Source organism: Equus quagga, chromosome 2 (genome assembly GCF_021613505.1).
Source record: "Equus quagga isolate Etosha38 chromosome 2, UCLA_HA_Equagga_1.0, whole genome shotgun sequence".
In the NCBI taxonomy this organism is placed as follows: domain Eukaryota; kingdom Metazoa; phylum Chordata; class Mammalia; order Perissodactyla; family Equidae; genus Equus; species Equus quagga.
Window position 1 is genome coordinate 75,694,850 of NC_060268.1, and position 72,089 is coordinate 75,766,938.

Consider the following 72,089-nt stretch of genomic DNA (forward strand, 5'->3'; position numbering starts at 1 on the left):
GATGGCCCCCTGTGGGCAAAATTGAAATTCAAAATCTCCTTTGGTTTATGTATAATGAAGGATTCAAAAACTTAAAGAGATTGGAATTTTGGAGTGGATTTGTTATTTCAGACCTATTGACCTACACTGGTAGCGTCCAAAAGACATACCCTTCACCAATACTTTGAGATATACATTTGGGCATATACCCCAGCATCCTTGAAGTGCTCTGTCATTCCACTTCTCTGTGGGCCAGAAGTTACAGTAGGAACTGATACCGAACCTGAAGTGAGTTTGCTTACCCGTTGCACAGAAAGCCACTCTCTGACACCGAGTGTAGTGGAAGAAAGTAGGTATTTTATTTTTGCACAGCACTGAGCAAGGAGAGAGGGCAGCTAATGCTGAAACCCCAAACTCCCTGAAAAGCTAAAAGAAAGGGTTTTTATTTGGAGTTTTAGGTATGGGAGGGGGAGCATATGGCCTTGCTGGCTGGAGCTTTCCAAGCAGCCTGTCTTTGGCCTTGAGACTACTTGCAGAGAGGAGGGGGCCCATGACCTTGCTGGTCAGCAGCTTCCCCACCAGCCTGTATCTCTTTGCAGGGAGGAGATAATCCAGGTGCTTGTCCTTGACGGTGTCTGTCTCCATGGAGGATAGTGGATTCTGGAGCCAGGAAGCCAGGGAGTAAGCAGGGAATGAGTGTTTTGGTCTTAACCCCATATATGCTAGGTTTAATGTGGGGAAACGGATATCAGGGTCGGTATCAGAACACAGGCATTCAATCTGAAAATCTAAATGTTGTGCGAGTAATTGGATCCCAGGGTGTGAGGGGCAAAGTGGTTTCACTCATTCAAAAGGAAATGTAGCTATAGTTATTGTAATGGAATTAGTCAAAGCACAAATAAGAATAGTCTGACTTAAGAAGACCTATGTTAATCATGGTGTTTTAAGAAGTGAAAAAGATAGGAAGTCCACTAAATTCTTACTTATTCTGTATAAGCAGAAAAGTGCTAGATCATAGTACAAAAGTGTAACTTGAAGAGTAAAAATAGTGTGTCACAGTCACTCAATCAATTCCCCATCTTGAGCCAGTATATGGACCCAGAACTCCTTGAATGAAATGGGGACCAGATCAACCTTGAGGAATAACCCTGACACACTACCAAAATTTTAAAATGTTCACTTTCCTCCCAGCCTTCCCCAAGGGAACCTACTGACTTTTCAAGGGTAACTGAATTGTGGGAAAGGCAACAATCAGACTGTTCAGGGATTCCTGGGTACTGACTCTGATCAGACATTGTTTAAAAGAGACCCAAAACTTATCTGTGGCCCTCCAATCAGAGTAAGGGTTTATGGGAGTCAGATATTCAATGCTGTTTTAGTACAGGTCTGTCTCACACCATGACTCATGGGTCACAAAATCAATGAGTAGTTATTTCTCCAGTTCTAGCTTGCATATTTGGAGTAGAAACACTTAGCAGCTGGCATAGTTCTCCTATTGGTTCCCTGACCTTCAGAGTGATGACTATTATGGTGGGAAAGACCAAATGGAAGTCATTAAAACTACCTCTAGCTGAGAAAATAGTAAACCAAGAGCAATGCCTAGCATTCCTGTGGGGTCTGCAGAGATTCTTGCTACCATCAAGGACATACAGATTCAGGGGTGGTGATCCCCATCACATCCATATTCAACTTTTTTATATGACGTGTGTAGAAACAGGCGAATCTACAAGAAATGCAATGGGTCATCGCTAGCTTAACCAAGTGATGACTCCTACTGCAGCTGCCGTACCAGATGTGGTTTCATTCTTGAACAAACTCATGCATCCCGTAGAACCATTTATGCAGCTGTTGATTTATAAATATCCTTTCTCTCTAAATTGTTCATAAGGATCACCAGAAATTTTTTCCTTCAGCTGGCAAGGTCGGTGAGTACCCTCATGGTCCTGCTTCAGAGGCACATTAACTCTCTGCCTTATGCCACAATTTAGTTTTTCAGAGATACATTTTTTTCTTGTGAGGAAGACTGGTCCTGAGCAAACATCTGTTGCCAATCTTCCTCTTATTGCTTGAGGAAGATTGTCGCTGAGCCAACATCTGTGCCAGTCTTCCTGTATTTTATGTGAAATGTTGCCACAGCATGGCTTGACAAGCAGGGCTAGGTCAATTCATGGATCTGAATCTGTGAATCCCTGGCTGCTGAAGCTGAGTGCATGAACTTAACCACTATGCCCCTGGCCCAGCCCTTAATATTTCAGGGATCTTGATTGCCTTTCCCTTACAAAAGATATCACACTGATTCATTACATTGATGGCATTATATTGACTTGACCTAGTGAGCATGAATAGCAACTTCTCTGGTTTCTTTTATATAACATTTGTGTGTCAGAGGGTATGGAATAAATCCAACTAAAATTCAAGGACCTTCTACCTCAGTGAAATTTCTAGGACTCCAGTGGTGCAGAGATTGTCTAGATATCCTTTTTAAGGTGAAGAATGCCCTTTTGCATTTGGCCCCTCCTGTGACAAGTAAGAGGTACTGTGCCTAGAGCACCACGTTGGGTTTCTGAGGGAACATATTCCTTATTTGGATGTATTACTCTGGTGAACTGAAAATCCGCTAGTTTTGAGTGGGGTCCAAAACAAGAGAAGGCTCTGCAACAAGTCAAGCCTGTTGTGCAAGGTGCTCTTCCACTTGGGCCATGTAGTGGAGCAGACTCAATGGTTCTAGTTTTATTGACAGATAGGGATTTTGTTTGGGGCCTTTAGCAGCCCTCAAGAGTGAAGTGGAGATAGGCTTTTAGGATGTTGGAGCCAGATTCTGCCATCATTCACAGATATAAACTCTCCTTTTGAAAAACAACTCTGGCCTACTACTGGGCACACCAGAGATCAAATGCTTGAACATGGACCACAAAATTATTATGTGACTAGATGATATCTGGCTTATCAAGTCTTAAGATTGTAAGTGCACTGAAAAAACTGTATCTTGAAATAAAAATTGTATATATGTGATTGAGCCAAGACATCCTCTGAATGCACAAATAAATTATATGAAGAAGTGGCTGACATGCCAAATGTCCTCACTTTTGCTACATTGTTTTCTCTCTCCCAACCTGCACCTATGGCTTCATAGAGAGCTATGTTAGATCAGTTGACAAAGGAAGAAAAGTAATTGTTCTGTATGATATGCAGTCACCATATGTAAAGAGCTGCAGCACTACAGCCCATCTCTGAAGGACAGTGGTAAAGGGAAAGGCTTCTAGTGCACAAAACTTCTGGCGGTGCCCCTGGTTGTTCACTTTGCTTGGAAGAAAAGTGGCAGAAGTGTGATTATACACTGATTCATTGCCTGTGGCCAATGGTTTGTCTTGATGGTCAGGGACTTGAAAGAGACATAACTGAAAAATTGATGATGATGAACTTTGGGAAAGATTTATGGGGATAGTCCTCTCAATGGGAAAAAGTACTTGAAGATATCGTTTCCCATGTCAATGCTCACTAAAATGTGACCTCAGCAGAGGAGGATTTCAGTCATCAAGTGGATAGATCACAAATCAGTTGGTACCAGTCATTCTCTTTTCCCTGCCATCCCTATCATTTTTTTTCCTTTGAGGAAGATTAGCCCTGAGCTAACATCTGCCTCCAATCCTCCTCTTTTTGCTGAGGAAGACTGGCCCTAGGCTAACATCCATGCCCATCTTCCTCTATTTTATGTGGGACGCCTGACACAACATGGCTTGCCAAGCGGTGCGTATGTCCACACTCAGGATCTGAACCTACAAACCCTGGGCCACAGAATTGGAACATGCAAACCTAACCACTGCACCACCAGGCTGGCCCCCTCCCTATTGTTTTACAATGGACTCATCAGAAAGTGTCCATGGATGCATGGATAGAAGTTGTGCGTGGTCTTAGCAATATTACTATCACTCACCAAGGCTAGGTGTCCAATCTGCCAGCAGCTGAAGGCAATGCCATTCCACACAGTGGTGATCTAGCTACCTCATGGCCGGTTGGTTACATTGGACACTTTCTATCATGAAAGTGGCATCCTTTTGACTATACGGAATAGATACATAACTGTGACATAGATTTCTCTTGTTTGCATGAAAGGCTACTGCCAAACCTACAATCTGTTGATTAAAGAATGCCTTATCCACTGTCGTGGTATTCTACACAGCATTGCTTTGGATTAAGGATCTCATATCACAGCAGGTGAAGTATGACAATGGGCCCATACTCATGGAATTTACTATATTACCATGTTAACACCATCATGAAGCAACTTGCTTGATAGAGCAGTAGAAGGCCCTGTTTAAGACTCAGTTACAGTGACAGCTAGGTGGCAATATGTTGTTGTGCTGTGGCAAGGTTCTCTAGGAGTCTCTCTATATATTTCCGATATATAGAGAGTACAGTTTCCTATATACAGTACTGTTTCTCTGATAGCCAGAATTCATGTGTTCAGGAATGAAGGAGTGGAAAGGGAAGGGGTATCTCTCACTATATCCCTTAGTGTCCACTAGCAACATTGTGCTTCCTGTTCCTGCAATATTATGCTGTACCGATCTAGAAGGTTTAGTTGCAGAGGAAGAAAAGCTTTCACCAGGGGACAAAACAGTGATTTCCCTAAAGTGGAAGTTAAGAATGCCACCCAGCCACATTGGGCTTCTTATGCCTCTGAATCAAAAGACAAAGAAGGGATATATTGTGCTTGCTGGGGTGGTTGATTCTAAGGCCAGACAACACATAGCAGGACATTAGCTAAAGCAGTAAAAACAGATTAATCCAGGAATACTGTAATAAGGGAAAGAGACCTCAATATAGACTCTTGTTCAATCCCAAATACAGCATGAACAAGTAGAAACTAATAGTCAAGGAGGCTAGTAGGTGTCACTGTTTGGAAAATTACCAACAGGAAACATCAAGGTAAGGGGGTTTCTGGCTAAGCCAATCTAACAGGATTTTTGCTGAAGATAGGCCAGTCAGTTTAGTCATCAGCTATTAAATGGAGAAGGATGAGAAACTCAATTAGATATCAAAGGTGATCCGAAATGGATGATGAGGAACTCTTGCTAAACTGACTTAGTTAGATTCTTGATAAGAATTTTACAAAAAATGCTTATGGTCCTTAGAAAGGTTCAGGAGCTTGACTAAAGTTGGTTAAGCAAAGAACCTGTCAGTCTCCCTTCATGCTCAAGAAAAGAAGAAGCATTCTTCTTTCCTTTGAACAATGTAAGTCCATTTCTTCTTCAGTTACCTTTGTTCATACAGATTGGCTGAATCATCTGTTGAGACTTGGAAGTAGCAAGTATTTGCTGGTTGGTGCCTGCTGTCAGGCATTTAATGAAGGAGAGATTCCAAGAAAGTAAAAGAAAAACAAAGATTAATGTTAAAAACAAGTTTTCAATTCCAGAGGGCATCCAGTCAAGAAGATTTATAGATGTTTGGCTCAAACCATCTTTATATGGAGGAATGAGGACAGATGTAGCAATCCGATAAATTTCCTAATTTGCAGTGCAAATGTCTGTGATGATGCCATCAGGTATTTGGTGTACTGAGTGGCTCACAGAGCAGGAGCATGAAGGTTGCCCATTCATTATCTGTTGTGATTTTCTTGAAATTTACATTGTATCATTCAGCTTCTGTGTGCAGGTTTTCAGGAAAAGGGCAGCTTTAGTTCTCAATGATTTCAAGTCAGAAGGGAGAATAATTGTAAATGTTGATTTGGAAAGCTTTAGCTAGACATAGGAGGATTGAGGAGATTTCAAGATGTGTCAAGGACTGGCAAATATTCAAGAAGAGACCCACAAGGGTATATTATAGTTTCTCATTAAAATTACTTGTCTTTCTAAAATCTCCACGTTTTCCATCAAGGAGAATAGAAGTCAGACTAATGTGTTTGTAAAATAAGTTTAGTCTCGTTAAACTTGGCTTGACTATTTACATAAGTGCATCAAATTAGTGTTGAACCCCATAGGTCTCTTGAGTTTGCATTACTGGAAATTTTCATAAGAAATCTAAGATGGGACTTTTTCAAAGCTTCTCGAGGCTTGGAAGCTAAGGCAAACTTGCTACCAGATTTTGCTTGCAATACCCATCGATTTGGGTAAATTCCTCTCTTCCCAACTTCCCCCAAATTTCCTGAGGTTCCTGAGTCTGCATGACATGGTCTGGTGGGGAACCTTATAAGAAAGGTACAGGCTAGTTTTTCTAAGGGAGGCTTCACAGGCATTGGTTCCTCAAAGTCAACCTTAATCCTTAAATTTGTCTGCTCATATCTTATTCAATGCACATCATTATCAAATATGAAAATCCAGTCAAAGCCTTGGTAGTATATCCAATGTTTCCAACAATGTCGTATTAAAGGAGAATAGATTCTTACTGAACTTACAAACATAACTATATTGCCATAAAATATGAATACTCACTGAGAGATTTCAAATTCAAGAGGGATCATGTAGGGAGAAAAACTAATGGTTTCATTTTAGGTCACAAATGTATACTTCAAAATTTTATGTAAATTACACTAGTTTAAGGGAAAAATGTTTCCTAAATTGTGGTACAAATGTGAAATACCAGCAATGTTTAAAACAAAAAGTCATAAAAATTATAAAAATCCTCACCAGTTGACTCAGCTTAATGAATTTAATTCTTCTTATGCCTGAACTTGAGTTAGTAGTTTTAGGAATAAATCAACTTCTTCATTACTTCTGGAAATTCTTAATAAGTCCAGCATATGTTCACAAACTTTTCAAGTAATGCCATCAGATAACATTCATTCCTGAAGCTTATTGTGAACACATTCTGAAAGGAATCAGTGTCAATCAATAACTGGCTGTGAATCACAAATGACTTAAGGTGGTCATGGTTATAGTCTGATGAGATTTCATTTGATAAAGAATGTTAATTATTTCTGTGGCATACATCATTTTAACATAGTAATGGGACAACAGGTGTATTGACAAATTTCTATGAACTTCATATAATTTCTGCAAATTGATTATGATATCTTCACATCTTGCCATCATTCTAAGTTATTTTTCTTCTTGACAATTAGGCACATTCAAAAAAAATCATAGAAGAACAGAATCTGAAAAGCTAAACATGGTTCTTCCTTCTTATATTTTCTTCTTAATTTACTACCATGCTTGACATGCATTAAGCAACATATTTTTTGTTGTCGTTAATGCAGTCGAGTCATTTCTGACTCCTAGTGACCCTGTGTACAGCAGAGGAGAAACTTCCTAGTCTTTTAATCCCAACCTCTCATCTTCTGGCACTATCTGAGACAATGTTTTGTTGCTATTCATAGGGTTTTCATGGCCAATCTTTTTGGAAGTGGATGGCCATGTCCTTATTCCTAGTATGCCTTATTCTGGAAGCTCCAGTGAAACCAATCTTTCATGTGTGGCTGCTGATATTTGAAATACCAATGGCATAATTTTCAGCATCACAGCAACATGCAGCTGCCACAGTATGAAAACAGACAGATGGGTGGTGTGGTTCTCTGGCTTGGAAATAAACATGGGTTGTGGTGGTGAGAGTGCCAAATCTTAACCATTAGACCACCAGGACAGCTAATTCATGGTTAATGTACATTTATTCTTTAGATTGGATTTATAGTTTTATAATCTTAAACATCTAGTAGAAACAACATAAACTTGTTCAATTACTAAAACTAGGTAAAAAGTAATTTTATGTGTGAATTATAGTCAATGCTGGAAACTCTGAAGCCATGTGTTTTTTTATTTTACCAACAATTAAAAAAACTGTTTTATTTAACAAAGATTATCCTAGTAAAGAGCTTTTAAAAATTGGATTTGTTTTTGTATTTCTGAGAGTTTTAGAAATAATTTATAGAAGTGCTCATTTGCCTATATGCCAATTTGAATACAACTCTTTTAAGGGATTTGATGAATTAATTCACTAAAATATCCAGAGGTAAAAAATGTGTCATACACCCAACATATAATCATGCGTACGTATATACATACCTACATACAAATACTTGCCAAAAGTTACATATAGGGGCAAACAGAGATCTTATAGCTTTCATTCTAAAATTTTAGCCTTGACTCAATAAACGTAGTAATACAATCTCACCTGGTTTACTACCACAGTATATTTTTATACAAACTGTGTTTCCGGCAAATGGACAAGTTACGGGTACCTGCTTAACAGTATTTCTGGAAGAGACTTCTGAGATTTTTTTTCCCTAACATGTAATCTGATGGAGGCTGTGGAATAAGTTCTAGGTCCCTGAGTGAGGAGACATCTAGAAGTTGTCTGGATGGCTCTAAAACCCCTCTGAGTGGACAAAATTTTGAGTTATCTTTCAAAATAGCATTTTGTTTTCTTTTCAGTATCAGATGGCTGCTTTAGGGGGTCCTTTACTCCCTTGGGAGCACTCAATGGAGGGTTGGGGGCCTAAAGTTTAAGTGACTATAGGGAGCTGAGAGGCTGAAGTGGAAAGGGAAGCCATGGCATTGGCTACTTAATTGTGGTGTTCCTAAAAGTGAAAAGGATAGGAAGTGTACTAAATGTTTACTTGAACTATATAATCAAAAAAGTACTAGGTCAAGTAACAGAAGTCTAACTTGAACTATAAATTTAGTATGCCACAGCCCCTCAATAATTCCCTGACTTGAACCGTATACAGACCTAGAATCCCTTGAATGAAGAGAAGACAAAGTCCCATTGAGGAAGGACATAGCACACTACCAAAAATTTATACTGTTCATCTTTCTCCCAGCCTTTCTCAAGGGTAACCACTGCCTTTTACCAGGGTAATTGTGCATTGGGGGAAGGGAAATAATCAGACCATTCAGAAACTACAGGACACTGTCTTTGAACTGACGCTGATTTTAGGAAAACAAAAACATCACTGTAGCCCTCTAGTCAGATTAGAGACTTATGGGAGCTATGGCATTCTATCACAGCCACATTCCCCAATGGGTTTATTGGGTCTCTGAAACTATGCTGTGATTATTTCCCTACTTCTAAAATACATAGTTGGAATGCAAATACCTAGTAGCTGAAAAAATCTTCACATGAGTTCCCTGACCTGTGGAGTAAGGACTATTACGGTGGGAAAGGCTAAATGGAAGTTATCAGAACTGTTTATACCTAGGAAAGTAGATCAAAAACAATATCACATTCCTGGAGGGGTTGTGATTTGTGCCATTATCAGGGATTTAAAAGAAGCTGGAGTGATGATTCTTACCATTCCCTTTTCAAGTCTTCTATTTGGCCTGTGTATAAGACAGATGGATCTTAAACAAAAACAGTAGATTATTGCAAGCTTAGTCAAGTTTTAACTAACTGCAGCTGCTGTACCAGATGTAGTTTTATTGCATGAGCAAACTCACACACCCCCTACTACCCATGATGCAGCTGTTGATCTGGTAAATGTCTTTTTTGCGACTCATATCCATAAGTTCCATCAGAAGCTTTTTTCTTTAGCAGGCAAGGTATCTGATATATCTTCACAGTACTAATACAATGGCTTGTCATCTCTCCAGTTCTATGTATCTTTTCTGTTTTTCAGGGATCTTTATCACCATTCTTTCCCCAAAGATATTACACTAATCAACTACATTAATGAATTTATGCTGATAGAACCTATTGAACAAGAATTGCAACTTCTCTACAGTTATTGGTAAGGCGTTTGTGTGGCAGGGATATGGAATAGATCTGGCTAAAATTCAGAGACCTTCTACCCCTGTGAGATTTATAGGAGTCCAGTGGTGTGGGGATTGTCCAGGTGTCCCTTTTAGAGTAAGCATGAGTTTAATATCTGGCCCCTCCCACAATCTAGAAAGAGACACACCACCTAGTGGGCCTTTTTGGATTTGGGAGGCAACATATTCCTCAATTAGTTGTGTTACTCTGGCCAATGTATCCATTGACCTGAAATGCTGCCAGTTTTGATTAGGGCCCAGAAGTAGAGAAGACTCTGTTAGCAGGTCTAAGCTTTAGACCCGTTGGTGCTTTGCCCCTTGGGCCATATATTCCAGTAAACTCAAGGGTCTTGAAGTTTTATTGGCAGATAGAGATGGTGTTTGGAGCCCTGGCAGCCCCTAAAGAGAATCACAGTGCAGGAATTTAGGATTCTGGAGCAACTCCATGTTCTCATCCACAGATAATTTCTCTCCTTTTAGAACAAGTTTTGGCTTGCTACTGGGCCTTAGCAGAAACTGAATGCTTGACCATTGGCCACAAAGTAACCATGTGACCTGAGCTGCTTACCATCAGCTGGATGTTATCTGACCTATTATGCATAAAGATGGGCATGCACAGTTATAGTCCATCATGAACAGAAAGTGGTAAATACATGATTGAGCTTGAGCAGGCTATGAAGGCACAAGTAAGTTACCAGAAGAAGTGTCTCAAATCCTTGGGTCTTTAACTCATGCCTCTGTGCTTTCTCTTTCTTAGCCTACACCTAAGACCTCATGAACAGCTTCCTAGGATCAGTTGACAGAGGAAGAGAAAACACAAGTCCGTTTACAGATGGTTTTGCACCATATACAGGTATCATCTGAAAATGGACATTTGCAGCCCTTCTCCCTCTCTCTGGCATATCCCTGGAGGACCGTGGTGGAGGGACTTCCTCCCAGTGGGCAGAACTTCATGCAGTAAACCCAGTTTCTCTTATTTCTTGGCAGTAGAAAAGGCCATACTTGGTATTACATACTGATTTATGGGCTATGGCCAGTGGTCAGGCTATATGATCAAGGACTTGAAAGGAACATGATTGGAAAATTGGTGACAATGGAATTTGGGGAAGAGGCATGTGAATAGACCCCTCTCATTAGAAAATATGAAGATATTTGTGTTGCATGTAAATGCTTACTGAAGGGTGACCTCAGCAGATGATGATTTCAATAATCAAGTGGATAGGATGATACATTCTATGGATACCAGTCAACTTCTTTCTCCACCCATCCCTGCCATTGCCAACATATCCATGAACAAGGTGGCCATGGTGGCAAGGATGGAGATTATATAGAGGCTCAGAAATATATACTTTACTTCACCAAGGTTGAGGTACCAGTCTTCCAGCAGCCAGAAATAACACTAAATAGCTGATATGGCGCCATTTCTTGAGTTGTTCACCAAGCTATCTAGTATTGGTTGATTAAATTGGACTACTTCCATCATAAGAAGGTCAGAATTTTGTCCTTACTGGCATATACGCATACTCTAAATATGGATTTGCCTTACCTGATGCAATGCTTCTGCCAATACTGCCATTCATGGAGTTTTAGAATGCCTTATCCACTGTCATGGTGTTCCCCTCAGTACTGCTTGAGATTAAGGACCTCACTTCACTGAGAAAGAGGTGTGGCAATGGGCCCATGCTCATGGAATTCACTGGTCACACCATGTTCCCCACCATCCTGAAGCAGCTGACCTGATAGAATGGTAGAAGGGCCTTTAGAAGATATTGTTACAGAGTCAATAAGGCTGCAAGATGTTGCAGGGTTGTTGTGAGGTTCTTCAGGAGGCTACATCTGCTCTGAATCTGCATCATATATATAGTACTGTTTCTCTTATAGCCAGGACTCATAGTCCAGGAATCAAGGGGAGGAAATGGGAGGGACATTACAGGCTATTACCCTTAGTGACGTACTAACAATATTCTTGTTTCTTGTTCCCAAGACTTGATGCTCTGTTGAACTAGAAGTCTATGTTCCAGAAGAAAGAATGCTTCCAACAGGAGATAAAATGATAACCCCCTCGAATAAAAGTTAAGACTGCCACCTGGCTACATCGTGTATCTCATACCTCTGAATAAACTTGCAAGGAAGGGAGTTTGTGTGCTGACTAGGGTTATTGATTCTTACTACTGTCAGAGATAAATGTACCTGGACCTTAGTTAAAGTGGTAAAAACAGATTTATTCTGGACTATTGTAATAAGGAAAAAGAGTCCTCAGTATTAAACTGAGGTAACTTCTGAATACAGTATGAACAAATAGAAATTTATAGCCAAGAAGTCTGAGGTGGTTCAGTGGATGCAAAATTATAGGAGGAAACATGAAGTATAAGAGAATTTGGGTTAAACTGACCTAACAGAATTCCTACTGAAGATCAGACATCATCTGGTGGGTGGTGGAGAAATAGAAAATTGAATAGATATTGAGGATGATCAAATATAGAAGATGAGGGACTTTTGCTATACTGAGTTAGCAGGAATCTTGCTGAGGATTTTACAACAAAGTGTGCAGATGGACCTAGGAGAATATTTAGGAGCTTGACCAAAGTTTTGTCAAGCAAAGAATCTTTGTCAGTTTCTCCTATTGTTTTAAAGAGATAACAGACATTCTTCTTCCCTTAGAACAACGTAAGTCCATTTCTTGTTAGGTTACATTTTGTTCATTAAGGACCTTTTAAATTACATGTTGAGAATTGGTAATAGAAGGTATGCTTTATGGTGCTAGCCACCTGGCATTTAATGAGCATTTATTGTCTTTTATGAAAATAAAAGAAGACAAAGATTAATGTTAAAAACCTAGTTTCTGATTCCACAGGGCAGCCTGTTTAGATTTCTTGATTTGGAGTTTGAGGTATTTTTAGATAGTGTCGACAGCAGTGGCAGTCTATTGAATTTTCTAATTTTCAGTTTGAATGTCTGTTGTGATGGCATCGGACTTTCCAGTGAGCTTTCTGAGGGGCATACTTAGCAGCAGACGCAAAGTTTTCCATATATAATCTGTTGTGCTGATTTTCTTTGCGTTTATATCATGTTATCTAGCTTCTGCTTGTAAGGCTTCATAAAAAGGACAGTTTTACGTCTCAGTGATTTCTAGTCAAAAGAGAGAAAAAGTAGAAATATTACTTTGCAAAGCGTAGCAGATATTGAAGGAAAGTAGAAAAATTCATGCCTTGGCATGCACTGGCAAAATTTACAATGTGAAATCCAAAAGTGTATGTTGATGCAAATAACCAATAATCAATCTGTAGATCAAAATTGAGTTGATTTTAATATATGAGCCAATTCTGAGGGCAATAGCCTGGAAAGGCAACCTCCACCAGGAAAAGAAGCACTCCAGGGAAGCAAGGTGTATAGCATGATTATATACCATTTTGGAACAAAGAACATACATCAAATATGACAGGAATACATTTTTTTTTGCTTTTTTCTACAGTCACAAGATGTTTTGCTATGTACAGAAGGTCAATCTGACCCTGGTTTCTGGAAAGGAATACTTATCTTTAAAGAAATGCTGATACGGGAGGGAGGCTTTCATCCCTATCTTTAAAGGCAGCATTCTTTGCTTTGGGATACTGTAAATGTTTAAAGCAGATGTACAATGCATGCTTGTTAGGCCACTTCAGGCCATTCTGGAAAAACAAGTTCAGGGATAATCAGTTTTAAGCCAAAATGGCTTCCTCATATGCCTCAATATATTAACTTTCCTTAGTGTTTTCTATTATTCCATCAGATACATTACTGTTTTCCATTGAAATATATTTTTCTCTCTACACTCATCATCATTCAATCAGAGATAATCAAATTAAGACTAATTTTTTTCAGAATAAATCTAGTTTCATTAAACTTAGTCTCATTATTTACATAAGGACAGCAAGAATAATGACTGGCCACATAGGTCTGTTGAGTTTTTGCTTTGCTGGGGCTATTCATAAGAAATCTTGGATTAGATTTTTCAAAACCTCTCAGGACAGAAAGATAAGAAAAGAACTTGCCACCAGAATTTCTCTGCAAAACCATGGATTTGGGTGAATTCCTCTCCTCTAGAGATCCTGAAAATATCCTGAGATTCTGGGGCGTGCCAAAAATTGATCTTCCTTTCTGATCTGTGTGGTCACATTTTCTTGCCCTCTCATATCAGAGTTTCTGGTTCTTGGTTCTGGGGACATGCAACTTATACCAGTGGCCTCTAAGTTCTCCGGCTTTTGGCCTGAGACTAGGAGTTACACCAAGGACTTCCTGGTTCTTAGGCTTTCAGACTTAGACTGAATTATTTCATAGGCTTTCCTTTTTCTCCAGCTAGCAGATGTTAGATTTGTAGGACTTCTTGGCCTCAAAAACTGCTTGAGCCAATTCCTATAAAGAATGTCTTTTTTATTTTTGAGATCTCATCAAGATGGTGGTGTGAGCAGACATTGAACTTGTCTCCTCCCATGAACACAACAAGGTTACAAGTATTTTTGGAAAAATTACCCCGATTGAAAACTGAAAACTGGATAAAAAGAAATGTCACAACAAGGGACAGTACGGATGAAGGCAGAGGAGGCAGCAATTCCTGCTGGAGAGGAAAAAAGCCACATTTGGGAGCAGAGGAGTTTCTCAGCTGGCCAGGGAGGGAGAGACCCTAAGGTACACAGCCATCCCTGGAGGAGTGAGGTCTGGAGCGGGGACGATACTGCTATAAGCATCATTCAGACTCAGCCCAACTGAGACGAGGGTCTTACTGTCTGGCTTTGCTGGCTATTAACTGCAGCGAGGATACCCCCAGAAGAGCTATCAGCTGAGGGCCAAAAAGACCGGGGTCTTAAAGGGCTCGCACACAAACTCACTCATTGCAGCAACCTAAAATCAATGGAGAGAAGGCTAACAGTCCTTTGGTGAAACGAGACTCACCTGGTGGGCTCTGGGGGCATGTTGGTCAGAGGAGGGACCTCTCTGGAGACTGAGACATTGGTGGGGGCCATTGTTCTGAGCTGGTTCAGGTGTGCTGATATGGACCCCACTGGGTGCCATTGAGGTTCACCCCTTGGCCTGTTAGCCCAGGGGTCTGCCACGCCCACTAGAGCACAGATTTACTCCAGCCCAGCCAGGGCAGGCAACCCACCCTAGGGACTGGCCCCACCTAACAGCAAGCCCTCAGGCTACTTTTCAGCCTGCATTGACTGGGTGCCTTGATCCTCTACAGGCAGGTAAGGGTGTCTGCCTCTGTGGGGCAGGGCCTGTGTGTGGACCAGGTGAACTGTGGGGGCCATTGTTGTAGAGATGGGGGCCTATGCAGTGTGGTGTTTGGGTATGCTCCAGGGGGTTGAGAAGTGTGCATGTAACATGACTGCATTGATGGCGTATGTGGTCCTGAGGGGGTGAGGCTAATCAGAGGCAGAAGACCTGTGCTTCACAAATAGCCATAAAATGGATCAGCCCTAACTTCCAAAGCCTGAAACAATGGAGTTCCCCCAGGCCAAGGGCCAGCACCCATCAGCTGGACGCCTAAGAGAACTGACAACAGCCTTGTAGGCCTGAGCCCTATCACGAATATAAACCCCTGAGCCTAGCAACCAGCTACACTGGGTGCCAACCCAATTAAGAGGACAATTGCAATAGGATGAGCTGATAGACTTTGTAGCCAACAGTGCTGAGGCTCCCCAAACCAGATTTACAAACAGCTGGCCAAGGAAGGAAAGACTAGACTCCCTGGGTACCTGCAGCGGGAGCAAAACTGCCACAGCAGAAGGACACAAGTAGCCCACAAAGGGGTCACTCCTGGTTCTTATGGATTGGTGACAAGAGGGAAGCACACTGCTGGGCCTTACAAGGCATCTCCTACATAAGGCCACTTCTCCAAGATCAGGAGAGATAGCCAACTCACCTAATACATAGAAACAAGCACAGAGAAAGAGGCATAATGAGGAGACAAAGGAATACTTCCCAAGCAAGGGAACAGCACAAAACCCCGGGAAAAGAACTAAATGAAACAGAAGCAAGTGACCTACTCAACAAAGAGTTCCAACAAAATATCATGAGGATGCTCACAGATATGGGAAGAAGAATGGATGAACACAGTGAGCACATCAACAAAGAACTGGAAGATATAAAACAAAAACAAGCAGAAATGAAGAATACAATATTGGAAATGAGAAATTCACTAGAGGGACTCAATAGCAGAGTAGAGGATGCAGAAGAACGGATCAGCGAGCTAGACAAAAGACTGGAGGAAATCACCCAAGCAGAATAGAAAAGAGAAAAAAGAATTAGACAGAATGAGAACAGTCTAAGGGAACTCTGGGACAAAATTAAGCGTGCTAACATCCAGATTATAGGTGTCTCAAAAGAGAAGAGAGAGACAAAGGGGTAGAAAATTTATTTGTTGAAATAATAGATGAAAATTTTCCTAACATGAGAAAGGAAACAGATATCCAAGTTTAGGAAGCCTAGAGAGCTCCAACCATGACAAGCACAAAGAGGCCTACATCAACACCTGTTATAATTAAAATGTCCAAAATTAAAGACAAAGAGAGAATCCTAAAAGCAGCAAGAGAAAGGCCATAAGTGACATATAAAGGGAAGCCCACCAGTCTATCATCAGTGGACTTCTCAGTCGAGACCTTACAGGTGAGAAAGAATGGCACGATGTATTTAAAGTGCTAAAAGGAAAAGCACCTAGAGCCAAGAATACTCTATCCATCAAGGTTGCCATTCAGAATTGAAGGAGAGATAAAGAGCTTCCCAGACAAGCAAAAATTAAAGGCGTTTATAACCAGGAAACCGGTTCTGCAAGGAATGCTGAAGGGACTTATTTACGTGGGAAAGCAATGACCACAAGTAGAGATTAAAAAGATTGTCAAAAAACCAAAACAACAACAAAAATCAGGCAATAAAATCACTTGCAAGGTAAAAATATAGTAAAGGTAGCAGATCAACTACCAATGAAGATAATATGTAGGTTAAAAGACAAATGTACTGAAATCACCTATTTCAATGATAAGAGGATAATGTATAGCCACACACTAAACAAGACACTATATATGATTAGAAAAACATAATGCTAGAGGAAGGGAGTGAAAAACTAGAGCTTTTAGAAAGAACTCAAGCTAAAGAGTCTATCAACTCAATATAGACTGTTATATGCGTAGAATATTAAATAGTATCTTCAGGGTAATCACAAATCAGAAACAAGCAGGAAAAAAAGTAAGACAAAAGAAATCAAACATATTACTAAAGATAGCCATCAAACCACAAGGGAAGAGAGCAAGAGAAAAAGAAAGGAACAGAGAAGAAACAATAAAACACTCAGAAAAAAATGGACAAAATGGCAATAAATGCATATTTATCAATAGCTACATTAAACGTCAATGCACTAAATGTTTCAATCAAATGCCATATGGTGGCGAATTGGATAAAAAAACAAGACCCATGTATATGTTGCATCCAAGAAACACATTTCAGACCTAAGGACACCCACAGACTGAAAGTGAAAGGATGGAAAAAGATATTCCACGCAAATGGCAAAGAAAAGAAAGCAGGGATAGCAATACTTACATAAGAAAAAATAGACTTTAAAACAAAAACTGTAACAAGACACAAAGACGGGCACTACATAATGATAAAGGGAACAATCCAACAAGAAAATAAAACGCTTGTAAATATCTATGTACCCAACATAGGAATACCTAAATATATAAATCAATTATTAAAGGACATAAAAGGAGAAATAAACAGTAATACAATAATAGCAGGGAAATTTAACACTCCACTTACACCAATGAATAGATCATCCAAACAGAAGATCAATAAGGAAGCAATGGCCTTAAAGGACACATTAGTCCAGATGGACTTAGTAGATATATATAGAACATTCCATCCAAAAACCACAGAATACACATTCTTTTCAAATGCGCATGGAACATTCTCCAGGATTGATCACGTATTAGGCCAGAAAAGAAGGCTCAATAAATTTAAGAGGATCGAAATAATACCATGTATGTTTTCTCACCACAAAGGTATGAAACTAGAAATCAAGTACAGGAAGAAAACCAGAAAAGCCACAAAAATGTGGAGATTAAACAAAATGCTACCGATCAACGATTGAGTCAATGAAGAAATCAAAGAAGAAATCAAAACATTCCTGGAGACAAATGAAAATGAAAACATGACATGCCAAAATCTATGGGATACAGCAAAAGTGGTTCTAAGAGGGAAGTTTATAGCAATTCTGGCCTACCTCAACAAAGAAGAAAAATCCCAAATAGACAATCTAAAAGCACATCTAAAGGTACTGGAAAAAGAACAACAAACAAATCCCAAAATCAGCAGATGGAAGGAAATAGTAAAAATCACAGCAGAAATAAATGAAATACAGACTAGAAAAAATTAACGAAGCCAAGAGCTGGTTCTTTGAAAAGATAAACAAAATTGACAAACACTTAGCTAGACTCACCAAGAAAAAAGAGAGAAGGTTCAAATAAATAAAATCAGAAATGAAAGAGGAGAGATTACAACAGACACCTCAGAAATACAAAAGATAAGAAGAGAATACTATGAAAAGCTGTATGCCAAGAAATTGGATAATCTAGAAAAAATGGATAAATTCTTTGAAACATACAACCTTCCAAAACTGGACCAAGAAGAAGTAGAAAATTTGAATAGACTGATCACCAGTAAGGAGTTCAAAACAGCAATCAAAAACCTCCCCAAAAATAAAAGTCCAGGACCAGATGGCTTCCCTGGTGAATTCTACCAAACATTCAAAGAAGACTTAATACCTATCCTTCTCAAACTCTTCCAAAAAATTGAAGAGGAGGAGAGGCTTCCTAACTCATTCTGCACAGCCAACATTATCCTGATACCAAAACCAGAAAAGGACAACACAAAAAAAGAAAATTACAGGCCAATATCACTGATAAACATCAGTGCAAAAATCCTCAACAAAATACTAGGAAATCGAATACAACAATACATTGAATAGATCATAAATCATGATCAAGTGGGATTCATTCCAGGGATGCAGGGATGTTTCAACATCTGCTAATCTATCAATGTGATACACCACATTAACAGAATGAAGAATAAAAATCACATGATCATCTCAATACATGCAGAGAAAGCATTTGACAAGACACAACATCGATTTATGATAAAAATCTGAATAAAATGGGTTTAGAAGGATAATACCTCAACATCATAAAGACCATGTATGACAAAGCCACAGAAAATATCATTCTCAATGAATAGAAACTTAAAGCTATCCCTCTAAGAACAGGAACCAGACAAGGATGCCCACTGTCACCACTCTTATTTAACATAATATTGGAAGTCCTAGCCAGAGCAATCAGGCAAGAAAAGAAATAAAAGGGATCCATATTGCAAAAGGAGAAGTGAAACTGTCACTCTTTGCAGATGATATGATTTTTATATCCAGAAAACCCTAAAGATTCCACTAAAAACCTATAGACACAATAAAGGAGTACAGTCAAGTCACAGGATACAAAATCAATGTACAAAAATCGGCTGCATTTTTATACATTAACAACGAAGTAGCAGAAAGAGAAATTAAGAATACAATCCCATTTACAATTGCAACAAAAAGAATAAAATACCTAGGAATAATCTTAATCAAAGAGGTGAAAGATCTGTAAACTGATATCTATAAAACATTGTTGAAATAAGTCGAAGAAGAAACAAAGAAATGGAAAGATATTCGATGCTCTTGATTGGAAGAATTGACACCATTAAAATGTCCATATTTCCCAAAGCAATCTATAGAGTCACCACAATCCCTATCAAAGTTCTAACAACATTTTCCACAGAAATAGAACAAAGAAGCCTAAAATTTATATGGAACAACAAAAGACCCCAAATAGCCAAAGGATTCCTGAGAAAAAAGAACAAACCTGGAGGTATCATACTCCCTGATTTCAAAATATACTACAAAGCCATAGTAACCAAAACAGCATGGTACTGGCACAAAAACAGACACACATCAATGGAACAGAATTGAGAGCCCAGAAGTAAACCCACACATTTATGGACAGCTTATATTTGACAAGGCTGCCAAGAGCATACGATGGAGAAAGGAGAGTCCCTTCAATAAATGGTGTTGGGAAAACTGGACAGCAACATGCAAAAGAATGAAAGGAGATCATTCCCTTACACCATGCACAAAAATCAACTCAAAATGGATTAAACATTTGAATGTCAGACCTGAAACCATGAAGCTTCTAGAAGAAAACATAGGCAGTAAGCTCTTTGACATCGGTCTTAGCAGCATATTTTCAAGTCCCATGTCTGACCGGGCAAGGGAAACAAAAGAAAAAATGAACAAATGGGACTAAATCAAACTAAAAATCTTCTGCACAGCAATGGAAACCATCAACAAAACAAAAAGACAGCCTAACAATTGGGAGAAGATATTTGCAAACCATATATCAGATAAGGGATTAATATCCAAAATACACAAAGAGCTAATACAGCTCAACAAGAAGAAAACCCAACAATCCAATAAGTAAATGGGTAAAAGATCTGAACAGAGATTTCTCCAAAGATCATATACGGATGGCCAACAGGCATATGAAAAGATTGTTAGCTATCAGGGAAATGCAAATCAAAACTACACTGAGGTATCACCTCACTCCAGTCAGAATGGCTATAATTAACAAGATAGGAAACAACAAAGGTTGGAGAGGATGTGGAGAGAAGGGAACCCTCATGCACAGCTAGTGGGAGTGCAAACTGGTGCAGCCACTATGGAAAGCTTTATGGAGTATACTCAGAAAATTAAGGATAGATCTACCATATGATCCAGCCATCCCACTGCTGAGTATTTATCCAAAGAACTTGAAAACACAAAGGCATAAAGGTACTTGCACCCCTATGTTCATTGCAGCATTATACACAATAGCCAAGACTTGGAAGCAACCTGGTTGCCTATCAAGGGACGACTGGATAAAGAAGAGTGGTATATATACACAATGGAATACTACTCAGCCATGAGAAATGATGAAATCCAGCCATTTGTGAAAACATGGATGGACCTTGAGGGTATTTTGCTGAGTGAAATAAGTCAGAGGGAGAAAGAAAAATGCCATATGATCTCACTCATAAGTGGAAGGTAAACACAACAACAAACAAACACATAGCATTGGAGATTGGATTGGTGTTTATCATAGGGGAAGCTGGGAGGTGGGATGGCAAAAGGGGTGATTAGGTTCACATGTGAGGGGATGGACTATAATAGTTTTCGGGTGGTGAACATGATGTAATATACACAGAATTTGAAATATGTTATGATGAACACCCGAAAATAAATAAATAAATAAAAAATAAAAATTTTTGACTTCAAAAAAAAGGAAGTTATGGTAGAATTTTGAGAGTTAGTAACTCTCAGTTAAATCAGTTTAACTCTCTGTGAGTCACAAATATAACACAAATTGCTACAATTTTGTAAACACATTATCATTTCACTTATAAAAAATGTCTTTTTTATAACTGTCCTTCATCTGTTTATCTATCTATCTATCTACCTATCTATCTATCCACCTGTCTATATATCATCTCTTCATCCTACTGGTTCAGTTTTTTGGAAGAAGCCTGACTTATAAAGGTTTTGGAACTGAGAGTGGTTCTAGTTGAACAGAATTTTAAGGATGAGTTTTCGGAATTACATCTGAGTTTACTGGAATTATCTCTCTAATCTTGTTAGATTAAAGGAAACTGATGACTCTATTTTCAGTAGTAAACTGAGCACAAATAGTTCTTGGTGAGAATAGGTTTTAGAATTACACAAAATATCTGGATTGGATATTCCTAATCAAACACTTATAAGAAGCAAGAAGCTAAGTAAGTCGGTTTATGATGCTTTCTTTCTTTTTTCTCCTCTTTCTATGTGAATCCTCTAGTTCCCACCAAGCGCACTGTATTCCATTAAGTTATCCTCCTGGCCCCTAAGGGAATTTAGTTTGAGATCCCCAATTTACATAATTTGCAGTGGGACTTTTGCCTGGGCACTCCACTTTCATGCATGAATCACAGTTTTTTAATCCACAAAATGGGTATAATGTGAGGATTAAATGAAAGGAAGAGTGCGAGCAATTTGGAAGCTAAGTGCTGGGCCAGTGCAAGGTTGTAATGGCTTCTAATTGATGGTGAGTTTGGGTCACTCAAACTCCATCTCACAAGTTTACTGAGTCAATTACTTACAGTATTGGAACAAACAGGGCAGGTACTACATTCAGGAACCTAAGGGTCTACCTAGCAGGGTAAGGTTTGCCCATGCAGATAAACAAGACAATACAGTAAAAATGATGGACATTCAGGTAGTGTTTGCCTCTGAGAAGATGATGAAGGCAGAAAAGCTGGAAACTGCAAGAGAACATGGCAATGTTCATGAACTTAATTTGTGGTTAATCTTTATTTTTATTGACAGTGATTTTCATTATGCAAAATATTTTTAGTATTTTGACAGAAAACTGACAGCAAACAATGTAACAATTGCAAGCTCCATCTGTTAAAGGTCTATTTTGTGCTAGACATGTGTTCCCTAAAACATTCAACTATTCAACTTCATTCCAAGCATATTTATTGAAGAACAGCCATATGTCTGAAGCTGGGGGTACAGTTATGACCAAAGCAGGCATGGTCCCTGCCTTCGTAAGTTTCGGTCGGGTGATAGTCAGTAAATAGTTATGAATATGAAACTATATTTTATTATCCATGTAGTAAGTATAAAAAAGGGTAAGTTAATAGTGCTATTGGGGTATACAACACATGGGTCTATCATAGTCTTGCAGGGTGAAAGAAAACTTTCCTGAGGAAGAGGCATTTAAAATTAAACCTGACAGGTGTATAGGAGTTAACCAGGGACTAGAGATGTGGAGAGCTGTGTAGAAAGAGAGATAAGACTTATACACATCATTTAGTTTAGTCCTTGTGAGAATTATTTTCCTTTAACAGATCAGAAACCTGAAGTTAAGAGATACCGAGTTAAACCACAACCAGCAAGGTTAAGATTGGACTCCAGATCAGACATCAAAGTCCCAAAGTCCAAAGCCCTTTCTTATTTCTCCTTAGTTTGTCAATCTTTTATTCTCTAGCATTTATAGAATTTCTTCTTTTTTCGAGATTTTTTTAGTATTTAAATTCAAACGAAACAAAAATACTTCAACGTCTCTCATCTCCTACCCCTGATTCTGGTAACTGCCAACCACCAATCTGTTCTCTGTATCTATGAGACCAGTATTTGTCTTTCTCTGTCTGACTTACTTCACTTAGTAAGTAAGTGAAGGTCCATCCATGTTGTCGCAAATGGAAAGTTTTCATTCATTTTTATGGCTGAATAATATTTCATTGTATATATATACACGCCACAATTTTTTTAGTCATTCATCCATTGATAGGTATCTAGGTTCTTTACATTTCTTGGTTGTTGTAAATAACACTGCAATAGACATGAAGGTGCATATTCATTTTCAAGTTAGTATTTTCATTTTCTTTGGATAAATATCCAGAAGTGGAATGGCTAGACCAAAGGATACTTTCGAACATTTTTGGAAAACTAAGAAATTTAGTGATGTTGGTTGGTTCTTTCGTATGTTGCTGGAAAAGGTTGTGGAAGAGGATGAGCTCTGGGATTGAATTTTTCACCTCAGAAGTTGCATTAATGACCTAAGAGCTACTAGGTGTGCACTGAGGGAGAGCCTTATCTCTTGTCAAAAATGAAATTGCTAAAAGTCCAATTGCTATTGGCTGAATTTTAGTGCAAGTTGACTCCAAGGCTCTTAGGGTGTCTATTGTTAATGTAACGGCATTGATTAGAAAGAATGGGTTCCTTTAATGCAGGATGTGAATGTGTGTGAAGACACTGATGAAGCAGGGTACCTTTAACTCCTAATTTCTCATGAGTCTTCTTTGCAAGTGGAACTGTTCTCTCCAACCTCAGTGGAAGTGGCATCTCTACCCAGTGGTAGCAGCTTCCTAATCCACAATGTTATCAACATTTACACCTCTGTCTCAGGGTGTTAACTCTGCATTTCTTGAGTAAGTGGCAATGGACTCCCCTGATACAGTTGCCACCTATGATTAGACTCAAATCCTATCAGTCCCCTAAAGGTGAGGTACAATTGGACGACCCACGAGGAGGTGCACTATACTCCTAAAGTACTACTTGAGTTTTCTAAATTATATAAGCAGAAAATCTGGGGATATGCATGGAGATGGATATTAAATTGTTGGGTAGAGTTGGAAAAGGCCAAAATTTTTGATATGGGCACACTAAGCAGATATTCTGCATTCTCCCTCATATAGCAGAGAAAGTTAGAAAGGGTTCTAACAGTTTTTTGGGTTGGTTGGCTGAAACATGAGTCAAAGGATGGCAAATCATGAGTGATATAGAAATACTGGATTTCCCATGGTTGAATGTAGAGGGATGAATTAAAAAACTTGGGGCGACTGTAGTGTTAGAGTAGATTTGTCATTAAAGACCTATTCAACCACACTGAGAATGCCCCAAAGACACATGTTCACCAATACTTTGATGAAATAATTTGGAATTGGAACCCTGGCAACCTTGAAAAACTCCATGATTCCTCTTCTCTTTAGAACAGACCTTGTAATTTGAACTGAGCAACTCAATTTGAAAATCTAAATATAATTGGATCTCAGAGTCTCAGGTGCCAACTGGGTTCACTTAATCACTAAAGGCAAGGTGTTGTGGTTATCATAAGGGACTTCAGAGTCAAAGCAGCAATCAAAATAGTCTGACTCACACAGACCTATGGCATTGACTAGTTAATCATGGTGTTTCTAAAAATAAAACAAACATAAAACCTACTAAATTCTTACTTGATCATTATAAGCAGAAGAGTTCTAGCACAAATTTACAAAAGTCTACCCTTGAATTATAAAAAATAGACAGTGTCGGCCTCTCAGTCAATTCATAGGCATGAGCTAGTTTGCAGCTGCAGAACCCCTTGAATGAAGAGGTGACCAGATCCCGTGGATGAAAGACACCAGTACACTACCCAAAATATACATTGTTTACTTTCCTTTCAGCCTTCACCAAAGGGACCTACTGCCTTTTACTAGGGTAACTGAGTATTGATGGGAAGGAAATAATCAGACAATTCTAGAATACTACACTGGCTCTAAACTTACTTGGTTCCAAGGAGACCAAAATATCACTGTGCCCATCCAGTCAGAATAGGGACTTTTGAGAGTCAGATAATTAACGGAATTTTAGCTCAGTTTCATCTCACAGTAGGCCCAGTGCCATGTCCCTGCCCAGGATCTGAACCGGCGAAACCTTGGGTCCCCGAAGTGGAGTGCGTGAACTTAACCGCTCAGCCACGGGGCCATCCCAAAGCTGATCATTTTGAAAAGGATACAGAATGAGAGAAGGCACCGCAACAATTCCAGACAGCTGTGCAAGCTGCTCTGCCACTTGGGCCATATATTGTGGTGGACTCAATCTTTTAGATGTTTCATAGGCAGATAGAAATTTTCTTTGGGGCCTTTGGCAGTCCCAATATGGAAAGCAGAGAACAGGGTTTTAAGATGTTAGAGCATGGTCTTGTTATCACCTGCAGATGTCTAATCTACTTTTGAGAAACATCACTTGGCCTGCTACGGGGCCTACCAGAGACTGAATATTTGACCATGGGCCACCAAGTTACCATGTGACTGGAGCTGTTCATCATGAACTGGGTGTCATGTGACCAAGTAAGTCATAATGTTGGGAGTGCACTGAAGTACTCCATCTTGAAATTAAAGTGATATACACATGATATGGCAAGAGCACACCCTGAAGATACAAATAACTTTAGATCAAGACATGGCCTAAAGCCCACGGTCCTTATTTCTGCTGCACTGACTTTTCTCTCCCAATCCAAACTTGTGGCCTCATGGAGAACTTTCTTCAATTAGTCTACAAAACATGGAAAGATGAACTCCTGATCTATGATGGTTCTGCATGATGTGCAGGTACCAAATGTAGAGAACTTCAGTCATACAGCCCTTCCCTGGGACATCTCTAGATGACCATGGAGAAGGTATATTCTCCCAGTGGGCAGAATGTTAAGCATTGCACCTGGTTGTTCACTTTGTTTGGAAAGAGAAGTGGCCAGAAGCTCAATTGTGTATATATTATTCATGGGCTGTGGCCATGCTTTGACTTTAGTATCAGGAATTTGAAAAGAACATGATTGGAAAATTGGTGACAATGAAATTTTGGAAAAGCTAGGTGGATAGACCTCTCTCAGTGGGAAAATAACATGAAAATATTTGTGTCCCAAGTGAATGTTCACCAAAGATTGGCTTCAGCAGAGGAGAATTTAAATCATCGAGTGGATAGGATGACATATTCTGTGGATACTAATCAGCCTCTGTCCCTAGCCACCCCAGTCATAACCAAATGGGATCATAAACAAGATGGCTATGGTTTCAGGGATTGAATTTGTGCATGTCTTAGTAAGACTGGCTTTTGCTCAGCAACACTGAATGCCCAGTCTGCCAGCAGCTGACAGCGACACTTATTCTGCCATATGATACCATTCCATAGGTTATTCAGCCAGATAGTTACTTGGTGGCATGTTGATTACAATGGGACCCTTCTATTTTGGAAGTTCTTACTGGAATAGACAGTTAACCTTAGTGCATTTTAACTTGCCCCCATGCAGTGTTACTAGCCAAACTACCATCTAGGGCTTAAAAAAATGCCATATCCACTGTCACGGTATTCCACTCAACATTGATTCAGATTAAGGACACATATTACAGCAAAATACATGTGGCAATGAGCTCGTGTTCACGGAATTCACTCTCTTACCATGTTACCCATTATTCTGAAGGAGATGGCTTGATAGAAGTGTGGAAGGAATTTTTGAAGACTTGGTTACTAAACCAGGTAGGTGGCAATATGTTGCACCGTCATGGCAAGTTTCCCCAAGAAGCTATATATGCTATGAATCAGAGTCACATATTTAGTACTGTTTCTTTGATAGCCAGATATAGTGGGGTTTTTTTTCTGTTTTGTAATGAAAGTGCCTAACTTAAGCTTTGCTTGCTGAGGCAATCATTTCAAAGAGGCATGCACTTCAAAGATAACTGTCTCAAATAAACACATTGCCAGCCACATGACCAGATAAAGAGCCAGGCCACCTCCCCCACTGAGGTTACTTTGTTTTAGAAATCTTGGTTAACTTTAATAAGTGACCATTTAAGTCACTTTTTTTCCCCTCATGCTTTAAATTCCTGCTGTTATGTTTTAAATTCATCAATAAGGAGTGAGCTCATGAAACTCTAGTCCCCTACCTTTGACCCCTAATAAAAACAGAATCCCAGTCCTGTGCACTCTCTCTTTCTCTCTACCTGTGACCTTGCTGTGTGGCCCCAGGTGTGCTATGTCATTTCCAGGTCTTGTAAGTAATAAACTGTTATTTTTTGAAAATTTCCTCATGATTATTGCTGAAGGGCATCTTGCAATCATAATGAGAACCACAAAGGCCATTCCAACCACAAAATTGCTTGTTGATAGGCTAATACTAGCACAAAACATCAGGAATCAAGGGTGGAAATGAGAGGACCACAACTTCCTATTTCTCTGAGTTCCCCTTAGCAACAGTTTTGATTCCTCTTCCCATGACTTTATGCTCTGCTGACATAGAGGTCTTAGTTCCGGAGGAAGGAATGCTTCCACCAGGAAAGAAAACAGGGATTCTACTAAACTTGAAGTTAAGACTGCTACTTGCCTACATTGGGTTCCTCATGCCTCTGAATCAACAGACAAGGAAGAGATTTATTGTGCTGCCTGGGGCGACTGATTCTCCACTCAAACAACCTATAGCTGAGCAGTAGGTAAAGCACCAAAACCAGAATTATTCAGCAATATTGTAATATGGGAAAAAAAAATCTCAGTATAAAACTGTGCTCAATCTCAAATACAGCATGGGCAAGTGAGAATTTATAGCCAAATAGCTTGGTAGGGTCACCATTTAGAAAATTACTAATGGGAAACATGAAAGATAAGGGGATATGTGGGTACATCAATCTAACAGAACTCTTGCTGAAGACAGGCCAGGTAGTTCAGGCATTTCCTGCTGTATTATGGGGGATTAGAAAGCCAACTAGATATCAAGGGCAATCATACAAGTACAATGAGTGACTCTTGCCAAACTGACTTAACATAGTTCTTGCTAAGGATTTACAAGAAATGCGCAAAATTGGCCTAGGAGGGGATTCAGGAGCCTGACTAAAGTTTTGTCAAGCAAAGAATCAGTGTCAGTCCCCTCATTTGTTTAAGAAAATAAGGGGGCCGGCCAAAGGCACAGTGGTTAAGTTTGCATGTTCCACTTCTTGGCAGCCAGGGGTTCGTTGGTTTGGATCCTGGGTGTGGACATGGCACTGCTTGGCAAAAGCCATGCTGTGGTAGGCATCCCACGTATAAAGTAGAGGAAGATTGACATGGATGTTAGCTCAGGGCCAGTCTTCCTCAGCAAAAAGAGGAGGATTGGCAGTAGTTATCTCAGGGCTAATCTTCCTCAAAAAAAAAAAAAAAAGAAGAAGAGACTCTTCTTTCCTTTGAATAATATAAGTCCATTTCTCCTTCAGTCATCCTTTGTTCATTAAGGACCAATTGATTCACCTGTTGAGACCAGGTAGCCGAGTGTTATGTACTGCATAGTGCTAGACATCAGGCATTTAATGATAAGGAGTTTCTATGAAAGAAAAAAGAAAAAAAATAATGTTACAAACTCAGCTTTATTTCAGGGAGCAACCAATCAAGAAGATTTCTAGTTCTTGGACTCAAAATGTCTTTAGATGATGACACAAGGAGAGCAGTGGAAATTCAATGAATTTCCTGATTTGCAGTTTGAATGTCTGTGGCAATGGCATCAAGGATTCTGGTGAACTTTCTGAGTGGCCCACAAAACAGCTGAGAAGGAGGTTACTAATACACCATCTGTTTTGGTTGTTTCCTTGTCATTCACATCAAGTTATCCAGCTTCAACCTGCAGGACTCGTTGTAGGTCAGGAAAAGGGATGATTTAGTTTCAGTGATTCAACGTCAGAAGGGATAAAATTGAAAATGTTTTAGCCAGATACTGGAGGATCTTGATGAATTCAGAATTTTTTAAAGACCAGCAAAGCATGTAGTGAGGAGCCCCCAAGGTACACCGTAATTTTCTGTTGAAACATAATTTTTTCTCTCAAGTCTCCACCATTGCTGTCAAAGAGAATCAAGTGAGAGTAATTTGTTTGCAAAATAAGTCCAGTGTCATTAAACTTCACCTGATTGTTTACACAAGTGCGGCAAGATTAGTGATATACCCCATAAAGTTTTTGAGTTTTCTTTGCTGGAACTTTACATAAAGAATCTCAGACTGGACTTTTAAGAGCGTCTCAGGGCTAGGAAGTCAAGCCAAGATCTTGCAATTTTGTGTGCAATACTATGGATTTGGGAGAATTCTTTTGTTCTCAAGGCCCCCAAAATATTCTGAGGTTCCTGGGCCTGCCAAGAAGTTACCTTTCTTAGTGTCTAGTAAAGTCTTAGTATCTAGTAAGACAGTTATAGGCCAAGTTTTCTAAGAAAGTCTTTAAAGTCAACCTTAGTTCCTTAAAGCTGTCTGGTCATAATTGATTAGATGTGTATCATTCTCTAATACGACATTCTAATTAGAGCCTTGGTTGTATAACTAATGTTTCTCGTTGTGTTCTGTTACAGGGATAATACATTTTTACTTAACTTATGCAAATAACAATGTTTCCATAAAGTAAGAAGATTCAATATGAATTTTCAAATTCTGGAGGAATTATGCAGGGCGACAAATTAGTCATTTCATCTTAGATCATAAAGGTATACTTTAAAAATTGCTGTGTTATTTAAGATGTAGTTTAAGATAAAAAGGTTTCCTTAATTCTGAAAAACTAATAAAAAACAGCAGTGTTTCAAAGAGAAAGTCATAAAAATTATAATCATCCTCATCAGTTTATTCAGTCCCATAGATTTAATTCTTGTTTTGCTTGCTTTGGGGTTAGCAGTTTTACGAAACCATGAGGTTCTTCACTACTTCTGGAAACTCTTACTTAGTCCAGAGGCAAGTTCTCTGAGTTCCTCAAGTGATGGCATTATGGATCTCTCATCTCCTTGCTAATTTTAAGCACTTTCAGACAGACAATAATCAAAGTCTAAAAATTAGTATCTGTGAATGACAAATGACTAAAACTGCCATGGTTAAAGTGTGATGAGGGTTCATTTTATAAGGGAGATTAGTTATTTTGTGGCTTATAACATTTTAATATAATAGTGGGACAATGAGGATATTGACAAATTTCTATGAACTTCATATAATTTATATAATACCTATATTAGTGACATATATCCACACACATATATAGTGACATATATATCCTACAAAGGTTTATCATCACTTTTTATTTAACAATTCTCCTATATAACTTAACATGCTAAATAAAGCTAATTATTTTAAAATTTATTTTTTACAAGGTGAAAGACAAATTCTTTCAGCTCTTCCAGGGATTCTCCAGGAAATCTAAATGTTAATTTGGGTTCAAAAAAACTTCATACAAAATTTGATTTGGGGAAGTTTCCAAAAATGTAAAAATGATCATTATGAAGCAATACTTAGTTATTCATTTAACCAAAGTGGAAATTAGAACATTTCAAAGGCAAATATAGAAAATTACATAAATCCATGTACGACATAATGACCTTTTGGTCAACAACAAATCACATATATGATGATGGCCCCATAAAATTCTAATGGAGCTGAAAAATTGCTATCATCTAGTGATGATGTAGCTGTCATAGCACAATGCATTACTTATGTCTTTCTGGTGGTGCTGGTGTAAACAAACCTACTACACTGCCAGTCACATAAAAGCATAGCACACACAATTATGTACAGCACATAATAATTAATAATGATAATAAACTACTATGTTACTGGTTTATGTATTTACTATACTATACTTGTTATTGTTATTACAGAGTTACTCTTTCTACTTATTAAAGAAAATTTTACTGTAAATAGTATACTATGTTACTCCAGGAGCAGCCTCATATATCTCATGTTTAAAACATCTCTTGATTGCATCATTTTTTCTTATGCTTGATTTAACCTCATGTTGTTTTGTTCATCATAGACCCTAAGCATACAAAATTCACTGCTAACGTTGCCAATAAGAGGCCAAATTGAGTGACTGACTTGGAAATAAAATTAAGAGTGATTAAGAAGGGCTGGCCTGGTGGCATGTTGTTTAAGTTTGCACATTCCACTTTGGCAGCCCAGGGTTTGCCAGTTTGGATCCCAAGTGCGGACCTGAACACCACTTATCAGGCCATGCTGTGGTGGGCATTCCACATATAAAATAGACGAAGATGGGCACAGATGTTAGCTCAGGGCCAGTCTTCCTCAAAAAAATTGATTAAGGATTATGAAGGTGGAAAATAAGTGATTGTTATTGCTCTTCAATCAGGAATGTCCCATTCCACCAAAGCTACAATCTTAAAGAACAAGAACAAAGTGATAGAGGCTGTTTAAGTATCTGCTTCATTGAAGGCAACAAGACTAACAAAAATTTGAGAAGGGCTTGTATCAGACATAGAAAAACTTCTAGTGACCTGGATTGAAGACTAGACACAGAAATGTATCCTGTTCTGCACCATGACCATGACCCCAAAGCAAAAAATGTGTTTGCAATGCTGAAAGGGAAGGCTAGATGCGACTACTATCATGAATTTACTGCTAGCTCTGAGTGATTTAACTGACTCAAGAATCATCATACATTAAATAATGTGAAAGTGAGTGGTGAGTCTGTGAGTGCTGATGTGAAGGCAGCTGAAAAATTTTTGGAAACTCTAGATATACTTATTGTGGGGGGAAATTACTTGCAATAGCAAATATTCAATATGGATGAAACCTCCCTATTCTGGAAATAGATGTCTGAAATGACTTTCATTTATAAGGAGGTCAAGTTTCAAGGCTTTTAAGGAATGATAACAATCTTGCTTGTGGGCAATGTTGCAGGTTTTGTGACCTGGCACAGTGAGAATCCCAGGGACTTCAAGCATGTCAATAAGCACACACTGCCAGTATACTACAGGAGCAATAAGACATCATGGATTATTCAGCTCCTCTTCCAAGATGCCCTCCTGAATAGCCATGCCGGCAAAATGGAGAAGTACTGTTTGGATAATAATGTATCCTTGAAGATTGTGCTTATTATTGACAATGCTCATGGAAATCCTTGTTTTATTGATGATCTTCATCCGAATATCAAAGCAGTGTTTCTCTCTCCAAACACCATCTCTTTGATCCACCTGATGGATCAAGGAGTTATATCAGTTTTTAATCCTACTACCTAAGGAGGACCTTCGCCCTCACTATTGCTGCAACTGAGGAAGACACTGATGCAATTCAGAAAGAACTACAACATCTATGACTGCATCAAGAACCTTTCTTGGGTTTGGGGTAATGAATGTATGGATTGACTGAGAGTATGAATGGCATGTGGAAGAAGATGCTCAAGAGGTTTTTCCATGACTTCATATGATTTTCTGAGAACGAGGAGGTTGTAAAAATCAACAAGGCTGTGGTTGAAATGTCAAACAACTTTAACCAGCATGTGGATGAGGATAACTTTGAGGACCTCTTAAAGGTAGTTCCTGAGGAATTAACTATTAAAGAGTTGTTGGAACTGGAGCAGAAACACGTAGCTATAGAAGAGGCAAGCAAAAAGGAAACTGCAGGAGAAGAAAAATAAGAACCCCCCAAAAATTCACAGTAAAGGGTTTAGCAGAAGCTTTTGCAGACCTCAACAAGCCCTTAGAAAGTTTGAAAACATGGACCACAATGCCGGAAAATCTTCATTAATAGAGAGGAATGTTTATGGTGCATTATATGCTTAAAAGCAAATCTATGATAAAAAAAAAAGAGAAACAAACCCAAAAAAAAAAAAAAAACAAAGCTGCCATGGGCCTATCTCTAAAAAAATTGACACCTCCTAAATAAGAGCCTCAGGCAAGTCATTCAGAAGGTATTCCAGAAGAAGGCATTGTTATCACAGGAGAGGACAGCTTCATGCATGTTATTGCCCCTGAAGACCTTTCAGCCGTACAAGATGTGGAGGTGGAAGACAGTGACATTGATGATCCTTAACCTGTGTGGGCCTAGGCTAATGTGTGTGTTTGTATCTTAGTTTTTAACAAAAAATTTGAAAAGTAAAAAAGAATTAAAAATAGAAGAAGCTTATAGGATAAGGGTATAAAGAAATAAAATATTTTTGTACAGCTGTAAAATGTGATTGTGTTTTAAGCTGTTATTACAAAAGAGTCAAAAAGTTAAAAAATTACAAAGAAGTGCCAGCAAGCTAAGGTTAATTTATTATTAAAAAAAGAATAATTTTTTTATAAATTTAGTGCAGCCTAAGTGTTCAGTGTTTATAAAATCGACAGCAACGTAGAGTAATGTCCTAGGCCTTCACATTCACTCACCTCTCAGTCACTGAGTTACCCAGAGCAACTTCCAATCCTGCAAGCTCCATTCATATTAAGTGCCCTATAAAGGTGTACCATTATTCTATCTTTTATATCACATCTTTACTGTATCTTATCTATATTTTGATATGTCTAGATACAAAAATACTTGCCATTGTGTTACAATTGCCTACTCTATTTAGTATACTAACATGCTGTACAGGTTTGTAGCCTAGGAGTGATAGACTATACCATATAGCCTAGGTGTGTGGTATGCTATACTATCTAGGTTTGTGTAAATCCACTCTATGATGTTCACATACAAAATAATCATCTGATTCATTTCTGAAAACATATCACCATCATTGAGCGACACATGACCACAGTTTTAAAAACTACCTGTTTTGATACTGAACCTGAAATGAGTTCGCCCACCCATTGCACAGCAAGCCAGTCTCTGACACCAGGTGTAGTGGAAGAAAGTAGGAATTTTATTTTTGCACAGTGCTGAGCAAGGAGAGAGGGCAGCTAATGCTGAAATCCTAAACTCCCAGAAAAGCTAAAAGGCGGGGTTTTTATTTGGGGTTTTACGTAGGGGAGTGGGAGCATATGGCCTTGTTGGTCGCAGCTTTCCCACCAGCCTGTCTTTGGCCTTGAGACACTTGCAGAGAGGAGGGAGCCCATGAACTTGCTGGTCAGCAGCTTTCCCACTAGCCTGTAAATCTTTGCAGGGAGGAGATGATCCAGGTGGTTGTCCTTGACGGTGTCTGTCTCCATGGAGGATAGTGGATTCTGGAGCCAGGAAGCCAGAGAGTAAGCAGGGAATGAGTATTTTGGTTTTAACCCCAAATATGCTGGGTTTAATGTGGGGAAACCGATATCAGGGTTGGTATCAGTTTTAATATTGAGAAGAGTTAGTTTTCTAAAGTAATCAAAGAACTGATAAAGACAGAATGAAGAAGAGGAAAGTATTTTGAGACACAAAACCTTGGTATTCTAGGCAGAATTATTAAAAGGTAAAGAAAATCTTTTACAATTTCATATTAATAGCAAATTAATAATCTAAGAAAACTTTGTTGCTTTAGTAGAGAGAGGAATTAATTCTGGCTTTGCACTCATACTATTCATTTTAAGGCTAATTTTTAAAAATTGTAAATAAATTTATCCAGTAATTTCCAGCTTTGACCACACATGATAACATTCCTTTTCCAAAATTTCTTTCCCATCAAACTACAATACTTTTCCTTTTAACATTCGTTCAACATTTGTCTTACTCTTTCTTTTTCATTCTTGAGTAAGTAGTCATTCCACAGTAGGAGAAAATTACTTTTTTACTTTGCAAAACCAAATCTTTCATATCTTTTCTTATCAAAAATGCATCTTACTTTCCTTGTATACATAGGTTTATTTTTTTCTTTACGCTTGTTAGTCATAATCATTTTACTTATATATATTGATTAGAGTTTTAACAATTAATCACCTTTCTTGTACAGAGAAAACTAGGAATTAAGCAATTGTTAGCTGTTGGCCACATACTATCATTCTTTAGCAAATTTATAACTAAATCATTTCATAATTTTCTAAAGGTATGTGGTTTTTAACAATTAATGTTTCAATATTTTATATTATTTGGAGATGATCTAGATATTCAATAAATATCCTTTATTTATCTTAATTTAGTATGGCTTTAACGTTTTGAGTTTCAAAAAAAAATTTGTGAGATTATTATTTTTTTTTAAGATTTTATTTTTTTCCTTTTTTTCCCCAAAGCCCCCCAGTACATAGTTGTATGTTCTTAGTTGTGGGTCCTTCTAGTTGTGGCATGTGGGAGCAGTGCCATGTCTGCGCCCAGGATTCGAACCCACGAAACACTGGGCTGCCTGCAGCGGAGCATGTGAACTTAACCAATCAGCCACGGGGCCAGCCCCTGTGAGATTATTTTTAAGGAGGCATATTATAAAACATAATCATTGTTGAAAAGAATATTTATAAACTTTTATCCCACCAGTATCGATTCAATTAATTTGTTTTTAATAAATATTTTTTAATTGATCATGATAATCTCAAATCTAGCAATCATCCAAAGTTGTTTTTCTTGTTGAAAATTAGGCAAGTATCGAAATAATACAGAAGCAAAGAAAACAAAAAGTTAAACAATTGATTCTTCTGTATTTATTTCTTTTAAATTAATTGCTAAACTTAACATGCATTAAGGAACTTATTTTTAATATACAATTTTTCTCTTGATTGGATTTATAGTTTTAAGCATCTAGTAGAGATAGCATTAGTGTTTGAGTACTAAATCCAAGTAGAAAAATATTGTGTTACTATATTTAATGCTGACAACTCTGAGGATGTGCCTGTTTTTATTTTACCAACAATTGTAAAAACTAGTTTTGCTTACCAAAGACATCCTCAGTAAAGGGGAATTTATCATCTAGTGGTCGGAAAGACCACATATTAATAACATGTATGCATGCGGTATACATAAGGGCCCATACATACTTAAGAGACAGATGCAAATAACAATTTTAAAGCTTTCATTCTAAAATTTTAGCTCTGATTCAATAAAATATAGTAATACAGTCTCACTGGTTTAGCTCCACTTTATATTTTCATCTGAATTATGTCTTTGGCAAATGAGGCAAATTAAGGATGCCTGTTTAGCAATGTTTGTGGAGGAGACTTTTAATATTTTCTTTTGAACTGACATGTAATCTGTTGGAGGCTGTGGAGCAGAGGTGATGTGAAGGAGAGGTTTTAGAGAAGCTTTTGGAGAAAATCTAAGGTTTCCCAAAGAGGATTTTGAAATTCTGAGTGATCCTTAGTAAAATCATGTCAACAAGTAAGGAAGTAGACAGAGTGGGCAGAGCATAAACTCAGCAAGGATTCAAGAAGAAGATTTTCAGTCTGCTGAGTAGCTACAATGTTCTTAACTAATGGTAACTTTATACTTATGAACAGAGAATCCTGGGGCTCTAACACAGTTTTGCTTCTTTAGAACTGTCACCCAACTTATAACAAACAGAGAAACCTAGCACTCTAACCCAGCCTCTCTTTGTCTGGGATTCTAACTTACCTTCTAGAGTATACTCAAAATCCTATGAATGAAAATCTGGCCCTACTAGCCTCAAAGCACATTTGTCTAGAGCAATGCTTTGGGAGTGGGACTCACCAATAGATCCCCAATCCATCATTCAGGAGTGGACTTCAAGCCACAAACTTAGGGTCCTGGTGAGGAGGCTGGGGCTCCAATGTTGACTCTGATCTACCTTATTTTCAGAAAATAACTTATCAAGAAAAACCAAAGTTTAAAAGATGTAAAAAAAAATCCCACTTTATTTAGTACTATTGTAGTAGGGAAAAGGATACCTCAGTATTTGTTTCTCTTATTCCAAAATTCATGGGTCCATGAACCAAGGGACAGAAATGAGAGTGACAATATTTTTGCTTCCTTTTCCCTTTACTTAAAGCTCTGCTAACAAAGAGGTCTTATTTCCAGAGGAAGGAGTACTTCCACCAGGAGACAAAACAATGATTCACCTGAATAGAAATTCATTGTGCCACCTGACCTCATTGGGCTGCTTATGCACTTGAGGCAACATCCAAGGAAGAGATTTTGGGTACTGGGTAAGCTAATCGATTCTGAATACTATCAGAGAAAATCCATAGCTGGACAATAGTTAGAGTGGTAAAAACTGATATAGTCAGGACTATTGTAATAGGTGAAAGAGTCCTCGGTATTCAACAGGGTCAATTCTGAATTGGGCAAGTGAGAATTTGTAGCCAAGGAACCTTAGGGGTGTCAGTGAATGGAAAATTACTATGAGAAAACATGAAGTGTTGTGGATTTTGGCTAAATGGAGCTAAGAGGATTCATGATGAAAATAGGGCAGGCTTACCAGACATCACCTGGTGAATTGCGAAGGATGAGAAACCTGATTAGATATTGAGTGTGATTAGGCATGAAGGATGAGGGACTTAACTGACTTAATAGGGTTCTTGCTGAAGAGTTTAGAAGTAATTGCACAGATGGTCTTATGAGAAGGTTCAGGAGACTGACTAAAGTTTGGTTAAGCAAAGAATTTTTGTTAGTCCCCCTATTATTCCAAGGAGTACGGGGTTATTCTTCTTTCCTTAGAATATATAAGTCCATTTCTTGTTTGCTCACCTTTTGTTCATTAAGTACCTGCTGAATCATATGTTGAGACCACGTAGTAGAGGGTATGCTTTATCATGCTAGCCATCATGCATTTAATGAGGTGGAATATCTATGAAAACAAGATAAAAATAGATCAAGGTAAAAACCTAGTTTTTGATTCCAGAGAGCAGCCACTCAAAAAGATTTTTTTTTCTTTTGAGGAAGATTAGCCTTGAGCTAACGTCTGTGCTCATCTTCCTCTTCTTTTATATGTGATGCCTGCCACAGCATGACGTGATGAGCGGTGCGTAGGTCCGCACCCGGGATTCGAAACTATGCAAACTTAACTGCTGTGCCACTGGGCTGGCCTCCACAGAGATTTCTTGATGTTGGGCTCTAAGTGTCTTCAGATGGTGGAGTGAGGACTGTAGTCACAATCCAATGAATTTCCTGTTTTGAAATTTGAATGTTCTGATAACTTCAGGTTTTATGGTGAACTTACTGAGTGGTGAACATACTTCTTTACAAAGTAACAGGCATAAAATGATCTGTTTGGTAATTTTCTTGAGTTTTATGTCAAGTCATGCAGCTTCAATTTGCAGGGATTTGGGAAACGGGACCTTTTAATTCTCAATGATTCCAAGTCAGAAGAGAGAAAAAAATGGAAATTTTAATTTGGAGATTTGTAGGCAGATATTGGAGCACAACTGGAAAACTAAAGCTTTGGCATGGACTTGCAAATGTTCAAGACAGAACCCAAAATGGTACATTATGGTTTTGCATTGAACCATAATTTTTCTCTCTATAGTCACCACTATTCAATCAGAGATAATCAAAGTAAGATCAATTTTCTTGCAACATGAGTCTAGTTTTATTAAAGTTGTCATGATTATTTACATAACTGCAACAAGAATAGTGATTAACCACATAGGTAACTTGAGTTTGTTTTGCTGGAACTTTTCATAAGTGCTCTGATTTTAGTTTTCAAAGCTTTTGAGGCTAGGAACCCAAGAGAAGGACTCACCACCAGATTTTGCTGGAATGCACGTGGAATTGAGGTAAAAAAGACTCCATTTAGAATTTGATTTGCGAAGTTATAAGAAATGTCAAAAGGTTTGGATATTTGACTAAAAAGGATCACCCGTCACTGTGAAACTAAATTTAGTTATCCATTTAGCCAATGAAAAGATTTCAAAGGCAAATAGGGAAACCTACATAGTTGTAAAAAAAAATCTAGCTCCTTTAATATTGAGAATTTTTAAACTAATCAATGACCTAGTGAAGGTGACATGAAGCACAGAAAATTATTTTTACACACAAAATCTTCATTTCTCAGGCAGAATAGTTAATAGGAAAGGAAAACTTTACAATTTCTTATTCAGAGCAGACCAATAGTGTAAGAAAACTTTACTTTTGTAGCAGAGATGGAGAACCAAATTCTAGTTTTGCATCAGTGTTTTATAAATTCTAAGGCTAATATTTTAAAAATATTATAAATAAATCCATCCTCATTTTAATAAACTTTGAACTCACAAGATTCTTTTTTGATGACTACTGCTCACAATTCTTATATAATTGTTTTTCTTATTTTCACTCAGTTTTTGTTTTTCTCATTCTGAAATACCAGTCATTTTATGTTAGGAGAAAATTACTCCTTTTCCTTTAAAGAAAACACATCCTTAATATCTATCCTTATCAAAAATATGCCTTACTTTCTCTGCATTAGAGGTTGTCTTCTTTACCCTTATTATTCCTGGCAGTCTTCCTTAGATATATGATAAGATTTTTTACCAGTAGTCTCCTATCTTTTACAATAATAACTAGGAAGTAAGCAATTTTTAACTGCCTGACAGCGACTATCATTCTGTAGTAATTTATGAGTACACTATTCTATAATTTTCTTGAGGCCTAAGACTTTTTCATAGTACAATTTGTCATATTTAAAAACAGACTGAAGTATATTTAGCTTCTCTATACCAAATATAAACAAGAAGCAAAAATTAGATAAACTTATGTTAAGCAATTAATGTTTCAATATTTTACTTTATTTTAAAATGAACTTTGTATTCAATAATTATTCATTCTTTATCTTAACTTAGTATAGGTTTAAGATTGCAAGTTACCAAAAAGTTTTACTAAACTATTTTTCTGAGACATATTATAATATAGTTATAATAAACTTTATAAAACAATAAATATTATTAAATGTAATTATTAAAAAGTTTATTTATACATGGTATAAATGGACTTGATTTGAACATAAGACAAGAAATTATAAAACTTCTAGAAGAAAATATAGTGGGTAAGATCCATGACATCAGTCTTGGCAATAAAATTTTTAATGACACCAAAGCAAAGGGAACAAAAACAAAAATAACAGTGGCTCTACATAAAAATAAAAGCTTCTGCACAACAAATGAAACCATAAACACAACGAAAAGACAGTGTAACAAATGTGAGAAAATATTTGGAAATCATACATTTGGTAAGGGATTGATATCTAAAATTTATGAAGAACTCATAACACAGTAGCAAAAAAACTCAGGCAATCTGATTATAACAGTGAGAAGAACTCAGTAGATTAGAGTTCAGTAGAAGAACTCAGTAGAATTGAAGAAATCATACAAATAACCAAAAGGAATAGAAAAAGGTGTTCAACATCACAAATCATCAGGGAAATGCAAATTAAAGCCATAATATCACTTCACACATGTTAGAATAGCTCTCATCAAAAAGACAAGAGAGAACATGTTTTGGTGAGAATGAGAGAAAAAGGAACCATGTATATATGATGGAATATTATTTAGCCAGAAGAAGAAGGAAACTCTGCCATTAGCAATAACAGGAATGAAACTTGAGGGCATTTTTCTAAGTGAAATATGTCAGAAAGAGAAACACAAATACTGTATTATCTCACTTATGTGTGACATTTAAAAAAACAAACATAGAAACAAGGGAAAGGTTGGTGTTCCTAGAGGCAGTGGGTAGGAGGTGGGGTAAATGGGTAAAGTTGATCAAAAGTGCAAATTTCCCGTTGTAAAATAATTAATTCTGGGGATATAATGCACAGCATAGTGACTATAGTTAAAAATACTGTATTTTATAGTGAAAGTTGCAACAAGGGTAAATCAGAAAAGTTCTCATCATAAGATAAACTTTGTAATTGTGTGAGATGATGAATGTTAACTGAATTTATTGTGCTAATCATTTCAAAATATGTACATATATCACACTATTTGTACACCTTAAACTAGTACAATCTTACATGTCAGTTATGCCTAAAAACTGTCATAAAACATGCCAGTGGAAAACTATAAAAATATATATATATTATAAAACAAAATTATTGAAATTTCATTTATAAATTTTATCCCACTAACACATTTAACTCACTTATGCTTATCAATTATGTTTATACTGATTATGAAAATTTCACAAGCTAAATAAATCTCTCCATCATTCTAAGTTATATTTCCTTTTGAAAATTAGGTAAGTGTTAAAAATCTTGGAAGCAAAGAATCCAAAATTTAAATATGTTTCTTCCTTTTTAAAAATTTTTCAACCATATTTGATATGCATCTAGCAATAATTTTTATTGTAAATTTTGCTATTAGATTTTGTAATCTTAAAAATCTAGTAGAAATAACGTAAGTTTGTGTGACTACTAAATCTGGGTGAAAAAATTGTATGTCTGCATTATGTTTAATGCTGACAACTCTAAACATGTTCTTGTTTTTATTTTATCAAGAATTTTTAAAACTAGCTTTATTTAACAAAGATCATCCCAGATATTGTAACCTTAAAAACATTAGATTAGTTTCCATATTTATGAGATTTTTAGGAATACTCAATTAATAAAAGCACTCATTTATCTCTGAGAAAGCTTGAATATAACTTCTTAAGGGAGTTTATAAATTAATCTTTTAATATTATATAGAGGGAGAAAAAGTCACATACAAATTACATGCATGCATGCACACATATATACATACAGTATGTGCATACACACAAAAACATTCAGACCAATGCAAACAGACATCTTAGAGCTATAATTCTAAAAGTTTTGTTTTGAGCCAGCAAAACATAGTAATACCATGTCACTGGTTTATCTCCACTTTATATTTTAACCTGAATTAAGAGCAAATGGGAGAAGTTAAAATTGTGTGTTTACCAATATTTGTGGAGGAGACATATAGATTTATTTTGTCCTGATATGTAATCTGATGGAGTCTGTGGAGTATATTTTAGGCTAGTGACTGAGGAGATATCTATCAACTGTTGAAGGTCTCTAAAATCTGAGAGGAAAAATATGTAGTTCTGTTTCTTAAGAGGCTTCTTTCTTTTTTATGCCTGAGATGGTGCATTTTAGGGTCCCATAGTCCCTTGAGTCCTTGATGGAGGGGAGAGGGCCTAAAGTTTGAGTGACTGTAGAGAGTTGAGGGACTGAAGGGGACAGGGAAATGTCTGGCAGAGTGGACAGAGGCATGGAGGAGGTAGGGGTTTGAGTGGAAGTGGAACATATCAAAGGATTTGAGGGAAGATCCAAAGCAGTAAAAGGAGGAAGAAAGAATAAAGACAATGGGAAGAGAGAGGTTTAAGGAGTCTCTTTGGGAAGACCTTAAATTTCCCAAAGAGGCCATAGAAATTCCAAATTATCATTAGGAAAATCATGCCAACAAGAAAGAAAGCAGACATATTTGGCAGAACACATTTCAGCAGGAGTTTGAGAAGGGAATTTTTCGTCCACTGAGAAGCTCATGTGTTCATAAACAATTTTTATACTTTTAGTTTCTTTGCAACCTTGGGAACTTCTGGGTGAAATATGAAACTGCTCCCATACACAGACGTCAAGGAGAGATTGAAGAAAGAGGCAGAGCACTCCAGATTGTTGAGTGGTAAGTTTAATAAGCAAAGGAATACATGAGGCTTGTTTTGGGTGGCTGCAAGATGAGAAGGTCTCTATAGCTGTCTGCCAGAATCTTAAAAGTTTTTATAGAGGCCTTAACTTGGTTCAGCCATGTATTATATGCCATCCGGATGGTCTCAACAACACTGTATGCTCTCAGGGTTGTGTCCTTAGAAGAGCTCCCATTGTGGTAATGGTAGATAGAGTATACATTCCAAGTATAGAAGAGGTGGTAAGTAACCTATGATTGCCCAGGATCAGCTCATGGGTCAACCAACAGTCTTGTCCTCTTGATTACCTCCTCCAACACTTATGAATGTAGAAACTGTGACTCTTAACCAAGATTCTGCTTCACTGGCACTCTAACTTAGCAAGTGTTCATCTAGGACAATAACCCAGGTTCATATAAACAGGGAAATAAGCACTCTAACCTAGTCGCTCATTGCCTGGGACTACTACCTACCTTCTACATTATACTCAAAACTTTAGGGCTCAAAATAGTTCCCTACCAGCTACAAGGGATGTTTGACTGGATATATGGTATGGGAGATGTACTCACCAATGGATACCCAGTCAGTCAATAAGAAGAAAAGGGCTGCAAATGTTTCTGGGTATGGACTCTGGATTCCAATGATCCTATCCTAGTCGCAACACCATATTTATCAAAGATAAACCAGAGCTGGACATAGACAAAGCAGGAAAAACAGGTTTTATTCAGGAATATTTCAATACTGAGGAAAAGTGACCTTAGTATAGATCTAGTCTCTATCCGAATACAGCACATGGGCAATTGGGAATTTACAGGCGAGGTGCCTGGTGGTGTTTAGTAGATGGAAAGTTACTATGAGGAAAAATTAAGGGTAAGGAGGATACACTAAACTGTCTAAACTGACTTAATTGGATTCTTGCTGAAGACAGGCTTGGTTGATCAGACATCACCTGGTGGATAGTGGAGGCTGAGAAACCTAATTGGATATTGAGAGTGATCAGACATGGGAGGAGAGACTCTTGATACACTGTCTTAGAAGGGTTCTTGTTAAGGGTTTTACAAAAAAGTTCACAGATTGTCCTTGAAGAAAGCTCAAGAGCATGACTAATGTTTGGTGAACCAAAGAATCTTTGTCACACTATCAAAGGCAAACTGAACAACTACTACAGTAAAGAATAAAATGTCTGGAATAGGGCATATCCCTTAGGGTGTTTTTTAGCATTATCATGCCCTTTGATCAAGGTCAATTGAAAACTTCAACAACCCAATCGAAGTAATACAAGTAATAAACAAGACCCTTCAGGAATGAAGGTTTGGGTGCCCCAACCAGGTAAAGAAACTCAACCAGATGAGGTTGCTGCTGAGGCAAAGGAAATAGAGAATGGGTACTAGAATAGTGTAGATATAATACCAGCTTTGACCTTGTGACCAGTTACAGAAAGGAGGAGGGCAATTGTCATGAGTATTTCCTTCTTCTTTTGTTATGAATATGTTTGTGTGTATACATACGTATATTAAGCAATGCTTTGTTTTCTATTTTCTCTTATTCCTTTATCATTTAACATGGATGTGTTGACAATATCATATATTTGTGTCATTAAGTTTACATCATATATTTGTTAGGAACATAAAGAAGAAGAGTAAACCTCACTTAAGGACTTTCTTTTTTCTTCTGGGAAAGGAGCTTGTTTTTAGCTGTACACAGCATAGATATATCATGTTAGGCAAGATTATAATCTCATTATTGTCTTTATTTGGAGATTAAGATCATTTAACATGATGTAGATAGATGCCAAGGTGACAAGGGGTGGACTTGTGACGGTTCACTTTATTTGTCAACTGGACTCAACTAAGGGAATTTCAAGTAGCTTTGTAAACATTTTTTGGGAGTGTACCTTACAGGCCACTGGAAGAGATTAGCATTTGATTCAATAGACTGAGTAAAGAGATTTTCCATCACCAACGTGGGCAGGGATTGTCCAGTCAGAGGACCAGAATAGAACAAAAAATTGAAAGAAGAGTAAATCCCTATCTCTCCTCTTGAGCTGGATGTCTATCTTTTCCTATCTTAAGGCAACAGTTCCTGGACACACTCTGTGGTTATTATTCCAATTCTAAAATGCATAATTGGAACAGAGATACTTAGCAGCTCACAGAATCCCTTCATTGGTCCCTTGACCTGCAGAGTGAGAGGTATTGTGGTGGGAAGGGCAAAATGTAAGTCATTAGAACACCTACCTATAAACAGAGTAATTTAAAAGGAACACCTCATTCCTGGAGGGATTGCAGAAATTCATGTCACCATCAAGGACTCGAAAGATGCAGGGTGATGATTCCCACAACAACTCATTTATCTGTTCTATTTGGCTTGTGCAGAAAACAGCTAGATTTTGGAGAATGACAGTGGATTATCTGAAGCTTAACCTAGTGGTGACTCTAACTGCAGCTGCTGTACCTTATGTAGTTTCATTGCTTGAGCAAATTTATACATCTCTTGGCATCCAGTTTGCAGCTATTGATCTAGAAAATGCCTCTTCTCACTACCTGTCAACGGTGCCCACAATAAGCATTTTCTCTCTGATGAGAAGGCCAGCAATACACCTTTTCTGTTCTATCTCTGGGTTATATCAACTACCAAGATCTATGTTACAATTTTAGTTTTCAGGGATCTTGATTTCTTTCCCTTCTACAAGATATCACACTCATCCATTACATTGATGATATTGTTCTGATTGAACCTATTGAGCAAGAATAGCAACTGCTCTATACTCTTTCACAAGATGTTTGTACAGCAGAGGATGGGGACTCAATTCAGCTAAAATTCAGATGTCTCCTGCCTCAGTGAAATTCTAGGGGCCAGAGTTACAGGGCTTTTTAAGATATCCTTTTTAAAGTGAAGGGTAAATTGTTGCATCTGTCCCCTCCTACACCCAAGAAAGAGACAGAATGCCTGGTGGAACTCTTTGGATTTTAAAGGCAAAATATTTCTCATTTGGGGCTGTTACTCTGGCCTATTTATCTAGTAATCCAAAAAGATGATAGCTTTTAATGGGGCCAAGAAGAAGAGAAGCCTCTGTAACATTTTCAGGAGGCTGTGTAAACGGTTCTGTCACCTGGGCCATGTATTCCAAGACACAGTGGTTCTTGAAGTTTAATCCCTATAGTTGAATGACAGTGCAGGTGTTGAGGATTTTGGAGATGGATATCAATATCTTTCAAAGATAACTCCTCTCCTTTTGAGAAACAGCTCTAGGCCTGCTACTAGGTTTATAGAATGAATGCTTGACAATAGGCCACCCAGTTATCATGTGATCTGAGCTTCCATTATGAACTGTGTTATCTGACCCACATCATAAAATTTGGCATACACAGCAAATCTCCATCAAGTGGATGTGATTTATATGTGATTAAGTTAAGTCAGGACATGCAGGCAAAGTAAGCTACATGAAGTAGTGGCACAAATTCCCATGGTTCCTACTTCTTTTACACTGCCTTGTCTCTTTCAGACTATGCCTATCTTATAATGGGGAATTTTTACTATCAGTTTACAGAGGAAAAAAAGATACAGGCCTAGTTACAGATGATTCTGCATGGTATGCAGGAAGCACCCAATAGTGGACAGCTGCACTACAGCCCAACACTGGGACATTCCTGAAGGATAGTGGTAAATGGAAATCCACCTGGTATGCAGAATTTCAGGCAGTACAGCTAATTGGTTGTTTAAATGGCCAGATTTTGATTTCATACTGATTTATGAGCTATGGCCAATGGCATGTATTGATGGTAAGGACTTGAATAGAACATGATTGGAAAATTGGTGACAATAACATTTGGGGAAGACTTATGTGGAGAGTCATCCCCCAATGGGTAAAACAAACAAACAAACAAAAAAGAGGATATTTGTGTTCCATGTGAATGCTCACCAAAGAGTGATCTCAGCAGAGCAGGATTTCAATAGTCAAGTGTATAGGAGGACATGTTTGTTGATACCAGTGAGTCTCTTTCTCTAGCCAACTCTGTCACTACCCAATATGCTCATGACAAAGTAGCCATAGTGGCAAGGATGAAGGCATGCATGGGCTCAGAATCATGAGTCTCCACTCACCCATTCCCTGTGCCCAATCTGTCAGCTGCAGACAACAATGCTGAGTCCCTGTTAATGCATTATTTCTAAACTATTCTGGTAGCTCCCTGATAACAGGTTGATGACATTTGACCACTTACATCATGGAAGAGCCAGTGTTTTGTCCATAGTGAAATAGACATCTACTTTGGATAAGGCTTTGCCTTCCCTGAATGCAATGCTTTTACCAAATTGACATCTGTGGACTTATGAGTGCCTTATCCACTGCCATGGTATCCTACACAGAATTGTTTGGGATTAAGAAATTCACTTCGTAGCAAAAGATGTGTGGCAATGGGCCCATGCTCATGGAATTCACTGGTTTCATTGCTACCCAAATCCTGAAACTGCTGGCTTGATAGAATGGCGGAAGGGCCTTTGGAAGACTCAGTTACAGTGCCAGCTATGTAAGTGCAATATAGTGCAAGCCTAGGGGCAAGATTCACTAGAACACTGTTAAAGCTGTGAATCAGTGACTAATATATGCTGCTGTTTTTCTAACAGCCTATATACACGGGTTCGGGAATCAAAGAGTGGAAATCTGAATGACCCCACATACTGTTACTGCTAATTACCTAATAGCTACTTTTTCTTCCTGTTCTTGTGACTTTAGGCTGGAGTAACCTACAGGTCTTATTACCAGAAGAAAGAATGCCCGCACCAGGAGATGAAGCAATCATTTCCCTGAATGGCAAGTTAAGACTGCCAAATGGCCACTTTTAGGTCCTCATGCCTCTGAATCAACAGATGAGGAAAAGCGTACTTTGCTGCATGCGGTTTTTGATTGTGACAAAATGTCAAATAAAAAACATAGCAAGACATGAGTTAAAGTAGACAAATTTTCTTTTCAGTACTATTGCTATTGATGAAAGACACCTTAGTAGAGAACTAGGATCAATTATGAATATTGCATCGGCTAGTGGAATTTATAGCCAAGGAGCATAGTGGAGTTCAGTGGATAGAAAATTACTGAGAGAAAACATCAAGCGTAAAGGTATTTGGGCTAAATAGACTTAGCATTCTTGCTTGAAATAGGCTGGGCTGATCAGACATTCTCTGGTAGATGGTAGAGGATGATAAGTCCAATTAGATATCAAGAGTTGTCAGATATGGACAATAAGAGACACTTGCTAAACTAGCTTAGTTGGGTTCTTGCTAAGGATTTTACAAGGAAGTACACAGGTGGGCCTAGGAGAAGGTTTAGAAGTCTGACTATTGTTTGGATGAGCATAGAACCTCTGTCAGTCCCCCTCTCTTGTTCAAAGGAAAAACGAGACATTCTTGTTTTCTTAGAATATGTCCATTTCTTGTTTGGTTGCCTTTTATTCATTAATGGCCAACTGAATCATGTGTTGAGACTTGGAAGAAGAGAGTATGCTGTTTGGTGCTATCCATCAACCATTTATTGAGGGGGAGCTTTTATGAAAAGAAAAGAAAAGCAAAGAATAAAAGTAAAAAACCCAGTTTCTGATGTTAGGTTGAAAGGGGCTTACGATGAATAACTAAAGATGCTTCTCTCACTACTATCACTCCGGAAATTCCAAGGATTTAGAAGCTTTGTGCTGTGAACCTTGGAAGAAAACAAAATATATATTTCTGAATATATCATAACACTGTGTAAACCTTTTCCCACCATATTTGTGGGTGTGGGACATCATGAGTATTTATATTCGAATACAATTTGAGATAGGGGATCCATTGCGCATCTATGGGGTAGAGGTTCCCCAAGTGTAAAAGCACATTTTAGGCATACATTCATTTACTCACTGAATAATACTTTCCTGGGGCATATGCTGGGGCACAGGAATGTGACAGATATAATCCCTGACCTACTATACTCCCAGTGGGTCCCATATGTGGGTTCCCAGGGGAAGCACAGATATTTAACCAAGCCTGAAGGGATGGGAGGGCTCCCCAGAGCACATGACACTTCAGAACTTCTTTGTAAAGGAAAAGGTGAGGATTCCTCACAAAGAGGATTAGGAATGGGTATTCTAGACAAGTGTGAGAAAAACCATGGTGGGGCAGAAAGGGCATGGCTGGATTTGGAGTCTGCAAGTAATTTGATATTTCTGGAGCCTGAAAGGCCAGATCAGGAGCAGAGACCCAAGGGGGAGCTAGAGCCAGATTGTGGAAGACCTTGAAGGCCAAGCTAAAGGGCAAGGACTATATCCTGGGATTCTATGGAGCCATAGGAGGACTGAGAGCTGGAGAGGAGCAGGGTCAGCTCAGGAAATACAAAGACCACCTTGGGACTGTCTGATGAGTAGACTGGAGGGGAAGAGAGACTGGATGCCAAGAATCTAGATAGAGTGTGGAGTGAGGATCCAGGGAGGAAGGGAGGAGGCCTGTGCTGGGGCCAAGCTGGGACAGAGAGAAGGGGCTGGAGCAGAGAGTTGGGAACAGGAGGAACAGGGCTGAGGAGGGTAAGGAGGAGAATAGTGTTGGCAGATGGTGGGGCCACCCTTGAGATGGAGAACCAAGGGAAGTAGCTGAGTTCATTGGAAACACGGAGAGAGGGATAGGCCCAGGGGGCATGCAGAAGGCCAATGGCTGCAGAGGGTTGAAGCTCAAGAGAGATATCAGTGACAGGGAACAGTTAGTCGCTGAAGCAGTCTTGGGAGTGGATAAGATGTCTCAGAAGAAATAAACTGGGTCCTAGAGAGAAAACAGTTTCCCTAATGTCTGCATCAGGGAACTGGGTAGATAGTGGGGCAAACACAAGGTGGATAATGTGAGATCTGAGTATAGCTTGCTGGGGAAGGATGGTGAGTTCAATTTGAGTCACCCAGGAGGCTGTTGGATATACAGGACTGAGGCTTGGGAGAGGGACATTGGCTGAAGACAGACCCTAAGAACCATTCTGTCCTAGGTGAGAGGTGAAACTGTCAGGTGTATGCAGTCAGTGTGGAGGATATGATTTAGAATAGTGCCCTGGGAACACCCTTAATTTTAAAGACATTGGTGGAGGAAACAAAGGCCCATTCATGAAGGATGCTGGGAAGCACATCCATAAAAGTATGAAAGAAGCCAGAAATATATGGCACTAGAGAAGCTGGGAGAAGAGTGAGTTTCAAAAAGCAGGGAGAATTCATCTGTGTCAAATATTGCTGAAAGATTGAATAAGATGAGGATGGAGGGATGACCCCTGGATTGTTCAACATGAAGTCGCTGGAGATCCAAAAAGACCATGACTGTATGGTGCAAGCAATGAGTGGATCTCCTTGGAGAAGTGTTGCTGTGAAGAATGGTAGAGGGGCCAACCCGCTGGCGCAGCAGTTAAGTGTGAGTGTTGCGCTTTGGCAGCTTGGGGTTTGCCTGTTCGGATCCCGGGTGTGGACATGGCATGGCTTGGCAAGCCATGCTGTGGTAGGCATCCCACATGTAGAGTAGAGGAAGATGGGCCCGGATGTTAGGTCAGGGACAGTGTTCCTCAGCAAAACGAGGAGAATTGGCAGCAGATGTTAGCTCAGGGCTAACCTTCCTCAAAAAAAAAAAAAAAAAAGAATGGTAGAGAAACAGGGCAGTAACTGAAAGGGCATGGGACTGGTTTTGACTAAAGACTGTGGTCCTAGCACCACCCAGCAGAGGAATAGACATGCAGGGCATCTCAAAAATATTTGTTGAGTGAATTAACAAATGAACGAATGAATAAGACAGAGAAATAGAATGAGAGAGGTGTAAAGATAGAGAGAGAAGACAAAGAAGAAGAAGTTGTGGCTAATATTTCTTCACATCTGAGAATAAAAGATTATGTCACCTCAGTCAGCTTTGAAAATTACTTCTTTATAAAAGACAAACTAGGGGTCAGCCTGGTGGTGTAGTGGTTAAGTTTGCACTCTCTGCTTTGGTGGTCCGGGTTTCGCCAGTTCGGATCCTGGGTCCAGACCTACACACTGCTCATCAAGCCAGGCTGTGCCAGCATCCTACATACAAAATAGAGGAATATTGGTACAGATGTTAGCTCACTGACAATCTTCCTCAAGCAAAAAGAGGAAGATTGGCAAGAGATGTTAGCTCAGGGCCAATCTTCCTCACCAAACCAAACCAAACAAAAATGTAATAAGAGCAATTTTGCTAATGTCTACACTTAACCTGATATTTCCAGCCATCTTTGTGCCTTGTTTGATGACTCCAAGAGAAAGCAGTGTTTAGACATTTAAGTTCCTCTCATCCCTATTTTTTTTTAAAGACTTTATTTTTTCCTTTTTCTCCCCAAAGCCCCCCGGTACATAGTTGTATATTCTTTGTTGTGGGTCCGTCTAGTTGTGGCATGTGGGACACTGCCTCAGTGTGGTTTGATGAGCAGTGCCATGTCCGCGCCCAGGATTCAAACCAAAGAAACACTGGGCCGCCTGCAGCGGAGCGCGCAAACTTAACCACTCGGTCACGGGGCCAGCCCCTCAACCGTACTTTTTAGATGAGCAAACTTAGGTCAGGACAAGAGAGTGGTCCAATGGCCCCCAGTGAGTCATGGGATGAGCTGAGGTTTCAATCCAGGTCTGTATGATTACAAAAGCTATCATTTTCCTTTTAAACCTGTAGGAACATCAGTATGTTCATCTATTCACATGTGTACTTATTCAGTTAGTTTATTTGTTCATTTAGTTATTTGGATAATAATTAAGAATATAGGCCCTGGAGCCAGGCTGCCTGGGTTCAAATCCTAGTTCTGCCACTTACCAGCTGTGTGACTTTAGGCAAATGACTTCATCTAGTCATGCCTCAGTTTCCACATCTGTGCTGGTCTCCATGTTCTAGGCCCTCACACCATGTGTCAGGGTGGCTGAGTTCTGCCTAGGGAATGGGCTTCATATTGAGCTTATGATCATGCCCAAGAGTAAGGCATGAGGCTTGGGGACTTGAGAGCTCTGGGGGCTGCCTGGGGGAGGTGGTAAAGGCTGCTCAGAGCTTTTGTTGAAAGCAAGATATGTGTGGCTGCAAGCCAGTCTCTTCCTTCTTTGAGCCTCCAGCTACAAAAAGAATGGATTGGCCTTATACAGAAGCCACAAGCTAGAAGTTTGTGTGTCAAAAGAACTGTAGTAGTGCTCATTCCCCATTAGCTGCAGCTCCAGTCAACCGCTAACCTGCTTTCTGTCTCTGTGGATTTGCCTATTCTGGACATTTCATATAAACAGAATCATACAATCTGTGGTCTTTTGTGGCTGACTACTTTCACTTAACATGATGTTTTCACAGTTTGTCCACATTACAGCATGTATGAGTCCTTCCTTCCTTTTTATGGCTAAATAATGTTTCACAGTATGGATACATCACGTTTTATGTATCTATCCATCAGGTGATGGACATCAACTTAATGGGTACATATGAGGTTTCTTTTGGGGGGCAATGAAATGTTCTGGAATTAGATTGTGGTGATGGTTGCAAAACACTGTATGTGTAGTGAAATTCACTGAATTGTAAACTTTAAAATTATTCAAATGGTGAATTTTATGTTACACGAATTTTAATTCAAAAAAGATAAAGGCAGAAAGAGAGAGAGCCAGGGAGAAGGAGAGAGATATCTACATTAGGCCCATAGTTGCTTTGTTTTTGTTTTCATGGCCAATATTTTAAAATTAGAAAATGTCCCACTACATATCTGAATTTCCTGCTTCTCTTGAAAAGTTAGAGTATTTGGCAATACTAGACCCACATTTAAGCAAAGCAGCTCCCCACTGAAGCCAAAGGGTAAATATTATTACATGTAAATTATGCCTCAATAAGCCAGATCTCCCAAAAATCCACAGAAAGGGAGGGGTTGAGTTAGGTGGTGTCTAAGAGCAAATGAAAAACTGGCATTTTGTGATTCTGAATTCAGAGAGGAAAAGAGACCCAAGATCCCAAGAAAAAGTGAAGTAAGAAAAAAGAAGAGTGGAGTGGGAGGATCCTCTTTTCTGTCTCTTTTTTTGTCTCTTTGCACTCTTTTTGCCTCTGACCACCTTTCTCTTGGTTGTCTCTCAATCTCCTTCCCTCTGAGTCTCATTTTCTTCTTAGTCTTTCTCTCCTTTCCTCTCTCTTCCCCCCTCTCCTCTCTCTCTTTCAGAAAACCCAAAAAACAAAAAAACAGTTTTATGATTTTAGAGGGCATCCAGTCCAGAAGGTTTGTAGATGTTGATCTCAAAGCATCAAGAGATGGTAGAGTTAGAACAGCAGGGGCAATACGTAGTATTACTTGCTTGTATTTTATATAGCTGTGTTGATGGCATCAGGTGTTCTAGCGAATTTTCTGAGTGGCCCACACAGGAATAGACACAAAAGTTATCCATTCATGGCCTGTTGTGCTTTCCTTGGAGTTTATGTCATGTTTCCCTTCTTCAGCTTGTGGGGCTTCAGGAAATTAAAATAATTTAATTCTCAATGATTCCAAGTCAGAAGGGAGAAAAATTAGAAACATTAATTTGGAGAGGTCGGCAAATCAGAAGACGGGTGACTAATGTCTCAAAAAAACCCCACCTTCAAGGATTACATTATATTGAGGCAGTCATATAGGAAAAATGTGCCGTCGGGGGGAGTTATAGAAATGTATATGACAGACTCCAGAATCTCTCATTGTTCTTTTTTTCTGTGGGTGATGATGAACATCCTACAGGTGTTCTTTATTCCTGGAGGCCTTCTTATTCCTTGGGAAAACTCATTAAAATTGTTAAGAACAAAGCTATCAGAGTACCTCAGCAGGGGTATGTGAACAGGACCATGGCCAGAAAATCATGAAAGCATGTAGTGATTTATAATGATCACATGCTAGAAGGGTTTAACTAGGAAAGGGCTATTTAGTATAATAAGATGCCTCACTTATGTTCACATAAAATTTCCTCACTGTCAGTAATAACCCATAATCCTATGGTCAAGGGGGAGATGAGGCATTGCAATTCCTCTAGCTAGTTCCTGCTGAATCGGGACATCATAGGGGAACCATAGCTTGGAAAAGAGTTACTTTACTTTTGAATTCACCAGAGGGGTCCCTTAAGGAGAGCTGTCAAGCTGTTGACTTGATGAATTTGGAGCTTATGGCAGATAGGCATTTTATGCCCAACTTAAGAATGAGAAAGATTAATACCCCAATAAATAGCAGTGTAAGGCCCCCTTTTATGACTCCCATTAAAACAGAGTGGACCCCTGTTGGTATCCAGGAAAATAGGTTAGTAAACCAGTCACATAAGCCAGAGAAAAAAAGGAGTTTTGTGATCAAGGGTTGTCTGTATCCATGTGGCTTGTTCTTTTATTTTGTTGATGCTAGTCTCCACCTGGAAGGAAGTATTTAGGTAAGTGCAACAGGTAGTGTTTTCCACCATGCATACCCCCTTTGCTGGGCTAGGACATAGTCAACAGCTATCCTGTTATCAAGAACTACCTTGGCCAGGGAATTTAGTGATGTTTATAAGTTTATTAGAGAGATAACAGTTTTGTTAGCTATAATTTCTAACATTCGGGACAAATTTCAGTGAATATGCTCATGAGAAGCTAACTCCCACCAAAGTAAGAGGCTATAACCAAAAAAGTAGCCATCACAATCAGGGATTCCACCTGGCAAATCTCGACTCACTCAGGTGAGTAATTTAAGTGAGTCTCTCTGATGTTTAGTATCTTCATTTGACTATAAATTGAAGGGTACTATGAGGATTCCCAGTAGGCATTGCCTTGAGTTGGTCAAGTTTCATAAACAGAGAGGTCATGATATATTTCTGTTGTTTCCTTCTCAGGGGTAGGGTGAGGCACAGAAATGTTCCCTCGTTTTCAGTAGAGAATTGTGCTATTTGCACTCTACATATAATCTTCCTGGTAATTGGCTTCCTGGTCCACCCCTAGGGAAGAAGGGAGAAGTCATGTACTTGTTGAACTAAGGGGTCCCCATGTTCTAGGACAGAGAGGATTTTGGGTGACAGATCCAGAAATTTGTGACATTGGTAGAGGAAGTAATGGCCTGGGTGATTTCAAACTGGGGCATTATCTTCCCATGCCAGTGTAACTGTGAGAGGAAGGGTTAGATAGGAGAGGTCGAAGTTTCCTTTTAAAGAGATATTTTAGCTTTCCAAGTGGTTGTGCCACCTACTCTTCAGTTAATACAGATACAGGTGGGATACTTTCCTGTGATTTTAGGCCTGCCTTGACCCGGGAGAGATGTATCCAGGGTTTCATTCCTGCAAGTTTTATAGGTGAGTGACTGGTGAGAAGAATCTCAAAGGGGCCCATCCATTTATATGACAACTGGCTTTTGGATCCCTGGTCTCTCCAAGATTTCAGCAAAACAGGATCACCAGGTCAGAAGGCATTTGGAGGGACATCAGATGGATATGCAGACCTATGAGAAGCAAACTCATGGACAGAAATTAATACAGAGCTTAATGATTTAACATAATATGCCATCACAATGTATCTTAAAACGTCCAAAGATTCAGTTCCAGGGGAAAATGCCTGAAAGAGCCTCCCATATAGAATTTCAAAAGGACTCAATTTAAGTCCACTTTGGGGAGCTACTCTAACCTGTAGCAGGGCAAAGGGCAGTGCCTCATCCTAAGTTAGCTGTGTTTCCTGACAGATTTTGGGAATAGTCTTCTTTAAGGTGTGATTTATTTTCTCTATCTTTCCAGTTGATTGGGGTTTCCAAGTTGAACATAGTAACCATTGGGATGTCTAGGCTTTTGGAAATTGTTGGGTTATTTGGGAGACAAAAGCTGGTCCATTATCACTCTGCAAGGTATTAGGCAGACCAAACCTAGGGATGATTTCTTTTAGAAACAAGCAAATGACTTTTAATGCTTTTTCAGTCCAAGTGGGAAAGGCTTCTACCCACCCGGTGAAGGTGTCCACAAACACTGACAAAAACCTGAAATTGCCAGTTACCCAGGACATCTGGGTAAAGTCTATTTGCCAGTCTTCAGTAGGCCAATTTCCTTTATCTTGGATGCCCAGAAGAACAGGAAGACATCTTAGGGTTCTTCTTGAGATTATGCAATTTTTAGTCACCCGTTGTATAGTCTTTTGTGGGCGGGGCCCTATGATGTACTTCTGAACCCACTGGAGGGCAGCATCTCTTCCATAATGAGTGCTCTCATGTACTTGACTCAAAATAGAATATAAGAAGGCCTCAGGTATTAGAATTATCCCACGGGCATCCCCTTTTCATCCTTGTGGGTTTTCAATGTTGTATTCCCATTCTTTGCCTGTTCCTTATCCTTTTCAGAAGATACTGGCTTGTAGGCAGTAAAGTCTAACTGTGGCAATAGGGATTCCATCATAGCTCAATGTCTGTCTCAGCAGCCCATTTAGTTGTTTGATCAGCCTGTCTGTTTTCTCAGGCAACAGAGGTATTATCCCTCTGGTGACCAGGGCAATGCATGATAGCTACATTAGCAGGCTCATTAATAGCATCAAGCAGTTCTGGAATTTCAAGGTCATGTTTGATTTCTCTTTTTCCTGCTGTTAAGAGTTCCCTTTCCTTCCAGACTACTGCATGAGCATGAACTACAGCAAAGGCATAATGGGGATCTGTATATGTATTTACTCTTTTCCCTCAAGCTGGTGTAGAGCCCGAGCCCGGGTGATGATTTTTGCCTTTTGAGTCGATGTCCCTGTGAGTAGGGCTTTAGCCTCTAAATTCTCTTGTAAAATTATGACCATGTACCCCATGCGTCTCTTACCTCGGTCCATGAAACTGCTGCCAACTGTGAGGAGTTCCAAGTCTGTTTTTTCCAATGGACAGTCCAACAAATCAGGTTGTCTAGAATACACTGTCTCAATAACTTGTAATTAGTCATGTTGTAAGGCCTCTGATGTCTCCTTAGGGAGCAAGGTGGTTGGGTCTAGGGAGGATGACACTTGCATCCATACATTTGAATTGTCCAAAAGGAGGGCCTGGTATTTTCTCATCCATCCTTAAGTGGACCAGCGTCTGCCTTTTTTGTTCTAATAATGTGAGTACTTGATGTGGCATGTATACTGTGGTGAGTTGGCCCCGAGTAAAATTTTCAGCTTCCTGCAGGAAGTTGCAGGTAGCAGCCACTTCCGTAAGGCAGGGGATCCAGCCCTTGACAGTATGATCCAATTTCTTAGGAAAATAAGCCACTGGCCAGGGGGTCATGCCTAGTTTCTGAGGTAAAACACCCAAGTTTATTCCCTGTACAGATACTCAGAAGGGCGTGTCCAAGTTAGGAAGCCCCAAGTTTGTGGCTGAAATTAAGTTTGTCTTGATTGTATCCAAGGCCACCTGACATTCTTTTGTCCTTTCTACTGGGTCTTATTATAGCACTTTTAGAGCCTCATTGAGGTGTTTTACTATGAAACCATATTTATGAATCCAGATCTGACAGACCTAGCCATGCCCAAGAATCCTCATAGTTGTACATGGGTGGTGGGAGGGCTTAGACAGGCTATAGCTTTCTTTCAATCTGGCAACATTTCCCTTTGGCCTTTTAATAAGGTAAATCCTAAGTATGTAAGTTTTTGTTTGCAGATCTGTGCTTTCTTTTGTGAGATCTTGTACCCACATTTAGGCAAATTATTTGAGGTTTTTATTTTGTTGCTGCTCTTAAGTGGGGCTCATTATCAGCAAGTCATCCACGTACTGTAACAGCAATCCTTCTTGTAATTGTAAGTGGCTCAAGTCTTTAGCTAGGGCCTCCCAATTAGTGTAGGGGAGTTTTTGAAGCCCTGGGGAGCACTATCCAACAATATTGTTGACTGGTCTGAGTATCTGGGTCACATCATTCAAAGGCAAAGAGTTGTTGCAATTCTTCCACAAGCAGTATGCAGAAGAATGCATCCTTTAAGTTCAAAACTGAAAACCATTCATATTCGCCTGGAATGTTGGCCAGCAATGTGTAAGGGCTGGGCACTACAGGGTGTAAGTCCTGGACTACCTCAATTATGGCACGAAGGTCCTGAACAAATTGATATTCATCTGAAATGAGTTTCTTGACCAGGAGAATAGTAATATTATATGGTGACTGGCAAGGTCTGATTAATTCTGCCACTAGGAGTTTCTGCAGAACTGGCTGAATGCCCTTCTGAGCCTCCTGCTTCAGCAGATATTGTTTCAGACTAGGTTTTATCTTTTTTTTTTTTTTTAAGGATTAACACCTGGGCTAACAACTGTTGCCAATTTTTTTTTTTTTTTTTTTTTTTCTCCCCCTCCCCCCCCCCCCCCCCCCCCACAGTACACAGTTATATATCTTAGTTGCAGGTCCTTCTAGTTGTGGGATGTGGGACGCCACCTCAACGTGGCCTGACGAGTGGTGCCGTGTCCGCCCCAGGATCCGAACCCTGGGTCGCTGCAGCAGAGCGCGCGAACTTAACCACTCGGCCACGGAGCTGGCCCCAAGGTTTTATCTTTTGCGTTTTCAAGGATATATGTATTGGCTGGACCTTCTTTGCTTCCCCAGGCTTCCCATCTGCCCACACATCCAGTCTTACCTCTTTGATTATCTCCAGTGGCAAGGAGACTGGCGGTGATGTTTGACAATCTAGTGGGGCCATCTGGAGCCATAAGGATTGCTCCAGTGGCATTTGCACCTCTAGCTTTCCTGGAGAAAAAGTCACTTCAGCATTCAGTTTACATAGAAATTCTTATCCCAGTAGGAGAATAGGGCATTCAGGCATACATAAAAAACTGTGTTGTAATGTCTTGCCCCTGACTTGGAATTCCAGGGGTTGGAGAAAAGACCACTGTTGAATTTGTCCTGATACTCCAGTCACCAGAGGGAATCTCACTGTCTTTTGTGTCAATTTGGTGTTCAAAAGCAAAAAAGTGGTTCCTGTATCTATCAAAAAGTCAACAAGCTATTTCCCCACTGTCAATTGTACCCAGATCTCTTGTGGGGAAATGGAGATAAGATGATGAAAGTCCAGTTGAGTCCCCGGACACCCTCCTTCTTCATCTGAATTTCCAGTTCTGCTAACCATTTGAGTTTTTCCTCTCCTCCTACCATAATTACTTTCCTTTCCCTTTTGGGGGGCATTCTCTTGCCCAGTGTCCTTCGTTGCAGTAGGCACACTGATTTTTTTTCCCAAAGGAGGCTTGCCTCCATTCCTCTGAGTGAAAGTCTTGTTTTTGAGAATTATTCCTCTCCAAGTCAGACCAGCTACAAGGAGGGCAGCAGTCCATTTTGCATCCTCTTGCTTTGTTTTGCACTCACTGTTGTTATACACCTTGAAAGCAATATCTACCAGCTGGGAGAGATTCATGCCCAATGCCCCATCAAGATTTCGCAGTTTCTTCTGGATGTTGGAGTGCTTTGTCCTATGAAGGTCATATTGATGTTTTGGATGTTCTCTTGGGCCTCAGGGCCAGCATCTGTGTAATGCCTATAAGCCTCATGTATGTGCTCAAGGAACTCAGGGGGATCCTCATCAGGATTCTGCTGAATCCCCTGTACTCTATTAGGCTTTTCTGTTTAGGGACCCCACTTTTAGCCCTGCCAGGATGCACTTTCTGTATTGTTCCAATCTAGCCCTTCCTGCTGCCTCGTTGGGACCCCAGGCTGGCTCAGCAATAGTAACAGCAGCAGTGGCTTCAAAGTGGCACCTCTAAGGTCCCATCAGGGTCAGCTATATGGAGCCTGGTAGCTTCTTCTTTAGCTTTGTCTATCACCATCTGGTTTTCATCTCCAATGAGGAGCATGTTCATTAAAATATGTATATTTGCCCACATGTGGTGATATGCGGAAAAGATAGAAAAAACAAGTCAGTTATCCTTTGGGGGTCCTGACGGTATGGTGGATTATTATTTTTCCAACTAAAGAGGTCCAAATAGAGAAGGGAGAGTGCATTCAAACAAAGCCAACTGGTTGCCCCTGTCCATTTATGCATATGGGATATTTTTAAAAATGGTACAGATTAATTTTATTTTTAAATTTATAATAGGCAATGGAGACGTTTAAAAGAAATAATTGTTCTAAAGAATATATGGTATTGCTCAGGTAAACATACCATTAAGCAAGTTGTATATTCTATGCATACAATACTGTTTCTTTCATGCTCTTTTAGAAGCTGAATTTGTTGATTTCCTTTTGGAAAGTGTGGCAGAAAACTGTTGAATAGTTAATTTCCAAATTCAATCATTTTTCTTAACTGCAACTTATTTAATATTGTTCACAAACCTGGGTGATTTTACATTCCTTCATCATGTATGTTAGTTTTCTATGACTGCTGTAACAAATTAGCTTACTTGGTAGCTGAAAACAATACAAATTTATCACCATTTTTTTTCTTTTTCATTTTCTTTTTTTATTTTCGGATGTAGATCATAATACATTTTGAATTCTGTGTAGATTACATCATGTTCACCAACTGAAAACTAATTATAGTCCATCCCCTCACATGTGAGCTTCATCACCCCTTCCCCCCAACGCACCCCTTCCCCTATGGTTACCACCAGTCCAATCTCCAATGCTACGTGTTTGTTTGTCGTCGTTTTATCTTCTACTTATGAGTGAGATCATATGGTATTTGACTTTCTCCCTCTGGCTTGTTTCACTCAGCATAATACCCTCAAAGTCCATCCATGTTGTCACAAATGGCTGGATTTCATCATATCTTATGGCTGAATAGTAGTCCATCTTGTATAAATACCATATCTTCTTTATCCATTCGTCCCTTGATGGGCAACTAGGTTGCTTCCAAGTCTTGGCTATTGTGTATAATGCTGCAATGAACAAAGGGGTGCAAGTATCTTCATGCCTTTGTGTTTTCAAGTTCTTTGGATAAATACCCAGCAGTGGGATAGCTGGGTCATATGGTAGATGTATCCTTAATTTACTGAGGATACTCCATACTGCTTTCCATAGTGGTTGCACCAGTTTGCACTCCCACCAGCAGTGAACGAGGGTTCCCTTCTCTCCACATCATCTCCAACCTTTGTTGTTTCCTATCTTGTTAATTATGACCATTCTGACAGGAGTGAGGTGACACATTTTGATTTCCATTTCCCTGACAGCTAAGGATGTTGAGCATCTTTTCATATACCTATTGGCCATCTGGGTATCTTCTTTGGAGAAACCTCTGTTCATATTTTTTGCCCATTTTCTAATTGGATTCTTGTTTTTTTGTTGTTGTTGAGCTGTATTAGTTCTTTGTATATTTTGGATATTAACCCCTTCTCTGATATATGGTTTGCAAATATCTTCTCCCAATTGTTAGGTTGTCTTTTCATTTTGTTGACGATTTCCTTTGCTATGCAGACGGTTTTTAGTCTGATGTAGTCCCTTTTGTTCATTTTTTCTTTTGTTTCCCTTGCCCGGTCAGACATGGGACTTGAAAATATGCTGCTCAGACCAATGTCGTAGAGTGTACTGCCTATGTGTTCTTCTAGAAGCTTCATGGTTTCGGGTCTTACATTCAAGTCTTTAATCCATTTTGAGTTGATTTTTGTACATGGTGTAAGAGAAGGGTCTACTTTCACTCTTTTGCGTGTGGCTGTCTAGTTTTCCCAACACCATTTATTGAAGGGACTCTCCTTTCTCCATCGTATGCTCTTGGCTCCCTTGTCAAATATTAGCTGTCCATAAATGTGTGTGTTTACTTCTGGGCTCTGAATTTTGTTCCATTGATCTGTGTGTCTGTTTTTGTGCCAGTACCATGCTGTTTTGGTTGCTATGGTTTTGTAGTATAATTTGAAATCAGGGAGTGTGATACCTCCAGCTTTGTTCTTTTTTCTCAGGAATCCATTGGCTATTCGGGGTCTTTTGTTGTTCCATATAAATTTTAGGATTCTTTGTTCTATTTCTGTAAAAAGATGTTGTTGGAACATTGATAGGGATTACTTTGAATCTATAGATTGCTTTAGGAAGTATAGACATTTTAACGATGTTAATTCTTCCAATCCAAGAGCACAGAAGATCTTTCTATTTCTTTGTGTCTTCTTCGATGTCTTTCAACAATGTTTTACAGTTTTAGGTGTATAGATCTTTCACCTCTTTGGTTAAGTTTATTCCTAGGTATTTTATTCTTTTTGTTGCAGTTGTAAATGGGATTGTATTCTTAATTTCTCTTTCTGCTACTTCGTTGTTAGTGTATAGAAACGCAACCGATTTTTGGACATTGATTTTGTATCCTGCGACTTGACTGTATTCCTTTATTATTTCTAAAAGTTTTTTAGTGGATTCTTTAGGGTTTTCTAGATATAAAATCACGTCATCTGCAAAGAGTGACAGTTTCACTTCTTCTTTTCCAATGTGGGTCCCTTTTATTTCTTTTGTTCCCTTATTGCTCTCGCTAAGACTTCCAATACTATGTTATTAAGAGTGGTGACAGTGGGCATCCTTGTCTGGTTCCTGTTCTTAGAGGGATAGCTTTCAGTTTTTCTCCATTGAGAATGATATTTGCTGTGGGTTTGTCATATTTGGCCTTCATTATGTTGAGATATTTTCCTTCTATACCCATTTTATTTAGAGCTTTTTTCATAAATGGATGCTGTATCCTGTCAAATGCTTAATCTGCATCTATTGAGATGATCATGTGATTTTTATTCTTCATTTTGTTAATGTGGTGTATCACGTTGATAGATTTGCGGATGTCGAACCAACCCTGCATCCCTGGAATGAAACCCACTTGATCACGATGGATGATGTTTTTAACGTATTGTTGTATTCAATTTTCTAGTAATTTGTTGAGGATTTTGGCATCAATGTTCATCAGTGATATTGGCCTGTAATTTTCTTTTTTTGTGTTGTCCTTTTCTGGTTTTGGTATCAGGATAATGTTGGCTTCGTAGAAGGAGTTAGGAAGCCTCCCCTCCTCTTCAATTTTTTGGAAGAGTTTGAGAAGGATAGGTATTAAGTCTTCTTTGAATGTTTGGTAGAATTCACCAGGGAAGCCGTCTGGTCCTGGACTTTTATTTTTGGGAGGTTTTTGATTGCTGTTTCAATCTCCTTACTGGTGATCGGTCCAGTCCAATTTCCAATTTTCTACATCTTCTTGGTCCAATTTTGGAAGGTTCTATGTTTCTAAGAATTTATCCATTTCTTCTAGACTATCTAATTTCTTGGTATACAGCTTTTCATAGTATTCTCTTATTATCTTTTGTATTTCTGAGGTTTCCATTGTAAGCTCTCCTCTTTCCTTTCTGATTTTATTTATTGGAGCCTTTTCTCTTTTGTCTTGGTGAGTCTAGCTAAGGGTGTGTCAATTTAGTTTATCTTTTCAAAGAACCAGCTCTTGGTTTCATTAAATTTTTCTCTTGCTTTGTTAGTCTCTATTTCGTTTATTTCTGCTCTGATTTTTATTATTTCCTTCCTTCTGCTGATTTTGGGCTTTGTTTGTTGTTCTTTTTCCAGTCCCTTTAGGTGCGCTTTTAGATTGTCTATTTGGGACTTTTCTTCTTTGTTGAGGTAGGCCAGAATTGCTATAAACTTCCATCTTAGAATGGCTTTTGCTGTATCCCACAGATTTTGGCATGTCGTATTTTCATTTTGATTTGTCTCCAGAAATTTTTTGATTTCTTCTCTGATTTCTTCATTGACCCAATCGTTGTTCAGTAGTGTTTTGTTCAATCTCCACATTTTTGTGGCTTTTTTGGTTTTCTTTCTGTAGTTGACTTCCAGTTTCATACCTCTGTGTTCAGAAAAGATGCGTGGTATTATTTCGATCTTCTTAAATTTATTGAGACTTGTTTTGTGGCCTAATGTGTGATCCATCCTGGAGAATGTTCCATGAGCATTTGAAAAGAATGTGTACTCTGTGGTTTTTGGATGGAATGTTCTGTATATATCTACTAAGTCCATCTGTTCTAATGTGTCCTTTAAGGCCAGTGTTTCCTTATTGATATTCTGTTTGGATGATCTATGTATTGGGGTAAGTGAAGTGTTAAAGTCCCCTAGTATTATTGTGTTACTGTTTATTTCTCCTCTTACGTCTGTTAATAATTGCTTTATATATTTAGGTGCTCCTATGTTGGTTGCATAGATATTTACACGTGTTATATTTTCTTGTTGGATTGCTCCCTTTATCATTATGTAGTGCCCGTCTTTGTCTCTTCTTACAGTTTTTTATTTAAAGTCTACTTTGTCTGATATAAGAATTTCTACCCCCGCTTTCTTTTCTTTGCCGTTTGCATGGAATATCTTTTTCCATCCTTTCACTTTCAGTTTGTGGGTGTCTGTCGGTCTGAAGTGTGTCTCTTGCATGCAGCATATACATGGGTCTTGTTTTTTTTATGCAATTTGCCTCCCTATGGCATTTGATTGGAGCATACAGTCCATTGACGTTTAATGTAGCTATTGATAAATATGTATTTATTGCCATTTTGTCACTTTTTCTATTTTCTGGGTGTTTTAGTAGTTCTTCTCTTTTCCTTTCTTTTTCTCTTGGTCTCTTCCCTTGTGGTTTGATGGCTATCTTTAGTAATATGTTTGATTTCTTTTGTCTTACTTTTTTCCCTGCTTGTTACATGTTTCTGATTTGTTGTTACTGTGAGGATCGTATTTAATATACTATGCATATAAAAGTCTATATTGAGTAGATAGACTCTTTAGCTTGATGTCTTTCTAAAAGCTCTACCTTTTCACTCCCCTCCTCCCACATTAAATGTTTTTCAAATCATATATAATGTCTTGTTTAGTGTGCGTCTATCCATTACCCTCTTATCATTGAAATAGGTGCTTTTAGTACATTTGTCTTTTTTTTTTAATGTTATCATAGATTACAATCTTGTGAGATTTCAGTTATACATTTTTGTTAGTCATGTTGTGGGTACACCACTTCCCCCTTTGTGCCCTCCCCCACCCCCCCTTTTCCCTGGTAACCACCGATCGGATCTCCTTATCAATATACTAACTTCCACCTATGAGTGGAGTCATATAGAGTTCGTCTTTCTCTGACTGGCTTATTTCACTTAACATAATACCCTCGAGGTCCATCCACGTTGCTGTGAATGGGCCAATTTTGTCTTTTTTTATGGCTGAGTAGTATTCCATTGTGTATATATACCACATCTTCTTTATCCAATCATCAGTTTCTGGGCATGTAGGTTGGTTCCACGTCTTGGCTATTGTAAATAATGCTGCGATGAACATAGGGGTTCAAGGGAGTCTTGGGATTTCTGATTTCAGGTTCTTAGGATAGATACCCAGTAATGGGATGGCTGGGTCATAGGGTATTTCCATTTTTAACTTTTTGATAAATCTCCATACTGTTTTCCATAGTGGCTGTACCAGTTTGCATTCCCACCAACAGTGTATGAGGGTTCCTTTTTCTCCACAACCTCTCCAACGTTTGTCGCTCTTGGTTTTGGATGTTTTTGCCAATCTAATGGGTGTAAGGTGATATCTTAGTGTAGTTTTGATTTGCATTTCCCTGATGATTAGTGATGATGAACATCTTTTCATGTGTCTATTGGCCATATTCATATCTTCTTTTGAGAAATGTCTGTTCATGTCCTCTGCCCATTTTTTGATCGGGTTGTTTTTTTGTTGTTGAGCTGTGTGAGTTGTTTGTATATTATGGAGATTAACCCTTTGTCGGGTAAGTGGCTTGTAAATATTTTTTCCCAATTAGTGAGCTGTTTTTTTTTGTTTCAATCCTGTTTTCCCTTGCCTTGAAGAAGCTCTTTAGTCTGATGAAGTCCCATTTGTTTATTCTTTCTATTGTTTCCCTCAAATGAGGAGTTATAGTGTCCGAAAAGATTCTTTTGAAACTGATGTCAAAGAGTGTACTGCCTATATTCTCTTCTAGAAGACTTATTGATTCAGGCCTAATCTTTAGGTCTTTGATCCATTTTGAATTTATTTTGGTGTGTGGTGAAAAAGAATGGTCAATTTTCAATCTTTTGCATGTGGCTGTCCAGTTTTCCCAGCACCATTTGTTGAAGAGACTTTCTTTTCTCCTTTGTAGGCCCTCTGCTCCTTTGTCGAAGATTAGCTGTCCATAGATGTGAGGTTTTATCTCTGGGCTTTCAATTCTGTTCCATTGATCTGTGGACCTGTTTTTGTGCCAGTACCATGCTGTTTTGATCACTGTAGCTTTGTAGTATGTTTTGAAATCTGGGATTGTGATTCCGCCGGCTTTGTTTTTCTTGCTCAGGATTGCTTTAGCAATTCGTGGTCTTTTGTTGCCCCATATGAATTTTAGGATTCTTTGTTCAATTTCTGTGAAGAATGTTCTTGGGATTCTGATTGGGATAGCATTGAATCTGTAGATTGCTTTAGGTAGTATGGACATTTTAACTATGTTTATTCTTCCAATCCATGTGCATGGAATGTCTTTCCATCTCTTTATGTCATCATCAATTTCTTTCAAGAAAGTCTTGTAGTTTTCATTGTATAGATCCTTCACTTCCTTGGTTAAGTTTATCCCAAGGTATTTTATTCTTTTCATTGCGATTGTGAATGGGATTGAGTTCTTGAGTTCTTTTTCTCTTAGTTCATTGTTAGTGTACAGAAATGCTACTGATTTATGTATGTTAATTTTATACCCTGCTACTTTGCTGTAGTTGTTGATTATTTCTAATAGTTTTTCTATGGATTCTTTGGGGTTTTCTATATATAAGATCATGTCGTCTGCAAACAGTGAGAGTTTTACTTCTTCGTTACCTATTTGGATTCCTTTTATTTCTTTTTCCTTCCGAATTGCTCTGGCCAACACCTCCAGTACTATGTTGAATAGGAGTGGTGAAAATGGGCACCCTTATCTTGTTCCTGTCCTCAGAGGGATGGCTTTCAGTTTTTGTCCATTGAGTATGATGTTGGCTGTGGGTCTGTCATATATGGCCTTTATTATGTTGAGGTACTTTCCTTCTATACCCATTTTATTGAGGGTTTTTATCATAAATGGGTGTTGGATCTTGTCGAATGCTTTCTCTGCATCTATTGAGATGATCATGTGGTTTTTGTTTTTCATTTTGTTGATGTAGTGTATCACGTTGATTGACTTGCGGATGTTGAACCATCCCTGTGTCCCTGGTATAAATCCCACTTGATCATGGTGTATAATCTTTTTGATGTATTGCTGTATTCGGTTTGCCAAAATTTTGTTGAGGATTTTTGCATCTATGTTCATCAGTGATATCGGCCTGTAGTTCTCCTTCTTTGTGTTGTCCTTGTCAGGTTTGGGGATCAGAGTGATGTTGGCTTCACAGAATGTGTTAGGGAGTACTCCATCTTTCTCAATTTTCTGGAACAGTTTGAGAAGAATAGGTATTAAGTCTTCTTTGAATGTTTGGTAGAATTCTCCAGAGAAGCCGTCTGCTCCTGGACTCTTATTTTTGGGGAGGTTTTTGATTACCGTTTCTATTTCCTTACTTGTGATTAGCCTATTCAGATTCTCCATTTCTTCCTAATTCAGTTTGGGGAGATTGTAGGAGTCTAGGAATTTGTCCATTTCTTCCAGGTTGTTCAATTTGTTGGCATATAGTTTTTCATAGTATTCTCTTATGATCTCTTGTATTTCATTGGTATCTGTTGTGATTTCTCCTCTCTCATTCCTAATTTTATTTATTTGCGATTTCTCTCTTCTTTTCTTGGTGAGTCTGGCTAAAGCTTTGTCGATTTTGTTAATTTTTTCGAAGAACCAACTCTTTGTTTCATTGATCCTTTCTATTGTCTTTTTTGTTTCAATATCGTTCATTTCTGCTCTTATTTTTATTATTTCCCTGCTTCTACTGACTCTGGGCTTTGTTTGTTCTTCTTTTTCTAGTTCTGATAGGTGTCGTTTGAGGTTGCTTATGAGAGCTTTTTCTTGTTTAGTGAGGTGAGCCTGTATTGCGATGAATTTCCCTCTTAGAACTGCTTTTGCTGCATCCCAAATGATTTGGTATGTCGTGTTCTCATTTTCATTTGTCTCCAGATAATATTTGATTTCTTCTTTAATTTCTTCAATGATCAATTGTTTGTTCAGAAGCGTGTTGTTTAGTCTCCACATTTTTGCACCTTTCTCTGCTTTTTTCTTGTAGTTGATTTCTAGTTTCATAGCATTATGATCAGAAAAGATGCTTGATATTATTTCAACTCTCTTGTATTTATTGATGTTTGCTTTGTTTCCCAAAATATGGTCAATCCTTGAGAATGTTCCATGTGCACTTAAGAAGAATGTGTAACCTGCTGTTTTTGGATGAAGTGTTCTATATATATCTATTAAGTCCATCTGGTCTAATTTTTCATTTAATTCTATTATTTCCTTGTTGATTTTCTGTCTGGACGTTCTGTCCATTGGTGTTAATGGTGTGTTGAGTTCCCCTACTATTATTGTATTGTTGTTGATGTCTTCTTTTAGTTCTATTAAGAGTTGCTTTATAAATTTTGGTGCTTCTGTGTTGGGTGTGTATATATTTATAAGTGTTATGTCTTCTTGGTGGAGAGTCCCTTTTATCATTATATACTGTCCCTCTTTGTCTTTCTTTATCTGTTTTGCTTTGAAATCTACCTTGTCTGATATTAATATAGCGACACCTGCTTTCTTTTGTTCATTATTAGCTTGGAGTATTGTTCTCCATCCCTTCACTCTGAGTCTGTGTTTGTCTTTGGGGCTGAGGTGTGTTTCCTGGAGGCAGCATATTGTTGGGTCTTGTTCTTTGATCCATCCTGCCACTCTGTGTCTTTTGATTGGGGAGTTCAATCCATTTACATTTAGAGTGATTATTGAGATGTGGGGGCCTACCACTACCATTTTATATCTTGTTTTCCGGTTTTCTTCAATTTCCTTTGTTTCTCGTCCCATGGTTTCATCTGTTCTGATGAAGAGCTGCTACTCTCTGTTGTTGTCCTTCTACTTATCTCCTCTGCTCTTGGTTTTGTAGCCCCTTTCCTTTTTTGGATTTTTCAGGAATGAGGGTTTTCCTGAGGATTTCCTGAAGAGGAGGTTTTGTGGCAATGAACTCCCTTAATTTTTGTTTATCTGGGAAAGTTTTTATTTCTCCATAGTATTTGAAGGATATTTTCGCTGGGTAGAGAATTCTCAGCTGTAGATTTTTGTCCTTCAGATTTTTGAATATATCATTCCACTCTCTTCTAGCCTGTAAAGTTTCTCCTGAGAAATCTGCTGATAGCCTGATGGGGGTTCCTTTGTAGGTTAGTTTCTTTTGCCTGGCTGTCCTTAGTATTTTCTCCTTGTCATTGACTTTTGCTAGCTTCACTACTATATGCCGTGGGGCTGGTCTTCTGGCATTGATAAAGTTTGGAGATCTGTTGGCTTCTGTCACCTGAAGATCCATCTCTCTCACCAGATTTGGGAAGTTCTCAGCCATTATTTCTTTGAATAGGCTTTCTGCCCCTTTCTCCTTCTCTTCTCCCTCTGGTATACCTATAATCCTTACGTTGCATCTCCTAATTGTGTCTGATAATTCTTGGAGAGTTTCTTCATTTCTTTTTAGTCTTACTTCTCTCTCCTCCTCTGCCTGCAGCATTTCTATATTGCTATCTTCCAAATTGCTAATTATTTCCTCCATATTATCGGCCCTACTGTTCAGTGCATCTAGATTTTTCTTAATCTCCTCTATTGTGTTCTTCATTTCCAATATTTCTGTTTGGTTCTTCTTTATCGTATCAAACTCTTTTGTGACATAGCTCCTGAACTCGTTGAGTTGTTGGTCAGAATTCTCTCTTAACTCATTGAGTATTTTAATGATGGCTGTTTTGAAGTCATCATCATTTAGGTTATATATCTCATTTTCTTTGGGATTGTTTTCTGTGTATTTGTTATTTTCCTTCTGTTCTGGAGATTTAATGTATTTTTTTCATATTGCTTGATGTTGTTGATTTGTGCCTCTGCATAGAGATAGAGTTTAGTTGCTCCTTTCACTTGTTTCAGCTGCTGCAGTGGGGGAGCAGCTGTTTATACTGCACCAACCAGGAACCCTATCCGCAGTTGCTAATTGGGCCTGGGCCCCTCCTTGTAGTCACAGTGGTCCTTTGGATTCCCTCCTCTGCCATGGGGGCCGTCACAGGGGGGCTTCAGGCTGCTGGTGCCTACTGTTGCAGCCCACCTAGATGTGCTCCCTCCTTGGGGTCTGCAATGGTGTTATGGGCTTTTCTAGCGGCCAGGGGTAGGATCACTTATATTTGTCGCTCCGTCACTGTTGGCACCCACAAAATCTCACTTGTCCACTATGGGTCGCAGGAGAGCTATTGGCATCTTCTACAGTCTGTGGTTATTTCACCTAGCTATGCTACTTTTGTCCCGGGGTCTTCCAGCCTTGTGGCTACCGGATGGGTGCTTTCTACTAGTGCTGTGCAGAGGCTTTCCCTGAGGCTGCTGTGAGCCTGTAGGGTTTCCCCCTAGGCTACGGAGCTGGGTCGCTGGAACTCCACCCAGCCCCAGTCCTGTTCCCCAGGAACTCGGGGAGCCCTTTGCCCTGTCTTGGGGGATAGCCAGAGATCCTGATTTCAGTGGTATGTGGTCAGCTGATGCCCTGCCTGATATTCTCCTCTCCGGGACCCTCCCGGTGTTGTGGATGCTGGGTGTGGCCCCTCCGCTAATAGCAGACAGAGAGTTTTGTCTGCTGCCCAGGCAGAACTCTGGAGCTTCCTCTCTGGGCCACAGGGCTGGCCTCTGGAGCTCCCCCTAGCCCCAGTCCTCTCTGAGATCTCTGGCAATCCCTTACCCCACGGGGCAGGCAACAGCAGCTGGGGGTCACCTCACCCTCTGGGGTTCTCTCCAGGACTTTCCCGGAGTTGTGAATGCTGGGCATGGCCCCTCCACTAATGGCAGACAGAGAGTTTTGTCTGCTGCCCGGGCGGAACTCCAGAGCTTCCCCTCCGGGCCCCAGAGCTGGCCTCTGCAGCTTCACCCAGCCCCAGTCCTCTCTGAGATCTCCGAGATCTCCGGCAATCCCTAGCCCCACAGGGCGGGCAATGGCAGCTGGGGGTCACCTCTCCCTCTGGGATTCTCTCTGGGACTTTCCCGGAGTTGTGAATGCTGGGCGTAGCCCCTCCACTAATGGCAGACAGAGAGTTTTGTCTGCTGCCCTGGCAGAACTCTGGAACTTGACCCAGCCCCAGGCCTCTCCGAGATCTCTGGCAATCCCTAGCCCCACGGGGCGGGTAATGGCAGCTGGGGGTCACCCCGCCCTCTGCGGTTCTCTCCGGGACTTTTCCCGGAGTTGTGAATGCTGGGCATGGCCCCTCCACTAATGGCAGACAGAGAGTTTTGTCTGCTGCCCAGGCGGAACTCTGGAGCTTCCCCTCCAGGGCATGGAGCCGGCCTCTGCAGCTTCACCCAGCCCCAGTCCTCTCCGAGATCTCCGGCAATCCCTAGCCCCACCGTGCAGGCAGTGGCAGCCCGGGGACCTCCATACCCTCAGTGATTCTCTCTGGGACCCTCCGGGCGCCGTGAACACTAGGCGGGATCTCCCCGCCAATGGCGGGGAGAGACTCTCCCCGCAGGCTCAGGTGAGTAACTCTAGAGTTTCCCTCTGCGTTTAGGAGTAATTGCGGGGGGTTTAGGTAGGGTTCTGTTCACCTGTTTCCACCATTGCTCCTCTGTTGTGTGCTCGCTCCTGCCCTAGATGTGTGTTGATCTTCTGGGGGCGTCCGTTGGAAGAAAGCCGCTTGCAGGTACTAGGCTGTTCGGTCGGGGTCGGAGAGTTTTCACCTATTTCCACATCCTCCCGGAGGAAAGTCCGTCTGCCTTCTGATGTATAGTTGCGTGGGCCTCTCAGACGCCCTGAGATGCTGTCTGGATATCCTTTGTTAAGCGATAAGTGTCCAAATAATTGTAGACTCGAAGGGGGAGAGACAAAGAGGACTACTCACGGTGCCATCTTGGATCCTCCTCTCAGTACATTTGTCTTTTAACATTCATGTTACCTTCACAGTTAGTTGATCTGCTGCCTTTACTATATTTTTACCTTAGAGGTGATTGTATTGCCTGTTATTTGTTGTTGTTGTTTTGATTTGGGGTTTTTTTTGGATAATTTTTTTAATCTCTATTTGTGGTCATTGCTTTCCCACTTAAATAAGTCCCTTCAGCATTTCTTGCAGAACTGGTTTCTTGGTGATAAACTCCTTTAATTTTTTCTTGTCTGGGAAGCTCTTTATCTCTCCTTCCATTCTTAATGACAACCTTGATGGATAGAATATTCTTGGCTGTAGGTTTTTTCCTTTTAGCACTTTCAATATGTTGTGCCATTCTCTTCTCGCCTGTAGGGTCTCGACTGAGAAGGCCGCTGATAGCCTGATGGGCTTCCCTTTATATGTCACTTGTGGCCTTTCTCTTGCTGCTTTTAGGATTGTCTCTTTGTCTTTAATTTTCGACATTTTGATTATAACATGTCTTGGTCTTGGCCTCTTTGGGCTTCTCTTGTTTGGAGGTCTCTGTGCTTCCTGAACTTGGATGTCTGTTTCTTCCCTCAGGTTAGGAAAATTTTCATCTATTATTTGACAAATAAATTTTCTGCCTCTTTGTCTCTTTCTTCTCCTTCTGGGACCCCTATTATCCAAATGTTAGCCCATTTGATATTGTCCCAGAGTTCCCTTACACTGTTCTCCTTTTGTGTAATTCTTTTTCCTCTTTTCTGTTCTGCTTGGGTGATTTCCTCTAGTCTGTCGTCTAGCTCGCTGATCTGTTCTTCTGCTTCTTCTACTCTGCTATTGAGACCCTCTAGTGAATTTCTCATTGTGAGTATTGTATTCTTCATTTCTGATTTTTTAAAATATCTTCCAGTTCTTTGTTGATGTGCTCACTGTGTTCATCCATTCTTCTCTGCATATCTGTGAGCATCCTCAAGATATTTTGTTGGAACTCTTTGTTGAGTAGGTCACTAGTTTCTGTTTCATTTATTTCTTTTTCTGGGGTTTTGTACTGTTCCCTTGTTTGGAAAGTATTA

The 72,089-nt window shown here is 39.2% G+C and overlaps 1 long non-coding RNA gene across 1 annotated transcript; it reads left to right on the top strand.

Annotated features, from left to right (window-relative positions):
* Nucleotides 1–27,048: 27,048 nt before the first annotated feature.
* LOC124234766 (uncharacterized) lies at nucleotides 27,049–47,143 on the top strand. The gene is made up of 3 exons (XR_006887397.1): nucleotides 27,049–27,103; nucleotides 42,110–42,216; nucleotides 46,953–47,143. It is a non-coding gene; the product is annotated as an uncharacterized LOC124234766 (long non-coding RNA).
* Nucleotides 47,144–72,089: the final 24,946 nt, after the last annotated feature.